The sequence below is a fragment of the Narcine bancroftii genome, chromosome 5, assembly GCF_036971445.1.
Source record: "Narcine bancroftii isolate sNarBan1 chromosome 5, sNarBan1.hap1, whole genome shotgun sequence".
In the NCBI taxonomy this organism is placed as follows: Eukaryota; Metazoa; Chordata; class Chondrichthyes; order Torpediniformes; family Narcinidae; genus Narcine; species Narcine bancroftii.
The window spans coordinates 170,977,025-171,049,113 of record NC_091473.1 but is presented as its reverse complement, the minus strand read 5'-3'; the positions used below and the strand labels follow the sequence as shown (position 1 = coordinate 171,049,113).

General features: G+C 42.9%; 1 protein-coding gene and 1 long non-coding RNA gene across 2 annotated transcripts; both read right to left on the bottom strand.

Moving 5' to 3' along the window:
• Positions 1-20,023: 20,023 nt before the first annotated feature.
• On the bottom strand, positions 20,024-46,595 carry LOC138764186 (uncharacterized). Its single transcript, XM_069939750.1, has 4 exons — positions 46,085-46,595; positions 31,828-31,972; positions 25,347-25,508; positions 20,024-20,594 (listed from the first exon to the last, which is right to left on the bottom strand). The coding sequence occupies exons 1-4, from the start codon at positions 46,167-46,169 to the stop codon at positions 20,378-20,380; spliced, it is 609 nt and encodes a 202-aa protein (XP_069795851.1). The 5' UTR covers positions 46,170-46,595; the 3' UTR covers positions 20,024-20,377.
• Positions 46,596-48,030: 1,435 nt separating this feature from the next.
• Positions 48,031-62,151, bottom strand: LOC138762852 (uncharacterized). Its single transcript, XR_011357206.1, has 3 exons — positions 62,035-62,151; positions 61,194-61,301; positions 48,031-48,303 (listed from the first exon to the last, which is right to left on the bottom strand). It is a non-coding gene; the product is annotated as an uncharacterized lncRNA (long non-coding RNA).
• Between the last annotated feature and the right edge of the window lie 9,938 nt (positions 62,152-72,089).

Below are 72,089 nucleotides of genomic sequence, written 5' to 3'. Positions count from 1 at the left end.
GACCCAACCTTACCCTAAAACCCCCCCCAATAACCCAAACAGGATCCCACACAAACTGTAAAACCCCACAGCAGACCCAGCCAGTCAATGGATGATGCGAAAACCCACCAGAGGAGAAGAAACAAAGTCAGCAAGGGCTAGAAACAGACATAGTGTAATGAAAACATGGGCCAGCACAAAGTGGCAGTTCAGAGTGACACAGAACCCCCGAGAGGGGAAAAAGGTAAACACAAGGGGGATGATTATCCCGCCGCCTGCACATTGACAACCTAATCCTAATGTTGAAAGCTGAACTGTAACCTAAGAAAAGCATCCTGAGGTAAGTGTTGCTGTTTTCTAGTTGATCCAGAATTGAGTGGAGAGCCAGTGTGATTGCATCTGCTGTGGAGTGATTGTGGCAGTAGGCATATTGTAGCGGGTCTAGATCTTTACTTAGGTACGAGTTAATTCTGGCCATGACCAACCTCACAAAGCATTTCATCTCACAGTCGATTTGTGTGCTACTGGTTGATAGTCACTGAGGCAGCTCACTCTGCTTTTATTGGGCACCAGTTTAATTGATGGCATTTTGAAGCAGGTGGAAACCTATAAATGCAGTAATGAGTGATTAAAAATGTCCATAAAAACTCCAGCTGGTTGGATGGCACAGATTTTCAATCAGGGCCTGATCCCTAGCAAGGGTTCAACCTCTTGAAGGATGTTCTGACATTGGCCTCCGAGACGGATATCATAGGATAGCGACTTACACCTGACGGTTTCTAGCTTCCCTTGAAATTGCCTCTCTACTGCTGAGATAGCCTTCCGTAGATCATACATGGACTTCCTGTAGAGATCTGGATCACAGGTCCATAATATAAATTATAATAGTAATTTAGCTATTCATAATATTGAAAGGTCTACCAATTATAAACTGAGGAATATATTTTCATACAAATTGGATCAATTTTCTGAATTGCAGATGTTATGGACCCTGGACAGTTTTATTTTCGGACCAAGGTCAGGACCGCTGCTGTGAAACGTTGAAATAGTGCTGGGAAAAACTAACAGCTGCGTGTTAAGCACTGAAACGGCGCTGGGAAAGCTGCCAGTTGTCAAAAGCACGAGAGCCACGGACTGGAAGCCAGTGGGCTCGCAGAGAGCGTGCCCGCTGCTGTCAACCTCTCTCCATCAATAGGGGGAGCTGAAGGCACACGCTGGGACAGTTGAAGAGCCCAGCGCGCTGAGATTTTGAATGGATTTGGGTGGAGGGCAGTCAGTCAGACTGTCAGTGTGCTCACCCAGTAGTTTCAGTGGGAGAAAGGAGACTGAGCTACTTTGTCTGCGGGTGCCAACACTGTTGTCCTGACGGCAGTTTACGCCACTCTGATACCCAGAGTTTGTGTGACCATCCTGGGCTACCTCTTCCAAAAGGAGGACATTGCGTGACAGGAGTCACTTGACGACCCAAGACAGGATGTTTAGAGGGAAAGACATGTATGACAGTGATTTGTTAACCCCAAGGTGGGCTTCGGAGGTGTGAACCTCGGGTGGTGACTGAAAGTTCACTGGGTGAAAAATCCCATGTGAAGAAATCAAGGTGGTCGCTGCCACATTCCAAATTCAGGAAAGTCGTAAGTCTACAGTGATCACGGCTATCTGTCTCCACATTCAACTAGAAGACCAGCGTGCAACCAAATTAATAAACCCAAGCCTAGAGACCACACTCTGCAAGCTGTTCCTGACAGACTTGACATGACTGACTTGAGGTGACTGACTTTATTGAGGTAATTCTCTTATTGTTAATAAATTTTGTGTTAAACTGGACCCATTTGTTTTTGCTGCTGGCGAGGTGTAACACAGAAAATATTAATTAAAACCTGCATGGATCTTGATGATTTCCTTGTGAAATTATGCCCATTGAAAAAATGAACTGTGCACTTGCAGGCACTTTTACAATAAGAGCTGATTTTCTCATGTCAAACAAGCAGTTAAAGACATCACTTTTGGTTAATGGCCATTTTTTTTACTGACATGGGTTGGAACACGCAATAATGGCAGCCATATCATTTGCACACATTCACAATTTAAATCAAGATAAATTGCAGAAATAAAAATGAAAGTAACATTGAGGAGCTTTTACACAAGTGCAAAATCAGTCTCATTGGATCACAAAAAATAAATCACATTTGTTAGATTTGTTCCCAATATTAGGCCCTCTTATTTTACCAGGATGCAATAAATCGAGATTCACTGGTGGTGTATTGAACTGATGGCTGGCTCTGCCTCCTGGATCCACCTCCATCTCCCCATATATAACGCTGGATTCCTGCCTAAATCTTGAACCCTTCTGAGACCACTGTAAGACCCTACCCATAGTTATAAGCAAATAAAAGTGTTTGTTCTCTCTCAAGTTGTGAGAGCTTTGGTTCGCGTGACAATTTTATTAGCTTATTCCCTAATGAGGGAAGTGCTACTCAAACCTGGTATGCCACAGATAGACGCTCTGCCCCCGATGTGGCTGAGGCGTTCACATACTGGCTAGACTGCTTCCAGGCCTACCTGAATGTGACCAGAGACATCTTCCACACTGACGAACTCAGGAGGTCAGCACTCGTTTCGAGGGTAGGAATGATAGGGTGTGCAGTCATCAAGGACTGCTCTATGGATGATGCTGCCATTGAGGTGTTGAAGGCTCGGTACCTGAAGTCGCAAAACAAGGTCCTAGCGGGGCACCAACTTGCTCTACATCGCCAACGGCCAGGAGAGTCCATCGATGACTACCTGCTGGATCTGTGGACGCTTGCCAGGAAGTGCAGGTATGAAGCAGTTACAGGCCATGTTTGTGAGTGCAGTGAATCAGATTCACCACAGTGAGGAAGAACAGATCCGGGACACTCTAGTCGCAGGAGTCTGCTCGAGGTACATGAGGCAGCGACTGCTTGAGTTGGGTAAGAAGGACTTGGCTAGCCACATTAAACTGGCCAAATCAATGAAACAGGCCAAGCTCGAGAACGGCAACTTCGAAGCCAGCGAACTCACTCACCCAGGTGTCCTCTTCCAAGGACCAGTTGCTCCTGCTACCCCTGCCCTAATGGCTGCCACTTCCTGTGCTGGGCCTGTGCTAGGGAGTGCTTTTTCTGCAGCAAGAGCCAACATCCCCGATCTTGTTGCCCGGCTAAAGTTTCAGTGTGTTCCATCTGTGGCAAGAAAGGGCATTGGGTGAGGGTTTGCCGTGTGAAGGTAAGTCCACAGCCGGCACCGCTCCTGGATCCAATTCTGGCCCCAAGCTGTCTGCCCCGAATTCTCCTGAACCCATTTGCTGTGCTACATACCGAAGGAGGGTGACTGCGAGAAAATGGCGTGAAAAGTCTCGGCAGCTATCTTGCCATCATCGTCAGAGGAGGGCGCCCATCTTGCCGCACCACAAGGTCGAACCCAGGACGATGGGGGGGGGGGGCATTCGAGTGAGGAGTATGGAGTCTCCAGGGCCCTAGCCTCAATGGTTCTAGATCAGGACAAACCTCACCAACTTAGCAACTCCAAAATGACTGTGAAGGTAAACGGACATTCCACTAAATGCCTAATCGACACAGGCTCTACTGAAAGCTCACAGACTGTACAAGAACACAATGATGGTGATCATGGTGCAATGCAACGAGCAATGTCTTAAGGATTATTGATCCTGTCTGATTATACTTGGCTGCCAGCAGGGGCTGACTCAGATCAAGAAATTGCAGTATGTTAGATCTGTAATGGAGGCAGCAGCCTCCTGGGCTGTTTACATCAACTTTAAAGTAAAGAACCTTTTCCTTCACCATGCGTTGTCTCAGAACTCACACATATGAATACAAGATGAAACACCTTGCATTTCATTCACACTCTACTTGTATTCAAGAACATTGTATCGTACATTTGTCATCTGATGGGGGCGGGGGGAGGGGGGTTATAAAATACGTCTGTATGTACTTGATGAACTGTGTGCTCCGGTGCTGTTGTGTCTGGACTTCCTGTGTCACCTTAAAAGTGTATTCTGGTCCCCTCCCCCCGTAACGGTTCAGAGCAGAGGGCCCCTAAAATCAGAACCCACTTGCAGCCTCTCCACATTGAATATCGACCCCCCCCCCCACCGCCGACCCCACCACTCTCTTCCTGAATCTGTCCTCTGACTGCAAACCTATTGCTACCAAGAGCAGAAGGTACAGCACAACAGACTGAGATTTTATAAAAGAGACAAAACGGCTGCTTGATTAAAGTATCATCGAACCTAGCACCAGCCCGTGAAGAGCGCAAGTGGAAAACAAGTCCAGGCTAGTAATTGACTATAGCCAAACTATTAATCGGTACACAGTCCTGGACGCTTACCTCCTCCCTCAAATTTCGGACATGGTGAAAGATATTGCACAGTATTAGGTCTATTCAACCATTGACCCTGAAAGCTGCCCTTCACCAGCTGCCAATCCATTCCAAGGACCATCCCTATATGGCATTTAAGGCCAATGGTTGTCTCTATCAATACTGGAGGGTCCCTTTTGGTATCACTAACTGGGTTTCTATCTTCCAGAAGCAGATGGACAGAATGGTGGATGAGTATGGGTTGAAGGCTACCTTCCCCTACCTCAATAATGTCAATGACTGTGGCCATACCCTGGAAGACCATGATGCCAATCTTCAGAATTTTCTCCATGCAGCAAAAGCCCTGAACTTCACATAACTCCAGGAAGTGTGCGTTCAGGACTAAACGTCTGGCTATCCTTGGCTACGTGCAGGAGAATGGCATAATTGGCCCCAATAGGATGCTCCCCTTGTTAGAGCTCCCTGTTCCCAGGACCACAAAGGCTTTTAAGGAGATGCCTGGGGTTTTTCTCATATTATGCCCAGTGGATCCCTCAATACACTAATAGATGGGGAAGTGCAGAGAGACCTAGGGGTACTTGTACATCAGTCTCTGAAGGCGAGCATGCAGGTACAGCAGGCGGTTAAAAAGGCAAATGGTATGTTGGCCTTCATATCAAGAGGGTTTGAGTATAGGAACAAGGATACCTTACTGCAGCTGTACAGGGCCTTGGTGACACCCCACCTGGAGTATTGTGTGCAGTTTTGGTCACCTTATCTAAGGAAGGATGTTCTTGCAATGGAGGGAGTGCAGAGGCGATTTACCAGACTGATACCTGGAATGGCAGGAATAACTTATGAGGAAAGATTGCGCAATTTGGGATTGTACTCGCTGGAGTTTAGAAGATTGAGAGGGGATCTCATAGAGACATATAAAATTCTGGCAGGACTGGACAGAATGGATGCAGATGGGATGTTTCCAATGATGGGAAAATCCAGAACCCGGGGCCATGGTTTGAGGATAATAGGCAAACCATTTAGGACTGAGATGAGGAGGAATTTCTTTACCCAGAGGGTGGTGAATCTGTGGAATTCATTGCCACAGAGGGCAGTGGAGGCAGGTTCATTAAATATATTTAAGAGGGAATTAGATCTATTTCTTCAGTATAAGGGTATTAAAGGTTACGGAGAGAAGGCGGGGACGGGGTACTGAACTTTAAGATCAGCCATGATCTCGTTGAATGGCGGAGCAGGCTCGAAGGGTCGAATGACCTACTCCTGCTCCTATCTTCTATGTTTCTATGTTTACACTGATATGGTTCACCCTCTCTAGTAAAAGCCACTAATTTTCCCCTCTCAGCTTTTAACTACCGCCAAAACCTCACTGTGAAAGCCACCATGCACACGGTGGATGAGAATGTACCTTTCCAGGTGGAAGCGATGCTTTGGACGTTGCCCTGGCCGCTACCCTCAACCAGGCAGGCAGGCCGGTTGCATTTTTATTCCTCGGACATTACAAGGCCATGAGGTCTGGAACCCATCGGAAAAGGAGGATCAAGCCATTGCAGAAGCCGTGAGGCACTGGAGACACTACCTGACTGGTAGGAAATTTAAACTCCTCACTGACCAATGCTCAGTCACATTCATATTTAATAATGTCAAGAGGGGAAAGATCAAGAATGACAAGATTGCTAGGAGGAGGATCGAGCTCTCCACCTACAATTATGACATTGCCTATCAGCCAGGAGCCCTTAATGACCCTCCAGATGCTTCATCCAGAGGAAGCTGTGCCTCTGCACACACTGGCCAACTGCAGTCTCTGCATAATGAGCTCTGCCATCCAGGTGTTACCTGCATGGCTCATTTTGTTAAGACGTGCAATCTGCCCTACTCCATGGAAGACGTCAGGGAAATGACCAGGTTTTGCCAGGTCTGCGCGGAGTGCAAGCCGCACATCTACCACCCCTCAAAGGCGCACCTGATCAAGGCCCTTTGAATGACTCAGTGTCGATTTTAAGGGACCTCTCCCCTCCACGAAAGGGAACACTTTCTTCCTGTCATTGATGAGTACTCCTGCTTCCTATTTGTCATCCTATGTCCAGATACATCCACTTCATCAGTCATTAAGGCCCTTGATTCCATTTTCACCCTGTTTGGGTATCCTGGCTATATACAAAGCGACCGGGGCTCATCTTTTATGAGCAAAGAACTACGTCAGTACCTGCTGGCGAGGGGCATCACGTCCACTATTAGCTACAATCCCCGGGGGAATGGGCAGGTTGCAAAGGAGTACACCACCGTCTGGAAGGCTGTCAAACTGGCCCTCAAGACAAAAGGCCTTCCAGACGCATGCTGGCAGGAAGTCCTCCCCATGGTATTCCATTCCATCCAGTCGCCACTATATACCGTGACCAACACTACTCCTCACGAGCTCCTATTGAATTTTGAAAGAAGGTCAGCATCAGGAACTACACTCCCAGTCTGGCTCACCACTCCTGGTCCAGTCCTTCTCAGGAAGCACGGGAGAAAAAGTAAGACCGACCCCTGGTGGAAGGGGTGAAACCACTCCACGTCAATCCCACATATGCCTATGTGGAGTACCCAGATGGCAGAAAGGACACCGTCTCCATCAGGGACCTGGCACCCACTGGAACCTCTGCTGCCCTACAAGCCACGGAGCTCATTCTCTCCGCCCCCAGTCAGGGCCTTGGGGGATCTGGTTCAGGAGGAAAGTACTTCCCTCCACCATAGAGCCAGAGACCTAGCCCGCCTCCATTCCCTCACAGGGGGACCAGGAGACTCAAGGAGCCCATGGCCCTCCATGCTTAGGCACTCCACCAGGATCTCCAGTCCGCTTAAATTGGTAAATAGCTGTATATTTTTTGAAATTTTTTTCTGAATCAATGTTCTCTGTCTTCATCTGAAGACCCTAAATTCTGCAGGAAGAGGTGAATGCAGTGATCTGGGATTTGCTGGTAGTGTGTTGTGCTGATGGCTGGCTTTGTCCCATCTACCCATATATAACCCTGGTTTCCTATCTAAACCCTTAACCCTTCTGAAGACCACTGTAGGACCCTACCCTCAGTTATAAGCTAATAAAAGCACATGTTCTCCCTCCAGTCGTGAGTGTTTTTATTCATGCTACACAGGATTCAACAAGTAGGATTTGCTTTGGGAAAATGCAGAATTAATAAAATCAAAGAAATGCTGGAGGAACTCAGCAGGCCTTACAGTGTCCATAGGAGGTAAACGTAATCAACGTTTTGGGCATGACCTCTGTAATGATAGTGATCATGTTTGCGTGGCCACTAGCAAGGCCTTGATTATAATTCCTGTTTGATTAGACTTGGCTGCCACCAGGGGGCTGACACAGAGCAAGACACAGTAGGTTAGATCTGTAATGGAGGCTTGCAGACACATGGTGCTGTTTACTTCATCCATGTGTTGTCTACGAACTCACACATACAAATACAAGATGAAACAACCTCTTTTGCAATATACAAGTAAAAAACAGGCAGGCACCTGAATTAAAAGATTGGGGAGAAGGATATTGACATGTTGTAAAAGAACCTCTCTTGGGATCAGAGATGTAGCAAAGCCAGTGTTTTCCTGTTGTCTGCTTCTTAGCACTAATTCACCATCTATTTTCCATTGGACAATGCTTATTATTGGACATTGGCAAATTGTTCATTTCACTTCTGGTCATTGCTTCCATTCATAAACATAAAATAACAACAATTACAGCACGGAAACAGGCCATTAGGCCCTTCTAGTCCGCACCGAACCAAACACCCCTTTCTAGTCCCACCTCCCAGCACAATGCCCATAACCCTCCATCTTCTTCTCATCCATATACCTGTCCAACCTTTTCTTAAATAATACAATTGACTCCGCCGCCACTATTTCTCCCGGAAGATCATTCCACACGGCTACCACTCTCTGAGTAAAGAAGTTCCCCCTCATGTTACCTCTAAACCTCTGCCCCTTAATTCTTAACATGTCCTCTTGTTTTAATCTTTCCTCCTCTTAACGGAAATAGTCTAGATTGGGAATCTGCCCAGTGGTGTTGAAGAGATCAGGAGAAACTCCACATCTTTATCACACTCTGATTAAACCTGCTGTAGAAGGAAAAAGTGGAGGATTCAAACTAAAGGGAAGTGTATTTCAAAAACAACAACTTGCTTTGCTTCAGCTCTTGATTTTTCTAAAATTAGGAGATCGATTTCCTGTTTGTGATTAAACAAGCAATAATTCATCCTGCAAGATTATTTTTAAAGTCAATTGTGGACAAAAAAATTCTTGAATTTCCAAGGGCGAGCTTGCATTTGAATAGACCCTTGGATACTAATAGTTGGATATGGGAGATCAGCTTTGACAACATTCATTTGTGGGTAGACACAGGAAAATTTCCATTTTGTTTGTACTTTTGATCCCGTTATGTCTGCATGCAAGCCTAATGTGCAGCTAAGATGTATTATTCATTGCCAATGGTTTGATGTCGTATGGCTTCAATAATCTCCACCCAACTGTTCTCTCTTCTCAGCTTTGGCATGGTCCACTCATGCTAACTCATGGTTTCACGAGCCTGTCATTTTGTTCCAGCCTATTCAGTTCCTTCTCAATTGCTCTCTTTGGACAAGTGTGGGCTTTCCATCGACAAGCTCTGCATCTGGTTTGATTCAGATCTGGGCATGGTGCCCAGAGCCTCTAGTCATTTTCTCTGAATTAAGTTTTCCAACATTTTTGCAATGGCATTTCCATCAACTCAGCAAGTTGACCTTCAAGTTTGAATGCTCGGCTTTCCATGCAACATTTTTAACTTGATGCCAGTCCACACACAACGCTTGCACACAAGGCATAATCTTAAATTGGAGAGCAAGGTAAAGTCTTCAATTAAACAATGCACTCAGGAATTGTCTCACCCTTTCGGTTCCTTGTCCAAAACCAATCACTTTCAGTTACTTCTAGTAGTATTGGATTAAAGTAATCTTCCAATTTTATGGAACATTTTAAACAGCTCTTCATCTTGCATGGTTTGAAAAGATTTGTCAATGTGCCTTGAGGAAGGATATTTGAGTTGAAAACATGAGCTCGATCAATTGGTTGGGTGGGCTAAGGAGTAGCAAATGGAATTTAACTCTGACAAGTTGGAAGTGATGTATTTTGGCAAGTTAGACTTGGGCAAGACTTGCAGAGTGACTGCTCGAGGCCTGGAGAATATTGCAGGACAGTGATACCAAGGAATGCAAGCGCATATGGAAACTCAGGCAACTAAAGTGGTAAAGGTGGCATTTATCTTGGTGGACTTCATTGAGTTGGGCATCGAGCCCGAAAGTTGGGAACTTGAATTTCAGAGGTGCAAAGTATTGGTGAGACCACACAGAGTATTGGTTGCCCAGTTGTCAGAAGAACCAATAAATTGGAAGGTAGGCAGAGGAGATTCACCAGGCTGTTGATGGATTAGAGGGGTTGAATTATGGGGAGAACTTTGATAGGCCAGGTCTTTATTCCCTGGACCAAATGAGGCTGATGGGTCATCTTATAAAGGATTACAAAATCATGAAGGGTGTAAATAAAGTGAATGCTCATAGTCTTTTTTTTCCCCGGGGTAGATGATTCTGGAATGAGAGGGCATGGGTTTAAGTTAAGAGGGTAAAGATTTAAGAGGGTCTAGAGATGGAATGAGCTGCCAGAGAACACTATAGAAATGGGCACAATAACAAGATTCAAAATACATTTGGAGAGATTTATGGATAAGAGATGCTTGGAGGGATACAGACTCAACGCAAGTAAATGGAATTAGCCCAGAATACTGCATTGGTCGGCGCAGACTAGTTGGGCTGAAGGGCCTATTCGATGCTGTACACCCTTTTGATCTCAACTTTTTGATGCTCATGTAATTACATTTTCAGTCTCTCACAATACCTCCTTTTCCTTGAGCCTTTAGGTAACTATTCATGTCAAAAACATGCCAATTCATTGAATACATGGACTTTTTCCAACAGCAATTCAGTAAAAGTCCCAAAATCTGGATTGCTCTGGGATTGGGTCGGTCCGGATTTTTATATTTTCTGGATTCTCAGGCAGTACTAATAAAATTCATATTTGAATAAAGAAGAGATGAAATGGTAAATTTTGATAGTTTATTCATTAGCAAATACAACATGCTTCATTAATCAAAATGAGTAGTTTTAAAGAAAAATAAAGTCAATACTTGACAGAAATGTAAACATAAAATGTTTTCACTACAATAAAAACAGGTAATGCTTAAAATTATGTTTTAAAATTAACATTATAAAAGAAAAATACAGTATACAAATGTAGTTGTGATATGATGACCTGTTTTAAGTATGGTTGCTTGTTGCCGCTGGGCATCAGTGGCGCTTATGCGCGCACACAAAAGCCTGCTAAATTAAAAAAGTTTGAGAGTCCATATTCTCGGCAGTCTGGATTCTCGGGTAGTCCAGGTTTCTGGACTTTTACTGTAATGTCCCAATTCTATACAGCAGTGTCAAAGCTAAGTTTGTGCGCAAGATACTTCAGTGATAGGACAACATAAATGTCTCTTACCATCAATGCTTACTGCGCCATTCAAGTAAAAAAACATCAGTTTGTTGCAACAAATTTACCACGTCAGTGTCAACAATATCGTCAAAAGTCCGAAGAATTAGGAACAGGAATAGCCCAAACAGCCCGTCAATGTGGTCATGGCTGATCTGATGATAGGCTCATCTCCATCTACCTGTCTTTTCCCCATATTCCTCAATTCCCTTACTATGTGAAAATCTATCTAACCGCATCTTAAATATATGTACTGAGGTGGCCTCCATTGCTTCAAAGGGCAGCAAATTCCACAGATTCACCACCCTCTGGGAAAAGCAGTTCCTCCTCATCTCCATCCTCAATATACTACCCTGAATCTTGAAGCTATATCCCCCTGATTCTGGTCTCTCCTACAACTTCCTGTTATGGAAGATTTAAACCGTGTTTCTTACTTTTGCAGCCTTTGCTTCTGCAAGGCTGAGAACCTGCTTGTTGCATATGAATTAGTAGACACACCTAAATTCCACCATGAGGCCCAGAGATGCAGTTGTCTTTTGTTGGTCGCAGACTGTCAGGAGACCTTGAAGATAATTAAATCATTTGTTCAGAGATAAGATCTGAAGTAAACAACTTTTGGGTAATATAAGCCATGGTCCCACTGCTGAAGTTTGAGACTCTCCAAGAGGTGGCAACATCTCTCAGCAAGAAGAAGAACTTCAAGAGTCCAGCTAACGTCCCGGTTGAGGGAGGTAGAGAAGCTGCTACCGGCGCCCCGACAATCTATACAAGGGTGCAGTCGTTGCCTCGCTTCAGCAGTTGGGACCAGTCCAGGCGTTGATAAGTATAATTGGGAGGGGCTTGCATATTGTAGTGTGAATTCAGCTTTAGATTTAGTAATAAAGCCTTGTATAAATTGAACTGCTCTCGGTGTGTGTGTGTCTATTTCCTTTCGGTAGCTCAAACACTGTGACCAATCTAAAATGTAAGTTTACCCAAGACACTTCCCTACCTCTATCTTATGTATGCCTTTCAAAATTTTTTTTTCTAGAAGATCCCCTCTCATTCTTCTAAATTCCAGTGAATGCAGTGCCAGAGGTCTCAATCTCTCCTCATAGGCTAACCCCTTCATTTGTGGAATCAATCTGGTGAACCTCCTCTGTACCATTTCCAAAGCTAGAACATCCCTTCTCAAGTAAGGAGACCAGAACTGCACGCAGCACTCCAGATGCAGCCTCACTGATACCTTGTACAGTTGCACCATAACCTCCCTGCTCTTAAATTCCATCCCTCAAGCAATGAAGGCCAACATTCCAATTGTTTTCTTGATGGCCTTCTGCTCCTGCAATCCAATCTTTTACAATACACACACAAACACTTCCAAGTCCTTCTGCACGGCAGCAAGCTGCTATCGTTTGCCATTTAAATAATAGTCTGATTTCCATTTTTTTCCTTCCAAAGTGGTTAACCTCACATTTGCCAACATTGTACATTGTCCGCCAGACCCACATCCACTCACTTAACATATCTCTATCTCTCTTCAGACTCTCCATATCCACTGCTTTTCCACTTCATTTAGTATCATCGGCAAATTTAGATAAACTACACTAACTTACCTCTTCCAGATCGCTTACATGTTTGGTAAAATGTTCCACGCTCAGCACTGACCCCTGCGGTGCTCCACTCACCACTGATGGCCAACCTGAAAAACACCCCTATATCCCAACTCTCTGCTGGTTGACCAATCTTCTATCCATGCTAATACATCAACCCACAACTCTATGCATTCTTATCCTCTGTACAAGTCTTTTATGCAGCACCTTACTGAAATGTCTTCTGGAAATCCAGGTAAACGATGTCCATCTGTTCCCCTCTATCTCGCGCTCATAATATCTTCAAAGAACTCCAGTAAATTTGTCAAGCTGGACCTGCTTTTGCAAAATCCATGCTGCGTCTGACTGATGGATCCATTTCACTCCTGATGCCTCGCTATTTCTTCTTTGATGAGAGCTTCAAGCATTTTCCCAACAATCGACGTTAAACGAACTGATCTAGAGTTCTCTGCCTTTTGCCTGCACCCTTTTTTTGAATAGTGGCATGACATTTGCTGTCTTCCAATCCACCGGGAGCTGCCCAGAGTAAACGATCACCAAAGCCTTAACTATAACTTCTGCCATTTCTTTCAATACCCAAGGATGCATTCCATCAGACCCAGGGGCCTTATCTATCTTTAGACCCTCAAGCTTTCAGAGTACAAACTCTTCAGTGATAGCTACTGCAGCCAGATCCTCACCTCTCATCACATCCTGAACATCTTTGACAAGTTCGCCATTCCACTAATTCTGTGGCCAAAGAGTAATGTCTTCATAATACTCACGACCTCATGGTGTAGCCATTTTTGTATCTAACCCAATGTGCAGCATTCATCTCCGAACTCTCTCTCAAGGTCAGGAGCATCATTAGCACTCTCCCACATCCCCTTTCCTCCAGATGTTCAATATACACTTTAAATTGAAACACACGTGGATCTTCTCAACGCAGGTGCTCGTGTCGGCTCTGCTGGTTCACTCCTGTCTAGCACTGGTGGTGTTTCCTCTGTTGCTGTGCAGACTGGATCTTCTGCATTTGCCTGTTCCTACAGTGTCTCATGCATTTTCAGCAGGCTCTTTTGATTCCTCCTCAGTATTTGACTCTCCTCTGTTCTAAGAGTGGAGGATCTTGGATTTACTTCCTCCCAAACAGTGACCTTCTTGTCCCAGGTGTTGGAATCTCTGAGTCTCGCTGTGTCACATTGAGCCAGTGGCCCTCAGCTTCTTTTGATTGTCATAGTTTGCTTTTTGTCTCCTTTGCAGACGCTTTTGTTTCCATTTGACATCTCTGTTCTGGTTTGGGTCTGCAGAGTAGGGAAGTGTGATGTGCAGTCTACGTTTAATCTGGAGCTCAGCGGGTGACATACCATGTTCAAGTGGTGAAACTCGGTCGGTCACTCCACAGAACTAAATAAGGATCTGAGCCACTGTCTTGTGCTTTCTTGAGCCGCTGTTTAACTATGTGAACTCCTTTCTCTGTTTGACTGGGGATGCAGAGGACTTGAAATCATATTGTGAAATTCATACTCTTCTCCAAAGTTCTGGAATTCCCTGCAACTGTAGGATGATCCATTGTCACTTTAGATAATTTGAGGAATTCCATGTCTTGCAAAGATCAATCTCATATATTTGATCACTCAAGCAGCAGACATGTTAGGAAGGAGCTTAAATGCCGGATAGTTCAATAGTTCAATTTTTCAATCCAGGTGGAACAGATCAGTCCCAATTTTCTGCAATGGTTCTACTGGTAAGTCTGTTATTATCATGGGTTCCTTTGTCTGCTTTGTGTGATGTTTCAGACAGGTTTTACAGCTGGAAACCAACCTGTCAATGTCAGCATTTATCCTTGGTCAATAAACAGCAGTTCTGGCCCTCCTCTTGCATTTTCCATTCCAAGGTGCCCCTTGTGCTCCCTTTGCAGCATCTCTTGTTGCAGTGATTGAGGAATGATCATTCTGCTCTGTCTGAGTGGAAGCCCATTGACAACACTCAGCTCAGCTCTGATGTTGTAGTATGGCTGACATTCATCTCTGGGCAATCTTTCATTCAGATTCTTGATGACTTTTTGTAGAACTGTGTCCTTTTCTGTTTCAGCTGAGATCTGTTTGGATTTCATGTCAGATATGGGAAGAGATTCAGTGATGAGGTTCATGTGGAGATTCACACGTCTCTGTGGAACTCTCATTGTGTACTTCATTCTGTGTCACCCTGGACAACACATCAGCCAACACAATAAGTTTCCCTGTTGTAGCTTCATCATCAGTCTTTGGATTCGTGGCAACATCTCACAGATTTTTCTTGATTATGGCTTAAGTGGCTTGTGGTCTGTCTCTGCCACAAATGTTGGTAGACCATACACATAACTATGGAATTTCTCAAGTCCATAGGCCAGACCAAGACACTCTTTCTCTATCTGAGCATATCGACATTCAAATGTTGTCATCATCCTTGATGTGTATGTAACTGGCTCCAATCTCCTTCCATAACCTGAAGTAGTACGGCACCTATTCCATCTTTTGAAGCATCCATAGATGTTTTTGTCCTTCTGGATGGGTCAAAGAATGTCCAAAGCACTGATTCTGTCATTAGAATGGTCTTCAGTCATCCCCATTCTGACTCGTGGTTGTCTGTCCACTTGAATTCACATTTGTCCTGTAAAAACTTCCTTAGGTACATTGTTTTGGAAGACAGGTTTGGTATGAATTTACCAATGAAATTGATCAATCCCAGCACTCTCAAAATGCCTTTTTTGTCAGTGGGTCTGGCATCTCTAGAATTGCTTTCACCTTCCTCTTGTCTGGCTCCACACCTGCCTCTAACACCTTATCTCCCAGAAAGGTGATTTTTAACTTTAATCCATACTTCTGAATGTGTTGTAGCACTTTGATGAGCCTCTTGTGTGGATCCCCATAGGATTATGTCATCCATGTACACACATACCCCATTTATGCCTTCCATGATGTGCTCCATTTTCCTGTGGAACTTTTCAGGAGCTGAGGAAATTCCAAAAGGCATCCTCAGGCAGGAGTATTGGCCAAATTGTGTATTAAATGTACAGTATTTTGTGCTATCATCATACAGTTTTAGTTACCAGAAGCCCTAGGATGCATCCAATTTAGTGAAAAACTTTGCACCGGCCATCTCGCTTGTAATTTCATCCCTGGTTGGAATCTGATAATGTTCCTTCTTTATATTGGTGTTCAAGTCTTTTGGGTCCATGCACACATGTAGGTCACCATTCTTCTTTTTGACACATGCCATTGAATTCACCCATTCTGTGGGTTCCTCCACTTTCTTTATACCCCCCCCCCCCAAGTGGCATCATTCAGTTGAGTTCCTGCTTGAGCAGGTCTTTTAGTGGCTCTGGAACCCACCTTGGGGCATGCACTACTGGTTGTGTGTCCTCTTTTAACTCTATCTGATGGGTGAAAGGTAGAACTCCCAACCATTTGAAGATGTCTGGGTATTGATCCAGTGTTTTCTCTATGCTGATCCATGCATTGGCACTGTTAATGCAATACACCCTCTTAACTAGGCTTTCATTTTCATATGCTTTGTCACCAAGCAATGTATCATGACCATCTGGGACTACTGCAAACATGAGGTGGTGCCCTTTACCTTTAACTTTCACCTTTAGTTAACATGTACTTTTCATGTCAATGCATTGTCCATTGTTGGCCTGGAACTGAAGGGAATTTGGGTGGATGCATGGCTTTATCTTCATTGTCCTGGTGTCACACTCACAGATCAAATTAACCCTTTGCCCCCATGTCCATCTTGAAAGGAATATCTGCTTCATTTGCATGCAATGGCACCATCCACTTGTCCTACTCAACTCTGTTCATGCTTGGCTGTTCAGTGTCCGTTGGTTTGAAATCTTTCTTCAATAGTATGCACACTTTCATTTCTGTTTTGTTTCCCTTTAGAAAAACATTGCTTTGCATAGTGATTCTGCCCTTTGCACTTTTTATAGACTTTTCCATAGGCTAGAAAAGTCTGTGGACTTTTCATTGTTTTGGTGGATGTTGAGTGCCACATCATTTACAATTGAATGCCTCACCATTTTTTTGTTGTTTCCTATGTCTCATTCTCTGTTTGTGTGTGCTCCCAGACACTGCGACTATAACTATGCCTTCATTTTCACCGGCTTTTGTGCTCTCACTGAACTTTTTCATGTGCTTCACAGCTCCATCTAAGGCAAGCTCTGTCTCTCATATCAAGCTCTCTCTCTCTCACTTTCTTGTAAATACTTCCGAACATAATTTGATCATGGATCATTGAATCTTGCAGCAATCCAAGGTTGTACGTTCTTGCTTTTAGTTTCAAGACCGTAAAGAAAGTATCAAAGCTCTCTGCCTGCACTTGAGTGCACAGAACATGTTTCTCTCGAACGTTTCATTTTTCTCTGGTAAGCAGTGTTCCTCAAGCATCTTGATAACCTTGTCGAACTTGCCCTGGTCATGTTCCATGGCAAAAAACAAATGTGTTGAAAACCTTTAGTGCTTGACATCCTGCTATGGAAAGGAACAGTGTAATCTTCCATGCATCCAATTTGCTAGAGTCCAATGACTTGCAGATACACCATGAATTGTTTTTTTGAAGAACTGCCACTTGTGGTTGACTTTCCCAGTCCAATTCTCCACGTTTCCTGCTGATACCAACTGATACACCCTCCTAGTACCATGTGATGTTTCTTTGAAGAAATAAAGAAACTTGGGTTCTTTTATATTAACATTATTAACAACTCGTGGTGCAGCCATTTTTTTGTATCTAACCTGAGGTGCACCATTCATCTCCAATTCCTTCTTGTGGTCAGGAGTATCACCACACAAACGTCATTATTTAAAATGGCCTGACTTATTTCTGTCCATGTTTTCCACAGTACACTGGGAGAAGCTGAATCTAGCACAAGTGTGGTTTACTATGGAATTATTAATCCTCATGGCATTTATAAAATTTGAATCTTTTGCCCATATAGTTTTGGTTTAATCTCATCTTTGCAGCTTGTGTATTTTGCAATTGATATTCAAGAAGCGACGTGAAGCAAGTTGCCACAATGTAACCGAACATCTTATTTATAACATGACAGCATCTTAAATCTTTACGCCGCAGTGCATCGAGATAACTTTGACACAATAATAAGAAAATGCATTCCTCTATTAACCACTGCTCTATCACTTAAAAATAATGAATCCCTTGTGTGAATTGGATGTTGCTACCTGCTTCTCGCTGTTCACATCCAGTCCTAGCTGGTTTATTTGGACACACAAAAAAATTGTTCATTTGCAAAATATCTGAAGAGATTGAGAATGAAAACTATGCTTAAAATATATTACTGCATTCCAATCTTCTAATTGGTGACATTATGGAAACTTTATATCCTGTACAGTTGCAAAGTGCTGGATATCTGCAGTGCCGTTTACTGGAATTAACTACTCTGTTACCATTCTATTTGGCATGAAAACCTTTGGCAGAAAATTTGTCCAACATGAAATTAACACAGGCATTACAGTAACTAATCATTGCCAACATACCCAATGAAATACTGCACACACAGGATCAGTGTTCATCAAGCTAGAGGCATAAAAATTATATTGCAGAATTTTTCCATGCAGTATGCCACATAATGTCACTGGGAAATCGATTGCTATACACAATCCATTGATCTTAATACCTGTACATTTGTTTGTATCTCTAATGTACGTAGGCATGTACAGGAACAACTTGCATTTGTTGGTATTGCGTTCTGATCTGTTTGGTCATTAATGCAGAGACTATGGAATTCAACACTGGGATCTGGCTTGTAATGCTCACTGCAGCTTTCCCTCGGGATCCCTGCCAGTTGCTTGTGACCCCAAACCTTCCGCACCCATCAGAATTTAAACAAATTCTCCAACACCTTCAATTCCACACCAAACCAATACTGTATCTTCTAACCACACCCCCCCCCCAACCCCCAAACACTCTTCCATATCCTTTTTCTCCAATGAGAACCCTATGACTTGCAGATTTTCATCTTCACATTCTGCAATAACAGTGGATGGATGATAAACTTTAAAAACATGAAACACACAGGGAAAGTACCTTCAGATGAATCAAGATTCTTCACCCCCGGCCTTCCACAGAGGACTTTAATGCATCGATAACTTTCTTTTGCCATAAAACAGGTTAAGATCCAAAATATTTTCTCAAGACATTGCAGAGGCTGGAATATGAAGCCGATCACAATCTATGGGAGGAAGTCTGCAATCGAGCGGCAGCAGTGAGAGAAGAAGAACGGTCAACATTTCAAACTGAAATTCTTCATCAGGGCTGTTTTGTTTTTGACCCTTTTCCAACCTTTAGGCACAAAGTCAGAAGATTATAAACTATACGGCAGTTAAGAATTTTGTTTTTTAAGTTCCGCACACCTGTAAATAACAGATCAAAAATAGAAATAACACATGGAAACCCGCAGACACCATGGTTGAAGTAAAAGCACAACGCTGGAGATACTCAGCAGGTCAAATAGTGTCCTTTATACAGCAAAGATGAAGATGCATCACCAATGTTTTGGACTTAAGCCCTTCATCAGGGTATCTACAAAATGTGGGCAGGGTACCCGAACAAAATGATGGGGGATGTGGGGCGGGGGTGGAGGGGCAGGAGGTAATAGGTGGATAATGGAAGGAGGACACACAAGCAGACAAGAGGAGGACAAAACAGTGACCAGATTTGTCTTATTAATGTTAAACTAAGGGAACCCACAATTCATTCAAGTCTGATGAGATGAAAGGGTAAGTTCTGTTCAATTCTATGAATGTTTTTTTCTATACAGCAGGGTTACAGGCCATTTTGGCCAACGAGCCTATGTTCTACAATCCCCAGCACATTTCAAACAGTGGGATGAAACTGGAGCCCTCAGGGAAAACCCATGCAGACACAGGGAAAACATATAAACTCCTTCAGACAGCACAGGATTCGAACTCTGCTCCTGATCACTGGTGCTGTAAAGGCATTGCGCTCACTGCAATGCCAACCATGCCAGCCTATTTTTCACCAAGGGGCAACATGCAGATTAGAGACAAGGAAACAGACAAGGACCAAGACATATATTCCTGATTCCAATTCAAAACAACTGGTGCTGAGTACTGACGAAATCACCTTTAATCAGGCTTCAGGCAGGTTCAAAAATCCAGGCTAGCAATCAAACTTTCATAGTCTGTACAGATCTTCCTTGATGTAAGAAAATCCCATGGTCAAAATGAAAGGCCATTTTGGTATCCAGACAGATGCTAAACATGTGAATTTGATTAAATAGCGCTCCTTTCAATCGAGACTTTTGAGTTATCCTATACACAGGTATTAGCATACAGTTAATCCAGTGGGAAAAGAATGATTTCACCAAAGCACACTCATTGCTTGGATTAAATTACCTTCTTTCTCTCCAGTATTCATCTCCACTCTCAATTGGCAAGCAGAATAAATCTGGAGGTGAAAAGCAGGGATGTGCAACCTTAAAACTGTACCAGTCTGGAAATTACTGCTATAATAATGGCTTGAAATATTAAGTGAAGATATGTGTTATAGTAGAAACACCACAATACAATGAAAATTGGTTTATTCAACATGAGACAGCCTTTAAGACACACACACACTTTTTTGCAGTCTACTGGGTTAAACTGCAACTTACATGCATTATATACTACAACCTAGTAACTTAATAATGAATGTCAGAGCAACTTTTATTCATTTCCATTGATTGGATTAATGAAATGGTATGTCGTCACAAGTGAACATTTCTTTTATTATAAACATTTTGTCAGTGAGACTTTAATAAAACCAGAAGTCTGCAGTTCTGCTAAATATAAGGCACATGTCATTCCCAAGCAGGTTACTTCCAGGAGCATTTCTGTCCTGTCAAACACTATTCCACCAAGTACAAAATGGCTCCAGTGTCAAGGATGGTGTCTTGGAATGTGGTGTCCAGATTTGTCTCGAGTTTGATGATACTCAGGTATCTGAACCATGTGCTCATCAGTCACCGAATCCAATAAAATCTGGGCATCAGTAGATCCAGGAACATCGACATTCCATGGACGAAAGATGACTCGTGGTGCATTTTCTCTGCAATGCTGTACAATTTCCAAGTCCTTTGTAATCATCCTTTGGGGCCTACATTCAACAATCCAAACAAAAAACCAAGTTCATAATGAGCACAATTTTCAAATATTCTCAAGGTAAAAATAATTGCTTGCGGAAACGTGGTGACCTTTATTTATGGATGAACATACAGTCCTATCAGTAAACCATTCCACCATAGGAGGCCAACATAGCCTTCACCTGACAAATGCATGAGCTTTCCTGTAGGTCCCAGTGACCAGGATTCCTGCTGGATATTGATCATCCTTAGACCAGTGACACCATCCAATTATCGATCCACAAAGGATCCAATTTAGCAGGACCATAGATCAAAATGGAATCCGCGCTATTTCACAGATCAATACTGTGGTACACAATACCCCTCACTTTGAAATAGACTCTCTCAACTCTTTCATGAGAAATATGTTTAAGTACATAGAGGAAGGATTTTTGACAATGTAAAGATTCTAACAAGAAAGGGGGCCACAGTAAACCTGGTTTTGACAAATGAGCCCAGCCAGCTGATAGAAATTTCAGTGGGAGGACATTGTGGGAATAAGAATCACAATTCTTTAACTTTCAAGAGTTTATCAATAAGGATAAGCTTGGACCTTGTGGGAAAATACTAAATTGGGGGACGGCAAAATATGAAAGGATGAGTCAGGAGCTTTGGGGGGGGTCGTTCATTGGAAGCAGCTGTAATCACATGCAAGTCCCACAACTGACATGTAATTAGAGTCCAGGGCCAGCATGTTCCATTGATGGTGGTGGTGGGGGGGGGGGGGGGGGGTGGAGGAGGGAAATCAAGAAAGGACAGGGATGGCAAGACAAAAGAGGATGACAAGAGAGATCATAAATTTAGTCAAAGAGAAAAAAGAAGAACAGGCAAGGTTTAGGAAGCAACAATCAGACAGGGTCACAAAGAAATAGAAGGATTGCAAGAAAGAGCTCAGGTCAGTGGTAGGGAACCTATTAGAAAGGATGTACTTGGGAACAGGGTTTACACACAATTATAAAATCATGGTCAAATTAGGGACATTCATCTATGCATGTCTTTTCAATTTAATTTTTTTTGAGGAGGTGACAAAGGTGATGGATGTGGGTAGAGCAGTGAACGTCGTCTACACGGTCCCTAGTAAGGCTCCCCCATGATAGGCTGATCCAGAAAGAAAGATGCATGGGTTCTATGCTGCATCAATAGTTTGGATATTCAATTGCCTGGCTCATAGAAAATGGAGGGTGGTGTTAGACGGGTGTTATTCTGGCTTGAGATCCAATGGTGTTCCGCAGGGATCAGTGTTGGGACACTGTTGTTTGTGGAGTTTAAAGATGTGTTGGGTGTTTCTTTTATTTTTACATATACACACAGAGAGTGGTGGGTGCCTGGAACTGCCAGGATTAGTGCTGGAAGTAGATAGAACAGGAACACTGAAGAGGTTTGTAGACAGACAAAAATGTGGAGGGACAGTTACCATGTCCAAGCTGCTGAGTTTTATTTTGATTTGAACATCATGTTTGACACAGACACACGGGCTGAAGGGCCTTTTCCAGTGCTGGACAGATCGGTGTTCAATGTCAATATCTGTCATTTAATCCTTCAATATTTTTATTGTCCAAAGAGCATCACCCATTTTCACAGCATCACCCAGAATGTTTTCGAGTTCAATGACCAACTTTTCCCTCTAGCTCTGTTATTTAGTCTTGCCAGGACATTGCAAGGCTGCCAGGGTGGAAGAACAGGTGCTCCCAATACATATCTGCTCTTCTAGCTCAGTCCATAGGCACACCAGCTCGACAAATTCAACTCAGAATCAGTTCTTGCAACTTACAAAAGCAATAGCTGTGATTTTAACAATATGCGCTGAGCCTTTAACTGAACCAGTGGTCCTGTATCTGAGCCAAGTGGGAAGGCAGAAACAGATGAAGACTATTACAAGTTAAATCCAGGAAGGAGATTTGGCATCAAATTGATTAAATATTAAACAGGTAAATGAAGAACAGTTAATTCAACTAGCACAGTCACACCTAATAAATAACATAATAACATTCTGAGGCCAAAGGTTTCCTCTCCTCTGACCAAAAATATTAATATGACCAAGGAATATGGTACGGGGATAGCAATACCCATGAGTGGAAAGCCCTGCAAAAGGTAGTGGACACAACCCAGGACACCACAGGCAAAACCCTCCCCACCATCAAGACCATCTACAGGGAACGCTGCCGTCAGAGAGCAGCAGCAATCATCAAGGATCCACACCACCCCGGATACGCTCTGTTCTCGCTGTTACCATAAGACTCATACCACCAGGTTCAGGAACAGCTGCTGCCCCTCCATCATCAGACTCCTTGCAACAAACTCAATCAGAGACTCTTACTTGTGCACTTTATTGATTGTTATTTTTCCTCTCTGTATTGCAGTTTGTTTACATTTCTTTACTTGCTTATGTGTACATTGAGCAGTTTTTTTTTTGCATTAACAATTAGTGGTAATTCTGCCTCGCCGGCAGGAAAAAGGAATCTCATGGTTGTATGCGATCTCATGCATGTACTCTGACAATACATCTGAAATCGGCTTCCCGCTTTGGGAATGTGCCTTCTTCTTCTATGACCCACATGTAGCTTTAATGGACTCAAATTAAATAAAAATAGGCTGATTATAAAAATCCACTTCATCAGCCAAAGTCGAATTTTAGTTGTCACTAATTAAAAAAAGAACAAAAAGAATCTATTTTTTTCCTGAAATACATGGTCGGACTTGTTCCTGAGAAAATCTTCTGACTGATTCCCTTGCAAGGACAATGACCGGGAGGAGCCCAAGTAGAATGGGACCTTCAACATTCACATCCCCCACATCTGGCAGAAGTTGGCAGCTGTGAACGATTTGAAACCTGCTTATGCTCATACCATCCTGCCGGAATCCATTAAGCAATCCAGCACAGAGAAAATGTTTCCCTCATAGTATTCTCTGTAAGCTGTCACTTTCAAAGAATCTTGTGTCGATCAACCAATAAAACCATCTGAGTTGAACAAGCTACATACAGTACTTGGGGCTTTACTTTCCGGTCCCTCAACTTTCTTTTCGTCCAGGTAAAGTGTAAGTATTGAAGGCATACTTCCATTTGAATGCAACAGTTTCAGCCATTAAAATTAAAATTATAGCCTAGATGTTTGTTATTGACTGCTCCTGTCCTGAATTGTTGAAAAAAAGGAGGAACAAACTCATGGACACACTGGCTTGATGGAGAGCATATTATTTGTTTTCGATGCAAGTGCCTGCTAAGGCAGCACATCAGAACGGGAAACCGAGGAGATGCAATTTTAATTTTCGGGATCTACTTTTCTGACACACAATGGTAAATTATGCAAGGGGGAAGCTGTGTTGTACAGATACAGATTGTATTTCTCAACGTAGACAACTAACCTGAACAAGGAGCCTTGAGTGTCCCTCTTCAATTCACAACCCTAAGCTATTGAGATTGAGCAGCTGAAGGTCCTCCTGAGGTTTTCCAGGAGAGAAATGGGATCCTGTGCAAGGGCTTCAGGTGATATAACTGCTAGGACTGGCGGGAGGTGGGGTTAGGCAGCTGTTAGTAGATCTTGGAAAGAAGAATCAGTCAATAGTTGGAGTGTGAGGCGAGGTTGGAGGTTGAGGTCAATAGAGAATGGAGGGTGCAGAAATGGAAGGGGGCAAGACTAAGGAAGGTAGTTAGAGCAAGGGAGCTGGAAAAAGGTTCAAGGATGAGGTTCTGAACAAAGGTTGGTGTGGCCAGGTTGACAGAAGCCCGATTTGTTCACACCCAAGTCCTCAAGTTGCTTCCGAGGTGCCCATGCCTGACATGTGTGCAGCGAAGCCTGGTTTCCAATTGTTTCAGATCTCCCCATTGGACCAAGAGCTCACTTGGTTGTCCACAGGATTGCTGGTGTGCAAAGTCCATTCTACATTAAAAATTCATGCGAATGCATCTTCCATGACTCAGAACGGAGGTGCAGCCTATCACTCTCCTTCCTGAGGGGAAACGTAAGAAGCAGGGACAGCGCCAAGGCGGGCGTCAACTGACATTGCCCCTCCCCCCACCATCAAGGTATTGTGACTCTCCCACCAGCTCACGGCCATCGCCTCTCAAATGAGGAATTGGGATTCCCCCACCCGCAGTACTAACGTCACTAGCATCACCCTCCACACAACGTAAGCGACACATTTCTCTGCTATATCAGAGGGATGCCACCGCACAGAGGAGGTGCATGGTAGGCACCATCCCCTCCTCCCATCTCCCCCTCCCCGCTGAGCCAGTTTTCAAGTATCAGATCGTGGCCCCCCGCGGTTACCCTAACGTCCCCCGCTAAGACTTGTTCTAGCTTCGACCCTGCTAAGAAGAAAACTTTGAGATACCTACTTCCCAAGCAACTATGAACATAGGCTCCTTCGCTGGGATCCCATTCACGTAGTTACCCTTCAGTTTCTCGCCAGAGCATCTCTTAGTGAAACGTGACCACTAACACTGATTGGTGACAAGTGTCCTTTTCTTGTCGGACATCACAAACTCCATGCCTGCTTCTTTCCAGAGAAGGTTGCCAAAAGTGAACAAGAATTTATTTATCCTCTGCAAATAATTGATAATTATCTCAGTACAGATTTAGCAACATACACAGGATTTTCAATGCGTTGTGCCAATAACTGTTCACAAACTGAAGGATGGCAGTTTAAAAAAGGCCGAGAGCCCTTAATGCATTATATTCATTTACAACCAAGAGATTTTTAATCAACACGGATTCAAAACATTTTACCTGTTGAATCCTTTGTTCTCCATTCCACTCTCTCCAATTCCATCAATTGATATGTTATCCCTGTGTTTATTGTTGCTATTGTTTCTGCCTTTATACCCATGATAAAAGTCTCTTGATTCTTCCAATAGATTGCATTCAACCTGACACCAGGTTTGTAACTCTCTGGAAAAAAATTATGCAGGATTGCTTCAATACACAGCAGGACCCTTAGTCGGTCAGAAGGCATCAAGCAAAGTCAATATGGTTTTATGAAAGAGAAATAATGTTTGACAAATTTGCTTGAGTTGTTTGAGAATGTACAAAACAACATGGATGAAGGGGACCAAGTAGATGAATTAATATTGAATATCCAAAAAGCATTTGATAAGATGCCACAAACATGCCATATTAAGGGTTGCAGCACAAGACAAGACAGTTTTGGTTGGGTGGCTGATAGCACACTCGCATAAATGGGTCAGATGAGGGATGGCAGTCGGTAAACTTGCATGTTGCATCAGATCAGTTTGGGATCCTCGCTTCTAAGCTATATTAATGATGAATGAATGAACTGAATATTCCATAACCAGGTTTACTGATGACAACCTCCATGTGGTGTCAGAAAGAGCTTGCAAAGGGACTTACACATTAAGTGGATGGTATTAAGTGGACCAGGTATGGTCCGACCTAGGAGGGGAGGCAGGCCCCTCCAGCTCGGGTAAGAAACCTGCATAGGAGAAGGCCACTCCGATATAAAACCTACGACCCAAGGATCTCGCTGCCACGTCCCAGCTTGCTTGGCCACGGCACACGAACCATGGGTGTAAAGGGTGGGGCCAGTACTGCGCACATTGCACTCCATCTAAAAGCTCCTTTGCGCAGGCCCGAGGACATGTCCACGTCCTCCCCCTCCACGTCCTCCCCCTCAAAAGATGCTCACAAACTCAAGCTCGTATGCTGGAACATCAGAACCATGCTAGACAAGGCTGACAGCCACCGACCTGAACGTCGGTCTGCCCTCATCGCACATGAACTCCTCAGACTTGACATCGACATAGCCGCTGGAGGAAAAACCCAACACCCAACCCCAACCAACCGTGTCTGCCTGTCCCGCATCGGACTTGTCAGCCACAAACGAGCCTGCAGCTGACGTGGACATTACCCCTCCATAAATCTTCGTCCGCGAAGATTACGGAGGAGTTACGGAGAGAAGGCGGGGATGGGGTACTGAACTTTAAGATCAGCCAAGATCTCGTTGAATGGCGGAGCAGGCTCGAAGGGTCGAATGACCTACTCCTGCTCCTATCTTCTATGTTTCTATGAAGCCAAGCCAAAGAAAGAAAAGAAGGATGGGCAAGAAATTGCAGGCAAAGCCCAATGCGAGAGACTGTGAGGCTACCCGCCTTGAAGAAAGAATGGAAGAACAAATGGATTACTGAAAGTGCAGTATAAAAGGTTGAGGTAGAAAAGAATCTTGGGGTGAAGACACGTGAAACGTCAAAAGAAAATGAGCATGTAGGTGCAGCAGGTAATTGAGAAGGCAAACGAAATGTGAGGCTTTCATGCAAAGGAGTAGAGCAGGAAACCCTCCATGAGCAGAAATCAAAATTTGTCATCTTTTTCTCCCACTGATGACACTTGACCCACTGAATTCCGACGAACCTCCATCCTGCTCCCAAATTCACTTGGACTATCTTGGACACTTCTCTCCCCTTCCTTGAGCTCTTTGTCCCCATCTCAGGAGACAAGCTATTTAAATTTTTTAAAAATTTAAATTTAGACATACAGCACAGTAACAGACCATTTTGGCCCACGAGTTCGTGCTGCCCAATTTACACCCCCCGGCACATACGTTCTGAACGGTGGGAGAAAACCGGAGTCCCCAAGGAAAAGCCATGCAGATACGGGGAGAATGTACCAACACCGGGATTCAAACCCCGGTCCCGATTGCTGGCACTGTAAAGGTGTTGCATGAACCGATACACCAACCGTGCCGCCCCTTATCTTGTAGTAAATACCTACTGACATTTACTACAAACACAGACTCTCACAACCACTGAGACTATACACCTTCCATCCATTTTTCCCAGCTTCTGCACCTGTGCCACATCTGCTGTCAAGTTGAGGCCTTCCATTGCAGAACACGAGATGTCCTCCTTTTTCAGGGAATGCAGCTTTCCCTCTACTCCAGTCAATAGAGCCATCTCCCATATTTCTCCCATTTCTCAAGAGTTCCGGTCTCACCCCAACCTCCAAACAGAAAAGAGATAGGATCCCTCTGGTCCTCACCTTTCATCCTTCCAGCTTTTGCATTCTGCTCATCACCATTTCCACCAACTGCAATTAGATTTTGCACCAGCCATGTCTAACTATTCCTGTCCTCTCCATAAGGATCGCCAGGAATGCAGTGCTGCCAGAGCTCACCAGGGCACTGCTCCAGGCACCTCAGGGGGCCGCTCCAGGTACACCCTTGTTGCCGTTTTTGGTGATCTCCAGCACCTAAAAAAATTAGCGCTGCACCCAAGGATCGCTCCCCAGCCACCTCTCCAGGACACTTGGTATTTTCACCTGCAACTGCAGGAGATGCAAGGTTGCCCTTACCCCTCTCTATCAACATCATCCAGGAACCTGAACAGCCCTTCATGTGGGCCTACTTCAACCTTACCTGCTGCACTCAGTGCTCCTGATGTGCCCTCCTCAGTAACTGTGAGACCAAGCACAGATTTCCAATTGGAAATCTTCTGCTCTTCCTCCTCCCTCCCATTTTTTTCCCCTTCCCCACACCCTCCAACCCTGGTCCCAACACATTCTCATCCCCCTCCCTCTCTCATCCCATCTTCTTCCACCCACATTTCCCATGGATTCTTTCCCCTCCCCAATGTTGGGTCCATCTGGTCCCTTCTGTACTTCCCTATTGATCTTCTCCCACATTCATTGTAGCAAGATCAGCGCCTTCTTATCAGATTTCCGCACTGGCACCCTTTGTCTCCGTTTATCACTCAGCTCCCCCTGACACCTGACCCTTTTGTTTCCCTCATTTTCCCTCTTGTCTCTCTCTTCCTTTGCCGAACACCTATCAACAACTCCCCAATGACCAATCCCACCGTGTCCACTTGCTATCTCCCTTCTGCACTCTCAGATTTGAAGGACTCCAGCCCGAAACATTTCTCCCGCTGGCATTGCTTGACCTGCTGAGTTTCTCCAGCAGATTTTTTCTGTTGACTGTCTCCAGAAAGGGTGGTATGATTGGTGTAGCGGTTAGTCCAATGCCTTTACGGCATCAGCGATAGGCACTGGGGTTTTAATCCCACACTGTCTGTTAGGAGTTTGTACTTTCTCATGGGAGGAAAGAAACATGATCTTATTGAAGCATACAAGATTTGTCGGGGGGGATTGACAGGGTGAATGGTGAAAGGATGCGTTTCACCTCTGGAAGTATCTGGTAGGGCACTGTGGAGTGGGGTAGAACAGTGGGATCCGGGAATACAGATACATAATTCCCTGAAAGTGGCATCAGGTGGATAGGTTGTAAAGAGAGCTTTTGGCATATTGGCCTTCATAAATCAAAGTATTGAGTATAGGAGTCAGGATGTTGTTAATATTGTACAAGACATTGGTGAGGCCAAATTTGGATTATTAAGTGTAGTTTTGGTCACCTAACTACAGGAAAGATATCAATAAGATTGAAAGAGAGTGGAGAAGATTTACGAGGATGTTGCCTGGTCTTCAAGAACTGAGTTACAGGGAAAGGTTAAACGGGTTAGGACTTTATTCCCTGGAGCATTGTGGGGGGGGGGGGGGGATTTAATGGAGATATTTAAAATTATGAAGGGAATGGATAGAGTAAATGGAGGTAGGCTTTTTTCACTGAGGGTCGATACAAACCAGAGGACAGGATTAAGGGTAAAAGGGAAAAAGTTCAGGGGGAACATTTGGGGAAACTTTTTCACACAGAGAGCGGTGGGAGTGGTGAATGCGAGCTCAATTTTAACATTTTGAGAAGAATTTGGACAGGTACACGGATGGCACGGGTATGGAAGGCTACGGACTGGGTGCAGGTCAGTGAGACTAGACAGAATAATAGTTCAGCACAGACGAGAAGGGCAGAAGGGCCTGTTTCTCTGCAGTAACGATCTAAGGTACTATTTAGTATTAGTGGTTGCCCATTTGAGAGAGAGAGAGAGAGAGAGAGGAGTGGGGAGAGAGAGAAAATAATTCCTTCTCTTAGAGTTGAAATTCCATGAAATTCTCTACCCAGTGAGCAATGGAAGAAAGTCACTGAGTATATTAAAGGTAGAGACTGACAGATGTTTTAACTTCAAATGAGTCAGGGCATGTGGGGAAAGAATAGAGAAGTAGTGTTGAGGCACAGATGAGATCAACCATGATTTTTGAGCACTGGAACACCCTGTGATGGCTGGCGGTTTTAAGAAAAATCACCAAGTTAGCTTAAAGTTTATCTTTCCACCTTTCCTTATATCTCTGTGTCGACAGGATCACATCTCGTTGGTATTTTTCTATTTGTCATTTATATTGATAATAAACATTTTCCTCCAAACTAAAAAGGGTTTCTCCTCCACCAACACAGTTTCCTGTCATAAAGAACTCAGGAAGTCAGTCTACACTGATGGGTAACCACGCATTGGAAAGTATGCAAACAGATTCCGGTTTCACGCAATTGTCACTGCCTCCATATTTTCCAGCAAGAAAGCATTGAAATTTTATGGAGACACAAAAGGCTGCAAAACACTGTAAACTGGAGTGAAAAACAAGCTGCAGGATGATCTGAAGGTTTATCTCTTCCTGACACTACAGAAGTAATCTGTATGAACACAAGGCTCATTTGATTACTGACAATTACTATCCGCGCTACGGATATCTGAACAAGCAGTCCAATATAAACAGAATGAGATGATACAATATTGTGGGAAGTGCATATGGGAGGGCAAGGGGTGTGATGGCAAAACTCTTAGATTAGAAGGATAAATTAAAGAGGTACATCCTGCTGCCTGTGGACATACATTGATTTCTGCTGGATATACTGTAATGCAAAAAGAAACACGCTTGGCTGTAGACCATGTAGGACATACATGGTAAATGGTTGGGCACTGAGGAATGAGGCCCAACAGAGGGATCTGGGAAGACAGATATATAATTCCCTGAAAGTGGCATCACATGTGGATAGGGTTGTAAAGAAAGCTTTTGGCATATTGGCCTTCATAAATCAAAGTATTGTGTTTAGGTGCTGGAATGTTATGTTAAAGTTGTACAAGACATAGGTGAGGCCAATTTTGGAGTATTGTGTGCAGTTTTGGTTGCCTAATTACAGGAAGGATATCACTAAGATAGAGGGAGTGCAGAGAAGATTTACTAGGATGTGGCCCGGATTCAGGGACTGAGTTACAGGGAAAAGTTCAATATTCCCTGGAGCGCAGAAGAATGAGGGGTAATTTGATAGAGGTGTTTAAAATTATGATGAGAATTGACAGAGTAAATGTAAATAGGCTTTTTTCCATTGAAGGTGGGTTAGATTTAAACAAGAGGACATAGGTTAAGGATGAAAGGGATAAAGTTTAGAGGAACTTCTTCACTCAAAGCGTGGTGGGAGTGTGGAACGAGCTTCCAGCTGAAATGCTGGATGCGGGCTCAATTTTAACATTTAAGGGAAATTTGGACAGGTACAGGTACACAATCCTTTATCCGGAACCCATGGGGAGCAGTGTGTTCCAAATTTCAGATTTTTCCGGATTTCAGAACAAATGCCAGCTGCCCCAGATTTAAGCCCACCCAAATTGTGCTGCCGTATCCACCCTCTTCCAGTCACGCTGGCGTCTCTCTCCCCCTCACCCACCCGAGTCATTCTGCCATCTCTCCCCCCACCCGAGTTGCGCTGCCGTCTCTCCCCTCCCTGCCCACCTGAGTCTTGCTGCCATCTCCCCCCCGCCCACCCGAGTTGCGCTCCCATCTCTCTCTCCCTTGCCCACCCGAGTCGCGCTGCCATCTCTCTCCCCCTCACCCACCCGAGTCACTCTGCCGTCTCCCCCTGCCCACCCGAGTTGCGCTCCCATCTCTCTCTCCCCCTGCCCACCCGAGTCGCGCTGCCATCTCTCTCCCCCTCACCCACCCGAGTCAAACTGCCATCTCTCTCCCCTCGCCCACCAGAGTCAAGCTGCTATCTCTCTCTCTCTCTCTCTCTCCCTCTGCTGTACCAGCGCCAGGAAAAAAATTACATATTTTGGAGCTTTCCAGATTTTAGATGTCCGGATAAAGGATTGTGTACCTGTATATGGATGGGAGACTGAGTGAGACTAGACAATAAAAAGTGGTTTGGCACAGACTCGAGAGGTCAAAGTGCCCTTTTTCTGTGCTGTAATTGTTCTTTGTGGAAAGGCTCATGCACGAAAAGTGTCCAAATGGCTGGTGGCCATTTTTTCCATTGCTTTGAAGGACAAATTGGCAAGAAAAAAAAACAATAATTGTAACCGTTTAAGAAATGGTTCCTTACCTCTGCTGTGTCCTTCTTTTCTTCCTCACACATTTGATAAGGCAACTTGTTAAAAAAGCCATGCTCATCAATAAAATTACAGCTGTGCTGATAATGGAAGCAATCACTGCCACTCGAAAACCAAAGTCTTCGTATTTTGCGGTAGCTGAAATAAAACAGCAATATTTCCTCATTTAAAATTCAATAATTTATATTGTAAATATAGAAAATAGCACATTATATAATTTCTAAAAGGACAAAATAGATGTAATAAATTTTCTGTTAGAGGGAACCTTAAGAATATGACATTTCAGTGTATATACAGGATATAGCAGGCAATTAGGTAGAAATTCAATGAATCAATATCAATTATGTGAAAGTTTTAACTGCAAAAAGCTAATGAATTTTAATGAAACATTCACAAAACAGTCGTGTTCAAATCCAACTCAAAGCACACGTGTATTTCAGTAGTGAAACCCACTGTAAACTTGATACGTAAAAAAGAAATCAAGTAGAGATGGATTCAGGCAATCAGATTCAATGTGACCAATGAACAAACTTGGGATCTTGGTCCCCGCGGAAAATGAACAGGATATTGCATTTTATTTTCCAGTTTACAAATATAGTTAAATCTCCATAATCTGGAATTCGAGAAACTGAGAGCCTCAAACAACCAGCAAAGAAGAAAAAAATTACGGAAAATTAATAGGTTAAAAAAAATACGAAAGTTTAAAATTGGTGCCCCCATCGCAATAACACAACACGCCATCTCAAGCAACTGGCAAATTCTACCAGTCTCCATAGGTGCCAGATACTGGGGTTTCACTGTCTCAAGCAATTTCTATACTGTTTGACCAAGTGAGAATCCCGTAATTAGCGCAAGTAATCATAAATACATAGCATACATAAATACATAGTACAAAGCATTTTACACCTGGTGTTTTAACTTTTTTCTTCAGCTAATTCACAACTTGTCCAAATGATCTCCAGAACTGCTGTCCATTAATAATGGCTACTGCAGTTATAATGAAATGTAACTAAGCAAATCAAGTCCACCAAGTTGTTAAAGCAGAAGGATTTAATTGATGCTCAATGAATAATTTGGATGAAAACAGACTGTCAAGTCCTCTCTAAACAATACTGGAAAATATACTCACCTGTCTCCCCGATAATAAAGCTGCCGCAGTATCAACGAGAGAAGAGACAAAGTATGATTCTATGATTCATTATCCATTATTTTCAACAACAGAAAGCAGGGGGCTATTGAACTAACTCCATACTGTGTGCTCTTTTGAAGTATGTGCCTAATCATTATTTTTATTAAGACAAAAGTGGAAAGAGAGTGCGGGTCAGCCCAGTCGCACTGACCGAGAGAGCGCGGGTCAGCCCAGTCGCACTGACAGAGAGAGAGCGGGTCAGCCCAGTCGCACTGACAGAGAGAGCGCGGGTCAGCCCAGCCGCACTGACTGAGAGAGCGCGGGTCAGCCCAGCTGCACTGACCGAGGGAGCACGGGTCAGCCCAGCCGCACTGACCGAGAGAGTGCGGGTCAGCCCAGTCGCACTGACCGAGAGAGCACGGGTCAGCCCAGCCGCACTGACCGAGAGAGTGCGGGTCAGCCCAGTCACACTGACCGAGAGAGCATGGGTCAGCCCAGCCGCACTGACCGAGAGAGTGCGGGTCAGCCCAGCCGCACTGACCGAGAGAGCGCAGGTCAGCCCATCCGCACTGACCAAGAGAGCGCAGGTCAGCCCATCCGCACTAACCAAGAGAGCGCAGGTCAGCCCAGCCACACTGACCCAGGTCAACCCAGCCGCACTGACCCAGGCCAGCCCAGCCGCAATGACCCAGGCCATCCCAGCCGCTCTGACCCAGATTAGCTCAGCCGCACTGACCCAGGCCAGCCCAACTGCACTGACCAAGAGAGCGCAGGTCAGCCCAGCCACACTGACTGAGAGAGCCAAGGACAGCCCAGCCACACTGACCGAGAGAGCGCAGGACAGCCCAGCCACACTGACCGAGAGAGCGCAGGACAGCCCAGCCACACTGACTGAGAGAGCTCAAGAAGATGAAAGGGCAGAACCTGGGGCTGTTTGCCTACATATAAAAGAACTCAATTTCTACTCTTAGATTAAATATCAAGATGAAGTCATTGAGCTGAACAGCATTTTTCAGAGCATAGAATTTAATGCCAGTGGTTGATATTTCCAAAAACACACTGAAATCCAGCAGGAACTCAGCTGGTCTCTCAGCATCCATAAAAAGCAAAGATATATTGCCGATATTTCAGGCCTGAGCCTTTCTTCAAGGAAGACACAGAATAAGCCAGATACAGGAAATCTCAGGAAGTCTCAGAATTCAGACAGTGCCAGCTGGGGGAGGAATCCAGACCAACAAAAGGTGTTAATTGGAAATGATATGGGGAAAGATGAGAATTTATCACATTTATATGAAAGGAGTCAGGGAAAGGAAAGATAGAGCTGGGGAAGGTGACGGGGGTGGGGAAGATGGGGGGAGGGGGTGCAATTTAATAAAAGCCTGAGAAGTTTATGTCAATGCCATCCAGTTAGAGGATGCACAGTCAGAAGATGAGATGTTGTTCCTCCAATTTGCAGGTGATCTCAGTCTGGAAGTGCATGATGGACAGACATGTCAGCATGGGAATGGGAAAGGGGGATTGAAATGGGTGGCCACTGGGAGATCCATGCTATTATGGTGGACACAGACAAGATGCTCTTATAGTCTGCGCCCAGTCTTTCCGATGAAGAGGAGACCACAATAGGAGCACCGGATGCAATAGATGACCCTTGCAGATTCACATGTTGCTTCAATTGTAAGGACTGTTTTGGGCCCTGAATGGTGGTGAGGAAGGAGGTGTGGGTACGTGGAGCATCTCCTGCAGTTACAGGGGTCGGTGCCAAGGGGACGATTGGTGGGGAGGGAGGAGTGGACAAAGAAGACGTGGAGGGAGCAGTCCCTATGGAAGGCGGAGGGGAGGAGAGAATAGGTGTCTAATGGTGGGATCATGTAGTAGGCAGCGGAAATGGCGGAGGAAGATGTGTTGGATGCGGAGGCTGGTGAGATAGTAGGTGAGGACAAGAGGAATCCTGTTCTTGTAGTGCGTGGGGGAGGAGGGGACCAGGGCAGATATACGGGTAATGGAGGATATGCGGGTGAGGGCTAAGTTGATGGTGGTCGAGGGGAAAGTCACTTTGTTTGAAGGAGGAGGACGTCACTGATAATTTCCCCTTATCATGTCCAATTAACACCTTTTGTTGGTCTGGATTCCTCCCCGAGCCGGCACTGTCTGAAATCTGAGATTTCCTGCTTCTGGCTCATTCCTTGATTAAGGCCTCAGGCCCAAAATGTCAGCAATATACCTTTGCTTCTTATGGATGCTGAAAAGCTGACTAGGTTCCTCCAGCATTTTGGTGTTTTTACTACCATCACAGAGTCTGCAGACTTTGAAGTTTCACTGATATTTCCAAAACGAACATTTTCGGTTACAACCTTGAATTAAGAAACAGAAATACGACCACCCCACAAGCACAAAGTCTGATAATGACAACCACTGCATTTAAATTTCTTGCTGGTGGCAATGGAATTAAGAGACATGGGGATACAGCAAAGTGGAACTGAGCTGGACAATCAAACCTTATTAAACATCACGGCAAGTTCAAAGAACAGCACAACCTATCCTTACCCTTATTTCTCACAGTCTTTTGATTTAGCTTTTTTTTTAGTACTTGGCATCACACAGACTGTGTTGATTGCTAGGGCAGCAGACGAGTTCCAGTCAACGATCAGGTGAGGTGTAGGATCACTTCCCAGCCGCACTAATGGTTTGTCAGAAGGATCACGAAGGCATACTTTATTTGTGTTTTGAGAGAGACCCTGGAACTAGTAAAGTATAGAGGAATCGCTTTAAGCAGAGACCATTATTGGTTTATCATTATATAAATCTGGTCAGATACCAGTTTGATGCTTTTCCAGTGTAGAGGACATACAATTTTGATCAAGGTTTTTCAGTTGGAACTTTTGTTGAATTCCTCTGCCATTTGTTCTTGCAGGGTTCCAAATATTTCACAGTTCCCGCGATATTCAGAGGAAACCCTCTGTACCACTCTTGATAGATACATGTCAGCAGAAATGCCTGTGTATTGTAACAATTATGTACCAAAGTACGCACAACATAAAATTCAATTAATATGTTTACACCGAGTTACCGACCAATATTGCTGAGTCATCTGCCCATTGAATTTGGTGGTGTTGGGAAACACCAAAGCAGGCCCTTTGGCCATCACTTCCATCCCATAATTTTGCCCTCCCTATTGCTTATTCCAGTGCCCGTTAAACTGCTTCTTAAATGCAGTGACTGTCTGACTCCACCAATCCCCAAATTAAAAAATCTCCTTTCAAATCATCTTTAATACTCCTTCCTCTGACCTTAACCAGCCATTCTCTCTCATTTTTGGCTATGCAACCCCCTCCCCCACCTTAGGACTCTGTTCAAAGTTTATGGGCCCCCTTTCCCTGTGAAACCGTCGTTTAGTTGGCTTCTTCTGTTCTTCTCCCCTACCATCAACATAATTTTTTTTTAAATTATGATTTTGTTCTGTGGCTCCCTCTTAATGCGCTGTGGACCCCGGGGGAGAGGGGGAGGAGGTAGTCATGGCCCCCGTTGAGATTGACCGTATTTACACCATCTTTGCCTCTTGCAATTTTATATACTCTCAGCTTCCTTTGCTCCAGGGAAAACAGGCTGAGCCTAAAGTTCTCCAATCCAGGCAACATCCTGGTGAACCCTCTCTCCAGCTCAATCATACCCTTGCTGTTGTTCAGTGGTCTGATCTACACACAATATCCCAAATTGGTCCAATCATTATTTTGCAAAGATGTAACATAACATTCCACCTTTTAAACTCTATGCCCCAACTAATGACTGCAAACAATGTCATATGCCTTTTTACCACCCGAAGTACTTGTGTTGACACTTCCAGTGAAACACCAAGTTCAACCCCAAGGTCTCCCTGTTTAACATTCCTCCGATCCCTTCGATTTATTGCACGTGACTTATGCCTATTTGAATTCATTACCTTGCACTTGCCAGGATTAAATTTCGTCTACACATGAACCCAACTTTCCATTTATTCTATCCTGATGTAGCCTTAGTCTCCCCTGTCGATCATATCACCAATTTTTGTGTCATCCACAAAATTATCTATCAGATCTTCTACATTCATGAGTCATAAAAAAGGTCCCGTTACTGATCCCTGCATAACAATGCTGGGCACAGAATTCCAATCAGAAAATCAACCTTTCACCACCAATAACTATTACTTCCTGTCACCAAGCCAATATTGGATCCAATTAGCTACCTCACCCTTAAACTTCTTGACCAGCCAACCATGTCAAATGGCTTACTAAAGTCCACCTAGATGATGTCTACCACTGTGCCTTCACCAATCTTCTTCATTAACATCCTTTAAAACTTATTTACAGCCCACATATACCAATGCTCCTAGAACGCTTCCACCAGCGTTGTCTCCGCTCCATCCTCAACATCCATTGGAGCGACTTCATCCCTAACATCGAAGTACTCGAGATGGCAGAGGCCGACAGCATCGAATCCACGCTGTTGAAGATCCAACTGCGCTGGGTAGGTCACGTCTCCAGAATGGAGGACCATCGCCTTCCCAAGATCGTGTTCTATGGCGAGCTCTCCACTGGCCACCGTGACAGAGGTGCACCAAAGAAAAGGTACAAGGACTGCCTAAAGAAATCTCTTGGTGCCTGCCCCATTGACCACCGCCAGTGGGCTGATATCGCCTCGAACCGTGCATCTTGGCGCCTCACAGTTCGGCGGGCAGCAACCTCCTTTGAAGAAGACCGCAGAGCCCACCTCACTGACAAAAGGCAAAGGAGGAAAAACCCAACACCCAACCCCAACCAACCAATTTTCCCCTGCAGCCGCTGCAACCGTGTCTGCCTGTCCCGCATCGGACTTGTCAGCCACAAACGAGCCTGCAGCTGACGTGGACATTTACCCCCTCCATAAATCTTCATCCGCGAAGCCAAGCCAAAGAAAGAAGAACAGGTATCCTGCTGATGTTATTGTGCTGCCATAGTGTTAAAGAGCCCAAAGGGCTAAAAAACCATCTGCAACAAAAATTCACTAAGACAATGGCTACTTACACAAAACTGGTTTTATTTTCTTAATACATAACAATGAGATCAATACTTAACCTAAATTCAGTAAAATTCTTTTTCACTGTCCAATCATTCACTTTTCACTTCTCCAAGTTCACTGGTATCCGACAATCTTCCATACTGTGCACAGAATTTAGCATTTATTATCTTCACCGGGCTCTGGTGCTTTAACTTATTACCGCTCAGGAAGATCTGTGTTGGTTTCAGAGAGATGTTGGTTGTTTATTGGACACACACAAACTGATCTCCTTCAATCAGCCACTTAAGTGTCTTGCTGAAGAAACTTGCCCTCTCTGGTGTTTTTGCAAAAGATAACCTCTTCTTCCAGGTTACTACAAGGAGTTCTTCTTTTTCCCCTATTCCAGGAGAAAAACAATAACCAGCCACAACTTCTGTAATTGACCACAGAGATTTAGAACGGGTTGAACTTGGAACACAAGCCCCATCTTGAAATGGGATCTTGAAGCATGTCTGCCAACTTGCAGCCTTTACCATCAACTGCTGTTGAAAACATTGGATGTATTTTTCTCCGTTTGTAAAACCATGTGGCCCCTCTTAGGTCAACAAACTTCAACCAGAAATGGCACCAGTTTTGCAGCCAAAAGATTTCTCAGTTCTTGAGCCTGGACATTGTTCAAACATACTGGTCCATTAGCACCTACTTGTGAAACTCTCACAAGCACCTCCTATTGTCTCTGCAAATCCAACTAGAGACACAAAGTAACATTAGTTACCCTAAACACATTATTCCAAAATCTGAAACCCATGCATTTCGGATAAGGGGTGCTCAACTATTTAGTACATACCCAAAGCTGAAAATAGAGGATTTTTATAAGCTACCCACAAAAACATTCCAGAAAATCAAGAGTTGCTCCAAGAATCATTTTTCATGGCCTACTGTTAACTCCACTGATATTCCTATGGGTCTGTTCAGCATAATAGATATTTTATTTATTATCCTATCCCATTTTGGATAGCACAAACAGTTTCTTGCTTCTCAGGATCTTTTAAATTAAAACCTAAAAATTGATCATGCAAGCTTTATAAACGGAATCAATTCAGTAATTGTCTGCTACTTAGCTCCTGTGCTAAATGTACGAGGCTTTTATTCTACCTAATTCTTCCCCGTGATTTAATTAGCTGTATCTTTCTCTATTATTCTGCAAGGAATCATAATTATCTTTCATTTTTAGTCCTGTTGCATTGACGAACAATCAAGGCATTAATATTTGCCCTTTGTGGAGGCATCTTCAATAATATGTACTTCTACCGTTTTGGGTTTCCATTTCAGATTTCCTACAGTTGTAGCTTATGGTTTCTGCAATTTATTTCTTTTAATATGATCTATTTGTGGAAGAAAAATAACTATAGCCATTGTAAATTTTCTAAAATTGCGCTTTATATTCAAATACAATGTGACAAACTGGAATTTGAAAGTTCTCCCAGCATTTCTTGAGTTCTGATTATATTTCATCATTTGTGAGATTTTGCATACAGCACATCTCATTCCAAAATTGGGGGAGTAATTTGCCACCACCATGAGGAAGTACATTAGTGAAGATTTTTTTTTAATTCCATTTTCATCGGGAGGAACTATACCCTTTACCATCTCACCATACCAATGAAGACATGACCTACCCTCTATTACTAAACCTGCATTTACAAATTAACTTATTTTGTCTATTTTGTTCTTTTACACAATAAACATCACCGCAAGTTCTACCAACACCTCTCCACATTAATCAATCAGCATGAATGATTAACAAAAATGAGAATGTAATTGATTGCTTATCAGTTTGTCTTTCACTGGTGGAAGTTTAATCCACGCACAGCAACCGATTCATGGCCAGGCCAAGAGAGGCTGCAGGTTAACCAGAGCAGTATTAAACAAACATAGCAGAGCTCAACCCTGGGCATTTTGGTTAGAGCTAATCATTTGCTATATTCCACTCCCACAACTTCAGCAGAAAGGAAGCAAGCCCTCCTCTCCCCACCCCCCCCACCCCCACCTCTCTCTCTCTCTCTCTCTCTTCAAAAGGCTATCTTCTATCTCCTATCCATAGTGTCAACCATTGTATTCGCTTCACATCTCAAACAACATTTCCCACTTTTATGTTTTATTCCTCCTTTTCTCTCATCTCATGACAAATGCTAATCAACTGCAATGGCCACCCGAGAATCCCACCTGCTCTACACCCTCCTTGACATCTTCCACACATCCTAGGAGGGCTATCATTAAACTTGGAAACATAAAACCCATCTCTAACCAGAACAATATTTGCTTTGCATTTTGAATAATGCATGGTAATTATGAATAAAATAGATTTAACCCCACAAGTTAAATTCTTTTTTCACAAAAGTTATCAGCATTTGCTTCAGACATTATGCCACTACATTCACAGCAGAGCAATGGCTCATGAACATTCCTGTGTCACAGACACTGATACATCTGGGATCTCTTCTAAACCTCAGAAGGACAATGCTTGGCAGGGGACTGAAAATCTGTGCCAACCAACTACTTGGAGTGCTCACAGACATTTTCAACCTCTCACTGCTGCAGACAGAGGTTCCCATCTGCTTCAAAAGGGCATCGATCATCCCAGTGCTGAAGAAGAGCAGATTGAGCTGGCTAAATGACTATCACCCAGTAGCTCTCAAACCTTGCTTTGAGAGGTTGGTCATAGCCAGGATGAACACATACCTAGTAAAGATCAAGACCCACAGCAATTCACCTACCATCACAATTGCTCCACAGCAGATGCAATATCACTGGCTCCTCACTCAGCTCTGGATCACCTCAAAAACAGCAACATACATTCGGCAACTCTTCATCGACTACAGCTCAGCCTTCATCACCATTATTCCCTCAGTGCTGGTCAATAAGCTCCAAATCCTGGGCCTCTGCATCCCCTTCACCAACTGGATCCTTACCTTTCTCATCAAAAGACCACAGCCAGTAAGAATTGGAAACAGGCCTTTTTCACACTGAGGGCGAGCGGTGACCCCGGTAAAAATCCCAGGAATGCAGGACCTCCCAGGCCTTTTTCACACCCAAGGCAAGCGGTGGCCCCGGTGAAATTCCCAGGAATGCAGGACCTCCCAGGCCTTTTTCACACTGAGGGCGAGCGGTGACCCCAGTGAAATTCCCAGGAATGCAGGACCTCCCAGGCCTTTTTCACACTGAGGGCGAGCGGTGACCCCAGTGAAATTCCCAGGAATACAGGACCTCCCAGGCCTTTTCACACTGTGTCCAAATTCCCAGGAATTTGCCCTCCCCGACAATTTGGGGGGGTGGGGGGTGGTGAGAGGGCTACGATCATCATGACCCATTTCATGAGTCCAAGATAATTATGCCCAGCAGCAGAAATAGATCTCACAAAAACGGTGACCTGGAACAGCCAAACTATCAAAATAGTCTAAAAGATCAAGCTTGCCTTGAATGCCATTCAGTATTTAACTTTTCCATGAGGTGATTGGCCCTCACATTAAGAAAGTCTATGAGTGTGAAAAGATGACACTGTGGCATAATGTAAAAGAACACCTACTGACTTCTAATCTAGAAAATGGCCCTGTATACTCCTTAGCACTGCAACTCCCTTTGGTTGCTCGCCTATTTAATTATTTATTGGAACACAATCAATTCTCTTGACATTAGTTCATCCTAAATCTACGCTGCTTTAGTATGAAGTCCCAATTCTTTTAGCAGGGGGAGGGGGGAGGCGAAAGAGAGGAAAGGGTGGAAATCAGTATCCCTTCTTGGAACAAATAAATGTGCGAAAACAGACTTGATTTAAAAGCAAACCTAACAGGAATCCCCGGAGACATCCATGTTAAATTAAATGGGATTGAATACCATTAGTCATGAAGACTTTAACTTTATAAAATGAAATCGACATATGAAATCACTAAAACATGTATGGTTTCCTTTCTATTCTGATTATGCATTCAGTTATCATAGCCTTCACACTTACTGATAAACTATTCTGATCAGTGCATTTTCAGATGTTGATGGAACTATTTGAAATATTGCAGTGAAGCAAAATTAACAAAGCTCTAGTATTTGAAACAAATGATTTCGATCTTCTCCGCTCCACAGATGAATTCTTTGGTTCTACATGACATGCGAGTGTTTTTCAGACTGGCTTTGAAATGGCCTTGAGGGTACTCGTTCCAGGGACCAGATGATCTGAATATGTATGTAAAACAGAGAGAAAAAAAAATACTGTTGAAAAAATTGTAAGGTAATTACAGATTGTATAGATGAGTAAACAGTGATAGGATGTTCTTTTTACGTGGTGCAGGAAACTGTATCTTTAATCGGGCTGTTGTAACAGAAAATACTAATCAATTACTACTCATCCAAGCAAATTAAACACTTTGTGCCTGAATGTTCAAGATTTTGCAGCTGGAATTCTAATGAATTTCTTTGTGGGGTTTTTTTTTCCCTGTTAATTTGACCATGCATCTTACAAAGAAATTTACAGCACAGTGAAATTAAAAAAGACATTCATTCCAATTACTTCATCCCCTTCAGTTCTCACTAGCAAAATGACTGTACATAGATATTTTCTTCAAGTTTCTCCTGCCTCTTCCCAAGATGCTGATTCATGCTGGGGGCATGGTTTCTTCACCATTTCAGTCAACATACGTTGAACAGCTGGTTGGCAACTGACGTGGTTTTACTTTTGACAAGGTTCACAGCTTCTTATTTTCCATTTCCTGACCTGTCACCAATAAAATTGAGACACCCCAACCACAAATACAGTGACTCAACAGAGACCAGGGAAAAGAGTCCTTGGAGATTAAAGATTTAATAAGTGATGACACAGTGCAAAAGGTACACCACCCTTCACAGATTCCTACATCAACTATAATGATTATGAAGCATTTCTGAGAAATAAAATTTCTGTGGTATTGACTACATAATGAAATAAATATGAGGATAGGATACATTTAATGCTTCAACACTTCTGTTGAAAAGCTGGAGTAAGCTTCCATGATGGGGCAGGAGAATCCATTTTAAGATCCACAATTCCTTTAAGGGCTGTCCGTCTTTTCAGCAACTCAATTGACCATGTCTGTAATCTGGCGGGGATATGGATTTAACAGTCATTTCCAAGTCCAGTGACACGACATTTGCCCTGCCTTAAAACTGCCTTAAGGGCATCCAAAGCCAAATCAGGAACCAGAAAGAAGGGAGGGTATTAAACATTTATGTGCTGAGAATGTCTATCAGTGAAATATCTGCCATAAAGGCAACAGGCAAGAAACAGTATAGGAGACGGTTTCTTAACTCCCTGACAACAAAATGCAAGTTAAACAGAAAAGTCTGCAGAAGCTGTGTTTGTCTTGCAATACACAAAAGTGTTAGGGAAACTCTGCAGGCCACGCAGCCTCGAGTGGAAGTAAAGGGTGACCAACATTTCAGGCCAGAGAGCCCTTCACCAGAGGCACCTGAATAAAAAAGCTGGTGGAGGGGCGGGGGTGAAGTGAGAGATGCCAGTTAGGGGAATGATTATCCATTGCCATTGCTTGGCTCTTGCACCCATAATCAGTTAAGGAATTTAGTAGCACAAACTTAAATGCTATTTAAATAATTTAGCCTGAATAATACCACCATTATGCAAGATGAATTTACCCAGTATTGGGAGTACAGATAGATACTCACTGCAGAGAGAAAATTCATCACTTTGTTTGGGTCAAACAGTAACCCAAAAGTGAACACCTTCTCAAATACACAAACATATCGATACTCACTGCAGAGAGAAAATTCATCACTTTGTTTGGGTCAAACAGTAACCCAAAAGTGAACACCTTCTCAAATACACAAACATATCGTATCAATCCAAGAACATTGCCAACACCAACTCTGTTACTAGCTCAACCAGAGAAATAATGTATCACTCCATTTTATATCAATCTCAGACATTGATAAATCTGATAACCAACCAATCAATTGCCAGCCTTCTGTGCCAATATTTTTGTTGATCTACATTAGTTACATTGCCTAAAAATCACTGAAAGCTCATTGGGTTTTTTCTTCCTTTCTAACTTAAAAACACCAAATGAAATTATCACCAAAAGACCAAAATGGTCTCTTATTGGGTCAACAATTAATCAGAAGCATATGGATCTCCCTCATAAAGATGACATAATTCCAGTGTTAGAACAGAATTCTCCATGTGGAATTAGTTGGGAGTACTCTCTGTTGGCATATAGACCTGCAAAAGTCATTCTTACTGACGTAAAGAGCAGAAGAAAATATACCTAAATTATTTTCTGGCAGCATCTACCTTGCACTCAAAGCAAACTTTATGGCTATAAGCAGACAAAGAATTTCTTGAGGAACTTCTACAGGTCACAGAGTATCCAAGGGTAGAAATGGTCAGTCCATGTTTTACAGTGAAACATGAAAGTCTGCAGGCGCCATGATTACAGTAAAAACACACAGAAATGCTGGAGGAACTCAGCCGGTCTCATAGAGTCCACAGCAGGTAGAGATTATTACTGACACTTCAGGCCTGAGCCCTTCTTCAAGGTATAAGAAAAGAACAGGAAGGTGCCAGATTAAAGACTGAAGGCAGGTGCCAGATTAAAGACTGAAGGCTGGCAAGGGAAGGAGTCCACACCAACAAAAGGTGTTAATTGGATATGATAAGGGTTTTTCAGGTCTGAAGCCTTTATCAAGCATCCAACACAATAAGTTAAAAAAAATTACATGGGTATATGGGGAAATAAGATTGGTTCCCAGAGGTGATAGAGGACAGAAGGTGTGGGAAGTGGAGAGAAACCATTTAGAAGAGAGAAAAGTACAGGAGAAGGTGGAAATAGTGGAATCCTACAGGGTTTTTTTTCCGATCCCTGACTAAGTTGAAGAAAATCAAGAAATTCCGAGCAATTTAAGTTGGCGGCTGTAAAGAAAAATGTTCAATGTTATTAGACAAAACCAGCCAGGCACGAGTCATAAAATGAATACAATCTAAGGTGAAATAGCAAACACAAGTTATCTTGTGAAAATAGATAACCCACTAAATGGTTGGAATTAATACCAGTGGAATGGCTGCATTTCTCCAACGCGTGGATGGCAGGACAAGTAGACGAGAGCATCAGTAAGTTTCGGCCTCCAACTCTCCGCCAACACAGGCGAGAAACAATTGGCTCAATCAAACTACTGAATCATCCATTAACCAGACTACTCACCGACAAGACTGAGTTCACTCGTTTCCTTGAAACCAAATCAATCCATACCAAGCCACTGTGAATCTTGTGTTCCTTAATTCACACACTTTTTAAATAAGTTCTCTGCAGAAACTTGGAATATTTAACTCAATACACCACCCTAGTCTCAGAGACGGGTGCTTGAACCGGTGATCTGTCTCGCACTGGAAGTGCACCGGGAATATGAGGGGAAACTTCTTTACTTAGAGAGTGGTTACTGTGTGGAATGGGCTTCCGGGAAAGGCGGTGAAGGCAGGGTCAATTTTGTCATTTAAGAAAGAGTTGGAAAAGTATATGGATGTAAGTGGGATTAGAGGAGGGTACTTGGATCAGGGCCAAATTGTCCTGTTTCTATGCTGTAATTGTTATATGGTTATAGTTATGTTTTGGGGTGCCCGGGGGAGGGGGACTGGGACGCTGCGGGGAGTTTGGACTGGGACGCTGCGGGGAGTTTGGACTGGGACGCTGCGGGGAGTTTGGACTGGGACGCTGCGGGGAGTTTGGAGTGGGATGCTGCGGGGAGTTTAGACTGGGATGCTGCGGGGAGTTTGGACTGGGACGCTGCGGGGAGTTTGGACTGGGATGCTGCAGGGGGAGTTTGGACTGGGATGCTGCGGGGAGTTTGGACTGGGATGCCCAGGGGAGGGAGGGTTGGACTGGGATGTTGTGGTGCCCCAGGGGAGGGGGGGGGGGGGGGAAGGAAGTTGGACCGGGATGTTGGGGACGCCCGAGGGGGTTGGTCCCGGACCAATGGCCTCCAGGAAGAGAGCGTGCTATACAAATGCAGCGCCGCCGGCAAGTGCCGTGTTGCTGCTGCGTTCAAAAAAATGTTAACCCCCCCCACCCACTCACCTTTATGATTCTGGGCGATATTCGCATCTTCGGAGAAAACGCTGCTCCCTGCATTATTAACGAGCGATTCTGTCGTCGTTTGCATTTCCAGCGATTTAACGAGGTAATTGCCCGGGGGAGGGGGAGGGAGAGGAGGGGGGGGGGGGGCGAAGGAATCTTCGCTTTGGTCTCAGTGACACTTTTCTCAGCGAAACCCCGGGCCGCTTTTGGAAGTGCGAGCGCTTTGCCGACACTGTCCGGACCGGCGGCGGCGGCTGCAGGCAACAATTCTGCCCGGGATCACCCGCTGGAGCCTTTCAAGCCATCCCTCTGCCTGGAAGCGGGGCGGCCGAGACGGTCCATCTGCTGGTGACCGATGCAGAAAGTTGCCCTGCACCCGTTAGAACAGATACATCTGAGGCAAGTGTCACTTCCTTTCTCGTTACACTCTCCCCCCCACCCCGTTCTCGGCCTATGACAGCCGCGGTTTCAGTATGAAGCAACACTTGTGTGTGGGGGGGGGGGGGGAGGATCTCAGCGGTGGGGAACGGATTGAGGGGACCGTTTCGGGTCGAGACCCCGCATCAGATGAACCGTCTCGGTGGAGAATGAGATTTTTTTTTAAAAGTTGCAACAATGGAGATAAAGGACGATTCAGCCTTGAAAATAGAGCGAGTGGTTGCTCGGGGCTTTGATGTTTAATGTGCTGTTTAGCGTTGACAGACACCCAGACCCTTGGGGTGGGGGTGAATGGGAGAGTTCCCGCTCCACGTTTTGACTCGCCCGCTGAGCGACAGCGTGAAATCCCTGCCCTTGGGGGCGATCCGGCCGGCGGACCCCCGCCCCCGCTCGGCTGGGTGATCGCACACGACGGGCGGTTTGTGCGGAGAAGTCGAGCCGAGGTCCTGCCCAGGGCCGCCACGGTCCGTCCCAATGGTTCATGTTCAAGCTGGAAAGGGCATTGATTGAAGTCCTCTGTTCTGCTCCGTGGGCTGGCAGGTCAGGGCAGGATGGTGGACTTGAGCAAGTTTTTCCAGACTTGGACAACGAAGATTTTGCTTCCTGAACACTTTTTGGGTGATGTTTATGGGTTTGGGGCCACTTTCTTACCACATCATCTTAGATAGAACCAAACTTCTGTGATTTCTAGTCATCTTTTAAGTCTATTTCAAGCAGACAAAACTATGAAGTGCAACATGCCATTGAAAACTCATTTTCTGCATTTGCACTTGGACGTCTTCCCCGCGGATCCTGGTGCAGTCAGTGGCGAACATGGTGAAAGGTTTCACCAGGACATGGCAACCGTGGAAAAGTGGTCTGGGGGGAACTGGAATCCATCAATGCTTGGCCGACCATTGTTGGATCCTGACACAAGAGGCATCAGATGCTGAGGGCAAACAAAAATCAGAAACATTTTTAAGTCAGTTGAACATGATGTGATTAAACATATTAAATTCAATAAATGTTATTTTAATGTTTCTCCAACTTCCTACGTGAATCATGAAATCTGAAATTATTGTGTTCAGCTTGAAACTGCCTCTCACAATCCCCTTTTTTCTTTAAGGAAGCGAACCTTTTGGGGAAAAAAATTGTCCAGTATAATCAATTTGATGTAGATTCATTTTAAACTTGGAAATTAGTATCAAAGAATGATGGCAACGTGGACGTTTGGTGCCACGCAGTTAATAAAACACTAAAGATTTCCATCTGTGTATATTTAAAAGTGCATGCTTCATGATGTTACAACTGGGTGGAGGGGGGGGTGGTGGGGGGGGGGGGGAAGGATTTTGGGTTGACTTCTATCTCACAATTGACTGTTACCAGAGCACACCTCTGCCGCTCAACACTGTTCAACAAAGACAGTCCAAAAGAAGAAATGAGCAGGATGTCCGGCACTGGTTTGTATTCTTTCAGTCTGCATTGTTGACAGCATGTGCTAATGGAGTAAGTTAACACAATAGTATAATTATATCAACACCCACCCAAAAGAATTATGAGGGCCTGGAGAGGTCCCCAAGCACCTGTCATCTTTTGTGGAAAATGAACATCCCCTTTTTGATCTTCATTGGTAGGGATGGATGCTTGGAGCCAGCTCAAGTCCAAAATGTTGACTTTGTATCTTTATTTTTCACTGGTTCACCTGCTGAGTTTCTCCAGCCTTGTGTTTTTACAAAGATTGTGACACATCCTGGGTTGCCCTGCGAGGTACCTCAGACAATCTCGTGCAATTGCTCCACCTTCTGTAAAGAAGATAACCACATCCTGGTTACTTTAACGTTTTACACGCAAGTCCCAAACTCACCATTACTGACTGTGCTGTCATCCTTTCTGTGTCTATTTGTTCCATTACCTCCTGCTCCATCGGCATTAGCAACGAAATGTCATAACACCTCCAGCACAACCCTTAAATCTGGGGAATTTCCAACCAGATTCAAAATTAAAGAGTTTGCAAAGTTTTGAAAGTAAATAGACACAACTTTCCTTTAAAGGTTGCATTCAGCCTTGTCACAAAAATTTGTGGAAAGAGGGTGGGAAAGGGGTGCTTCTCAAGTGATTATCTGACCAGTGGGTTCATCATACAGGGCCTGTGGGTGATAGCACAAGGACTGGCGTTGTGTTTGGATTTCCTGCTGATAGTGCCAAATCTTAGACCTCTCATGGCTCTACCCTAAGGAAAAAAAAGTATCCCCATAGCTTTCTAGAATTTTCCCTTTCCTACCAGGGGTGCACTTGACCCCCTTTCTATCATCTTTTCTATTTACTCCTCATCAATTTATGACTTTCCAGGTGTTTATGATCCACAGCCTTAAGGAAGGAGAACAGCTCAGGCACATTCTTGCAGAGGGGCATACAGAAGATCAGTAGATTATTTCACACCGAACTGTACAACACTAGGGCTACAGACAAAATGGCTTCTCAGAACTTCCTGTCCTCTATCACAGGTCTTGGATGTCAGCAAGTTGGAAAGTCTGATCCTGCCAATTACCCTAGGGGAGCTGATGGACTCCATCCATTCCTTCAAGTTGAGTAAAACTCCCAGAAGTGATGGCCTACCACAGGGGCCCCCAAACTTTTAACACCATCGACCCCTTCAAGGACTATGTGGTCCCTCATCGACCCCCACCTCCCCACATGGAATCCCAGTGCTGGGTGGTGGAGGTGATAGATGGGATTGAGGGGGGGTTGTGGCACTGTTCAGGGGTGTGGAGGGGAGGGTGGTGGCACTGGACAGGATGGGGTTGGTGGAGGTGATAGATGGGATTGAGGGGGGGTTGCGGCACTGTACAGGGGTGTGGAGGGGAGGGTGGTGGCACTGGACAGGATGGGGTTGGTGGCACTGGGCATACCTCATACTTTTTTCCATCCTCCTGTTCCCTTTCAATTACAGTATACGTCAAAGCCAAATACAATGTGGCCACCAAGTTCTGCTCTCGCAAGAGCTTGGCTGACGCTGCCATAGACGCTATATTAAATCCCCCACCCCTTCCCCCCCCCCCCCACATTATCGACCCCCTTTAAACCCCTGGCATTTATTGACCTCTTGGATGGTCCCATTGTCTACTTTGGAGACCCCTAGCCTACCAGCTGAATTGTACATGGCTCTGTGGGGCTGGGTGGGCCCAGCCCTGGTTGAAGTATACAACGCTATGCTCCTGGCAGCCAGCATGTCAGACTCCATGAGGAAGGGCATCTCCACCCTCATCTTCAAAAGAGAAAGACAATACCAGGAATTGGAGAAGCATATCATTGCTGACTACTGTGACGGAATATTTAGGAATATTTTTGGGAGGTAAATTGGGAAAAGTAGAGTAGGTTACATACACACACACTTTAAAACAGATCTTATTTGAAAATACTGGAGAATTCATATTGTGAGTGACTACAGAAAATGTGGAAATAAATGAACTATTGTCTTTAAAGCAACAAGCAGGAGACATGATGTCTATTGATAGGTCTTTGCAGAGTTTTGGAGTGATCACAGAAAAGTCATTAATGGGTTCTTGTTTACCTAAAAAACAACAGATGAACCAGAAGACTGACTTCCATTGTTTGCTGGAGAAGATCAGGTGTTTTTCTGCAAAAGAGAGAGAGAGAGTCACATGGGCTTTCTGGTAGTTTGAGAGTCAGTGTCTCAGAGAGAGAAGGAGACTGAACAGTGTCAGCCAGGAGAAGCCTGTTGGAACTGAAACAGAAGCTCCAGAGTGGAGGATGACCTACTCTTGTGTGTCATGCAAGAGGAGAAAATGAGCTGTCTAATGTTTCTCTTGGAATAAAAAGAACAGAAGGGAACTCTGTGGTAGCCTGAAAGAAAGAGGTTATTATCTGGAGAATCCTGATGGGACAAGTTTCATCAGCGAGACATTGAGGTAACTAATGGTGGTACCTCAGTTGTGGAAATCGTAGAACAGCACATCTCTCTACAAAACCTACAAGAACCTTCCTGAGCGGTAACCATTTATCTTTCAAGCACCAAAGCTTGGTGAACTTTATACATGTTAAATTCTGGGCACAGTATAAGAATTGCCTGCAACCAATGAACTTGGAAGAATGAGAAGTGAGATTGAACTGTGAACCAAAGAACTTCCTTAAATTTACACACACATTACAACATACATGCACTTAGAATTAGAAGGAGGTTACATTGAGTTAAGTTAAGTAAGTTAAAATAGAGATAAGTTAAAGTTTGATTCTGTTTTCATGTTTAAAGATAATTAAAAACAACTTTTGTTTAACCATTTGTCATGGTAAATACCTATTGCTGCTGGGTTTTGGGTCCTTTGGGCTCATAACACTACAAAAAATTGTAAAAAGCCATTGACAATCAAGTCAAGTCTACCCTGGGGCAGGTAATCCACCCACACCAAACCTTCACAAGAAGATCTCTGTCAATTTTGTGCTGTCCAAGGGTATCATCACCTACATGCAGGACGGGGGCATAGACACCTGCCTGATCAGCTTAGACCAGGAGAAGGCTTTTCGACCAGATATCGCATATATACATTATAGATGTGCTCTCCAAAATGGGAGCATTTAATTCAATTTTGGCGTTGAAATCAATGGATGGGAAACAGATCTCTTCAACATCAAGTCTGGAATCAGACTGAGTTTCCTGCTATTCTCCAGTCTAATTGGTGTACTGCATAGAGCACTTTGCTGAAAACATCAGAAAAGAGAAGGGCATAAGAGCAATGATGTTGCCAGGCAGTGGAGGTTCTCAGATCAATGCATCCTTGTACATGGAAGACATCGTCATCTTCCTTTCAGATACACGATTAGTCCGCAGATTTATCAGCATCCTCAATCATTTTGCATTGGGCACCAGGGTAAACCCGAAGAAGACTGAGGCAATGCCCTTTGGTAAATAGTCTACCATCCCCTTCACAGTCAGATCTTACTACCTGATGGTATCAGGGATCTGGTTTGGAGGGCCCGAGGTATGCAATAAGATTTGGTCGGAAGGTCCACCCGATCTCCTTCCTTCTCAATCATAGGAAAGCACTTGGTCATCAGGAGCGAGGAGCTGCCTATCCCCCGCACCTCTGCCCAGATGGTCACCAGAGCAGTGTTTCGGTTCATATGTGGATCCAAGATGGAAAGGGTTCAAAGAATCGCAATTTAAAAGTCACCAGAAAATGGGGAAAACGGCGTATCAACATGAACTGTTTTCTTTTTGTAAATAATTAATTGTGAATAAAGTCTATTTTTGGTTAAAAAGGTGTTTCAAATTTAACTTATTTACACTATCTTTATCAATACTCATAGCTGTAATATTATTCACATGGTTGGCAAATGACTAAATGGCTTGAGGAAAGAATCCTGCAAACCTCAGGAATTTCATTCCTTTCTATCATTTAATTCTTTACTCTCCAAATCCAAAATCAGTGAATTCTCCTGCATCTCTTTTGTTTTTACGATTTATATCCCAAAGCTGTATATTCTTTCCAGCTCTGAGTTCGAATAGTCTTCAAACATAAATAAACTCTTTCCCACAGATCTTTCTCCAACATTAAATCATAATTCACTGTCCCATCCTTGCAAAGCTCTTCCATTCACAGAGATATGTTCAATGCATTGCAGCCGAGTAGCTCAACCCACAGGACTGCTACTCCCCTGATTAGTTAAAGTGTTCTGCTGAGCAGGGACATAAGAAACAGCCAACTGTCACCTTCTGCCTCCAATCACGGAGCCAATTTTGGATCTCATTTTCCAGGTTGCCCTGGATCTTAAAAGCACAACATCTTTTGGACCATGTGGGAGGCCTTACTGAAATCCATGCAGCTGACATCAACCAAACAATTTTCATTAATACACTTAGTTATCGGGGGGCGTGGCAAGATGGCGTAGGGAGCGGACGTGCCTTCCCGGTCTCCCCCAGGCAGTTATATAAATACCCGTTTTAAGAATATTTCTTTTCTGTTAAAAGTCTTTGTTTTGTTTATCAATTGTTCTTAGTTTAAAATGGCAACAAAGATTAAGGAAAATAGAGTTCAAATCCAGAACAAAACTACACTCTCCGACTTTGGAAGAAACTCGGCCTACTTGCCCAGACAGAACCACGGAGTCAAGGCTGGAATCTTCTTAAGAACGGAGCTCATTAATTGGACTGTCGGATAAGCTGGCCTTGGACACCCCTCTGAAAGATGGTGATGAATATTGATTTGAAATGTTTTATGAAGATAAATTGCAGTAATTGGGATTGGTTGCCCGTGAGTTTTAAAAATCCAGATAACATTAAAGTTTATTAGTGATTTTTTTTGGATGGAATATCGGAAGGATGAATTTAGTATCTATAAATACAGAACAAAATTACATTCTTTGACTTTGGAAGAAATTTGACCTATTTGCCCAGACAGAGCCGGAGTTGGTGCTGGAATTTTCTCAAGAACAGAACTTATTAAAGTTGATTTCGGACTCCTTTTTGAAAGATGGCGACGAATGTTGATTTGAAATATTTGAAATATTTTCTGAAGATAAACATATATATGGAACTCCTTGACCTGCAATAAGGTTTATCAGTGATTTTTTTTTGGATGGAATATTGGAAGAGTGAATTTATTATCTGTGAGTATGCATATATTGCAAACAGATTTTAATAGTTTTGAAAAGGTTTTTTTTTAAACTAAACAACAAGATCAGTTTAATATTGAGAAAATTGGAAAAAACGGAAACTTTATTAAATTTGGAAACTCAGTAGAAAGAAACTATGAACAAGATTGATGATTTATAAAATTAAAGTCGAAGGAGCAATGTCCAAGAAGAGTTAAAAATTTTGAATAAGTTTTTCTTGAAAATAAACAATAATTTCAACTTAACATTGAGAAGATTGACAAAGTGGAAAATTTGATATCAAATTGGGAAACATAGAAGAAAGAACTTATGAATAACATTGATGCTTTAGAAGATCAAGACCGAAGGAATTATGTTCAAGAAAATTTTAAAAGATTTGAAAAAACTTTTTTTGAAAGTAAGCTACAAATTCAACTTGAGACTGAGAAGAATGGAAGATTCGGTGTTGAACTGGGATGTTCAGAGGTGTTTTAATTCAGTGGATGAAATTCAGGAAGACTTGAAAAAAAAATTAAAAAAAAAAGCTTTTATTGATTGTAAACAATGTTTAACTCAGTGTTGGGAGGGTGGAAAGGGTGCAAAATTTAATATCAAGTTTGGATTTTCAAAAAAAAGAGTTTATGAATAAGATTGGTTAAATTGATGGACCGGGGTTTTATGGATATAAGAAATGATGATTTTTCGGTTTATACGTGTATTTTGTCTGCCTGGGGGGGGGGGGGGGGAGGGGGTGGTACTTCTGCTCCCGAAAGTCATATGCCACTTGTGGTTTATACCACACCCATTTGGGCTTTTGGGAATTAACCACCACAAGGTGGTTTCCTAAGGGGTTAGGGGAGGTGGGGGGGGGGGGGTGAAAATTTGAAAATTATTTAGTATCTATTATGTAATATTATACTAAGTCAATTTGAAATGAATGTATGGAGATACTATAAATAAATTTCAAAAAAAAAATACGCTTAGTTATCTCTTTGAATAATTCAATCACATCAGACAGGATGTCCCGTTAACAAAGCCCTGTCATGTATTTGTGCAATCTCCCTGCTGGGCTGAGGTATCCTTCAGTATCTGGGCTGCTCCTCACTTCCTATTGTAGACATAGTCTGCACCATATTCCTGTGCCCAATTAGTTCCAACATTCCCAATGTGACCAACAATACCAACCTCTCAATGCAAGGATAATCAAACTGCAGCAGTTCAAGTTGTATCATTTGTAAAGGCTCCCTTCCTTGAAAAATGATCCCAGTGGTCCAGATATCTAAACCTTTCTGTCCACCATCTCTGCAGCCATCTATTCATCTGTCCTATCCTGTTCTCATCCTTGATAGCATATGGCACTAGAAATAATGCAAATATTACAAACTTAGATGTCCTGCTTTTTAATCTGCTACTTACTTTCCTCAATTTAAGTTCCAGGACCTCGTCATCAACTTTCTTTTTTACTTATGTCATGGGTACGAGTGTCAACCATGATTCTGCATTTCCACTTTGGATTGCCCTGCAACCACCCTGTGACATCCTTGATGCTGATTCACACCGAAGACCATTGAAGTACCTGTCTATTTAAAATGGAATATGCAAATCATCACTGTCCTTGGTCTTGCTCCTCCCCCTTTTAAGATTATTCTGTTTGCTCTACCCATTGCGAAAATTCTGCTCTGAGGTGAGGAAGGTGAGGAGAAAGGCAACTGTTGCTAAAGATTGCCACACGATATCCTGGTATATAAACATCACTTTGCCAGGCTACTGAAGCTTAATAACCAAAATGCTGGCGGAAATCAGCAGATCTTTGGAATGTCAGATCTTCGTTCACAGTTTGCCTGCACAGATGGGTGGAACAAATTTGCAGTAGGAGCCTTGTCCTTCTCCTTGAAGAAAACCAAAGAAACATATCCAAAGTATTAAGTTATATTTGATGGAGTTTGATGCAAATACCAAAGATCCTAGCAACCTAAGACAATCCTGCTAATTGTACATCAAGCTCATTTCTCAAAAAGCGCTGTTCCAAATAATCTAACGTAGATTCTTAAAACTAAATAAATCCTGTTATTTGTCCATTTATTTTTCATTAATCGTTGCTGTCAAATGGAGCCCTATGTGAAAGTTAATCTGCACAATATATCAGCCAACCATAGCAAATTCCTGGAATTTGTTATTTCCTGGAATTCTGTCCTGTAGAATGTTAATTACAAACAATGAAAGCATGCTCTAGCCAATAGGAAATCCCATAGCTGCAAGTCACAAATGCAACAACCATCAGGCAGAATAAAAACATGGAATAATTTACTCATAACGAACTAACATCTCCATGAAAACAGCGAAAAGAATTTTCCATAGCATAATTTCAGGATTAACGCTGCTAATCCACCTGTTTTGGACAATTACTCATTTAATGGAGTTCCTATTATTCCTGTTTTACTTTCGATAACTGAGTGAATATTTACAAGAGAAAGCAATGTCCACACAGTGCAAAAGGGATAAAAGAGGTGACACCAGGCAATTTGGAGACGGCATGTTGAACATGACAGCAACCGACCCTCCAAATCTCCAGAGGGAATCTCATTCCTGACCGAATACCTTAGCATTTTCTCATTTTATTCCCAGTCCTTGTTATGCAACCGACCTTTGTATTTCTTTCCAGAGATTTCCTTTAAAATAATCAAATTAAATGTTATGTTCTCAAAACAAAATGTCCTCTTGACAATAAGGTGCTCAAAATGTCATAATCTTCTAAATATATATTTATCACGAGATCAATTTGTTTCACCTTTTAATCAATATCCCTCAAGATATATCCCAATACAGTAATTGATCAATTTCATAGCTTCAGACAAAATGAGGCCCTGCTTCAAGAAAGTGCAGATTCTCATTTTCTGTTTGCACAATGTAAATCATAATGCAGTAATGTATTTTTAAACATTTTCTTTCTTTTTCATGTTATTTTTGAAAACATAGATTCAGCAAGAGACTATATTCCTTTAATTCGTTATGACTTAAATTTGTTTAAGAAAACTGAACAATAAAAAGAAACAAAAAAAAAGAAAACTGAACAATAACGAAAAGTAATAAATTAACAGTGAGCAACATAATTGGTAAGTTCCTAATCAAGTGACATTTAATGGTAAAATTCACATTGCAAAAAGCATTTGGTGCATTGCCTTGATAAATACAAGCCTGTTTGCAGTTGCAAAGTAATGATAATCTTTGTCCTCCAACTATAGTATATTGAACTGTTAGTGATATCACAAGGTAACCAATGGAAAGAAGGAAAAGTAACCACAAGTCAGCAGTCTCTCTGCCATCAGTTCAACCTGTGATTTCTCAAAAGACAAGATCTTGCTGAACCGTCCCTAAGGGTTCAAGCAATACCAGTCCTTGTCATTTTCTGATAAAGGAAACACTCTTCAGAAGGTATGACCCAACTGTGAAGTTGGTAATAGATATAAACTAAATTCTGAGTCACACGTCACTCGATGTCTTCTTTGTTCTTCTAGTGCAAATTGATAATAGTCCATTATGTATTGTAGCAGTACAGTGAGTAAAGAGGCCGCTTGGTGAAAAACCAACTAAGGCAATACCTTTGGAGATGATCAATCTTGCAGTGATGTCGTTCAATATTTATGCAGTTATTCAGCTTGTTTTTACTCTATTCACAGCAGCTACTTCTGCTGAATTGCAATATGACACTTCAAATTAATTTTGTTGCTAACCTCAAGCAGACAGGCTTCTGATATCTCTGTCACCTTGACTGCTGCAGTCATTCCTGCTCCCGTGGTTGTGAAAGGAACAAGTGTTTCCAGTGATGCGTTATTGCCATTGAATTAAATATGCTGAAGAATCTTTATCTAATTCAATAAAATGGTTTTGCCAAAAATAATGGAATTACTTATAGACTGCTTTGGCAATTGAAATAATTCAAATTTCAATTTATTTCTTTTTTTTTAAAACCCTGTTTTATTTTACACTGTGAGGGACCAACATGATAAAATTATAAAGCTTGAGAGCTTTTGCAAAGGCTGTCAAAGCAAACCTTATTGGTATCTGTCTGTGGAAGTGAATGCAGTGCTCTGGGCAGCACGGAATAAAAGTGAAACATGGAAATCTGCAGACGCTGTGATTTTCGTAAAAATACACTGAAATGCTGGAGGAACTCAGCCGGTCTTTTCAGCATCCGTAAAAAAACAAAGATATAAGGCCGATATTTCGGGACTGAATCCTTCTTTAATGAGCCAGAAGCAGGAAATCTCTGAAAGTCTCAGATTTGAGACAGTGCCGGCTGGGGGAGGAATCCAGACCAACACAAGCTGTAAATTGGATGTGATAAGGGACAAGGTAAGAAGTTATCATGTTTGTGTGAAAGGAGACAGGGAAGGAAAGACAGAGCTCTCCTACCCCTGCAATGACCGCTCCCTCCATGACTCCCTTGTCCACTCCTCCCTCCCCACCAATCGTCCCCTTGGGACCTTCCCCTGAGACCACAGGAGATGCTCCACCTGCACCCATGCCTCCTCCCTCAGAACCATTCTGGGCCCCAAACAGTCCTTCCAAGTGAAGCAACGTTTCATTTATGAATCTGCTGGGGTCATCTACTGCGTCCAATGCTCCCTTTATGGTCTCCTCCACCTCGGAAAGACAACGCAGATTGGGAGATTGCAGCCATAGCGTGGATCTCCCAGTGGCCACCCATTTCAGTTCCCCATCCCATTCCCTGGTTGACGTGTCTGTCCGTGGTCTCATGCACTGTCAGACAGACCACCCAGAAATTGGAGAAACAACATCTCGATTTCTGACTGGGCACCCTCCAACTGGATGGCATTAATGTCGACTGCTTTGGCTTTTGTAATCCGCCCCCCCCCCTCAATTCTTCACTGTCGCCTACCCATATCATGTGGACCACAACCAAAAATGTTTGGCCATCCCTGATATAGACTAATGACAGTAATACAAAGAAACATATGAAGTTCTAAATGTAATGCCAACACTGTATCAGTTTCATCCCCCACCACTCTGTCAGCAATCAACCGGAATGGAATGCACTCTCACCATATGATGTACAGACCACGTTTCGTGGTTTCATGATTCGCCTGCTGGATTTTACATACTGAAATTCATCAAGACCCCCTCAGCTGGTTGGTTCCAAATATCTTAACCCAAGCCCAGAGTTAAAATATCCCGAGCCAATTTGCTGAAGAAAAGCATTGGTTTTGATCCTCCCCTTTTATCTAAGTGGAGAACATCATCAATAAGGGTTCAGAATTTGTCATCAAAATAATTGATTGGCTTTGTTCACAGTAAATATTAGCTACAGTTGAGCAGAGGTTGTTGTACTGCAGTTCTAAGTCAAACATTCCAAAATCGGCCATCCACATGCAGGAAAAGACTTGCATTCCTACCTTCCTGACCCCAATAAACTTGCCACAGAGAGGGAAATGACAAATACTCTACCTCACTTTTTCTCCTTCTTCCACATATTTATTTTTAAATGTCATAGCCTGTAATTGCTGCCGTTCATGACAATAAATTCTGATTCTTCTAATGACAACAAAACAGCCACTTTGAGGCGGAAAGTTGTTTCAAGAGTGTAATCTTATTTTTTTCAGGGCTGTTCCTTTATAGTTGAAGAATTTTTGAAGTGTTTCCTTCCCTGTACCTGAATTGGCATTGAGTTCACAGCCTTGAATTCATTCTCCTTCCTTCCTTGGTTATTTTCCACTTCTTGACAACATGTTCCCACTCATCCCAGAAGCCATGTCTCACTCACTGCAGTTATCACCCCACACTGCCGGAGGTTTCAACGTAATTTCATTCATTATTCAGGTCTCTTGCTGTTCGGCGAGGCCGATCATGTCTCTCTATCCATCTCGATTTCTGACCCTCTGAATTGTTTCCTTCGGCGAAGGCTTTATCTTTGAGCTGAGACCGTAGTCGATGCTGAATTCATGATTAGACAAGGGAAAAATATTGAAGTGGTTTCCCGTGTCCTTCTTCAGTTGAAGTGTCCATACTGGACGGGAAACCCTGGCCATGGATCAGCAGATTCCTCTGCCCAGCCGTTTTTAGTTTTACAAACCATAAATTCCAATTTGTAGAATCTGCTTATAAAACCATCCACCATCTGCAATCCATGGCTTCACGCGACCCTGATTAGGAGGCTAAACAGGTGCTACACCTTGCCCAAGGGTGACCTGTAGGCCATCAGACAGAAGGAGTGCCTTACACCTCCTTTTGATGAGCAATTGCGCAGCACCGACACTGACAAGGTAATTTAGACAGATATAATAAATGGGAAAAAAATGCATTAAATTTAGTATTATGTTGATAAAATGGAACTTATCCACTTTGCTAGGGGGAAAGGGTCAGGTCTCATTGAAATGTACAAAACTCTGACAGAGCTCTACAGGCTGGATGAATGAGCTGTATGGTCTACAACAAGGGGGACAATCTTGGAACATATGGTCAGGACTGAATGATGAGAAGTACTGTTACGAGCCCAGAGGAGCCCAAAACCCAGCAGCAATAGTAATTCAGCAAGACAAATGGTGACTTAAACAAAAGTTGCTTTTAATTATCTTTAAACATGAAAATAGGATCACACTTTAACTTATCACTATTAACTTAACCAAATTTAACCCCCTTCTAATTCTAAGCGCACATGTACGTAATGTGTGTCTAAGTTCAGAAAAGTTCTTGGATTCACAGATTATTCTCCCTTTTCACTCTTCCAAGGACACCGGTTGCAGGCAATTGTAAACTGTGCACAGAATTTAACATTTATGAATTTCACCAGGCTTTAGTGCTTGAAAGGTAAATGGTTACCGCTCAGGAAGGTTCTTGTCGGTTTTCAGAGAGAGTTTTGTTGCTCATTAGACACAAACTGATTCCTTCCAATCAGCCACGTCAATGTTTTACCAAAGAAACTTGACCCATCAGGTCACCACAAAGGTCCTTTTTGTTTCCCTTATTTTAAGTGAAATGTTATACAGCCAGGTGTCTTCTCTTGTATGGACCACAAGGTCTTTGACCAGGCTGAACTTAGAACTCACAACCTGTTTTCAAAATGGGGTTTTAAACAAGTTTGCCAGCTTGTCCTATTCCAGTCCCAGCTGCTGCTGCTGAACTGTAGAACTGAATTCTCAGAAAACCACATGACCCTCTTAGAACAGCAAACTGCACTCAGACTGCGGCACTGTACACAATCTTCTGAGTTTGTTTATCTGTTGTTTTCCAAAACAATAATCCATTACTCCACAGCATGTCCAATTAACACCTACTTGTGAAGTCCTTGTAGGCATTCTTCAAAGTTTTTGCCGGGATTGTCCGGCTTGAGCAGAGCTCTGGCATTTTAAATGAGATCTGTTTTGAAGTGTTTGTATGTGACCTACACTAAAAAAAAACCTGCCACAAATTATCTCCTTTAAAACATACCTATATACAATATAAAAATAACATAATCTGTCCAATATCTTTACTCAGAGTGCAACAAACTGCAGAAATCCCAACCACAAGAAGCTGTGAAAACCAAGATGATGAACATGGGAAGGAAATGAATACATTTCTATATCCAAAAGGCATCAAAGAGTGTGGGGAGAGAGTGGAAATATGATCTTGAAATAAAAGATCAATCAGATAGAATGGTGGTCAAAGGGTCAAATGGCCAACATCTGCTCCTATTTTTATTTCATGGAAACAGAAAAATAGGAGCTGGGTTGCACAGTTGGTGAAGCGTTTAGTGCAATGCTGTTACAGCTCTAGTGATCGGGACTGGGGTTCAAATCCCATGCTGCCTGTAAGGAGTTTCTATATTCTCCCAGTGTCTACGTGGGTTTCCCCAGGGGCTCCAGTATCCTCCCACCATTCAAAATGTACCGGGGGTTGGAGGTCAATTGTGTGGCATAGACTTGTGGGTCAAAAGGGCCTGTTACAGGGCTTTATTTCTAAAATTTTAAAATATTTTTTATGGCCAGAAGGATGCAGTGATACATTTTGGAGACTTGTCAAACCTAGCCTAATTCCAGGCAATTTCTTTTCTGATGATCATCATTGTGTATCAGGAAGGACGAACCTTGCATTCAGAAGAATAAGACGCCTCATTTCAACGGACTAAACTCTGACAGGGCTCAACAGGCTGGATGAAGAAAGGTGTTTCCCCACCTGGGTTGTCTACAACAAGCTGAGGAAATACCAGTTTCAAAAACAGTTTTAACTTCATAGAACACATCAGTACATTATTCTTGTGTTTATTTTCTGGACTACACTCTCAAGTTCCCCAGATCAATTATAATGATATATTTTATGCAAAAATGTTTTTTTAAAAAAAACCTTGTACCTGATTTTCACAAAAGAAAAAAAATGTTTTTATTAAGTTAAAATGGAGACAATAATTCCCAAAGGGCTTTTGTTGTTTACAAAGTGTCTGCATAGTCTTGAAATGATGAACAGTGAGAATAATTAAGAGGCATTTTTCTTCTGACTTAAATCTATTAGTAAAAAGGTAAATTGAAACTAAATTTAAAAAAAATGTTTTCCGCTGTTTCTACATTATAAATAGATAACAAGATACCCTGCTCAACATTTCCACCCAAATTATAAATACATTGTAGAGGAATATACATATCAACACCAAAAAATGATTTTTTATGCAAGTTGATATAATTTCCCTGTATAAATAGAGTAATATAATTATATTATAAAGATAAATTTGGTGGCTGTTTTACTGAAATTTAAATACAAATGCATTACATTGCTTCTTGAAGCCAACTATCTTTGCATTTTAAAAACGATTTAACTTTCAAATAGTTGAACTCTGACTTGAAAACAGAGACTGGATAACTGAAACCATACAAATTAACACCATTGATTTTGAAAATCCATGTCTAAGCTGAGATTAAGTAGACTGTTCATACATTTCCTTCTTTATTGATTTTCCCATTGATGTCTGCTGGTGTTTGTTTATGATTTATATTCTCTTGCAGTTTGAAAGTTTCCTTCTCATGAAATTCAAATTACATTTGTGATCTACTGTATTGTGGAGGGTCATGGTTGTCATGTGACAGCCCTGCCCATTATTTGGTCAAAAGACACACCATCAGCCCATCAAGTTTGGCCCCGCCCCACCCATCAGTGCACACCTGAGCATTGGCCCCTTTCAGTACCTTTCAGCATTGGCCTTTGTAATCAATTAGACTTTGCTGGCACCAAGCCATTGGCTTCATCCTTGTAGATTACCTGGGCTGGACTCCCTAGCCCTCCAGTACTATAAAGGGCAGCTTGCCTCTCTTTTCTTTTTGCTATCTCTGAGGGACCACTCTGCTTCACTCCAGGCCAAGTACCATGGAATGGAGCTGGAGAAATGGTTTGGTAAGGTGTGCACTAGTAAGACTTGGGAGTGTCTTAGTGCCCCGAATAGCATAAAGGCACTGAGTCAAGGGGTGGTGTGTATCATTTTGTTTATTTTCCTTGATTGTACATAACGGCACTGTGTAATCTAGTTCATTGTGTGTGTGTGTGTGTGTGTGTGTGTGTGTGTGTGTGTGTGTGTGTGTGTGTGTGTGTGTGTGTGTGTGTGTGTGTGTGTGTGTGTGTGTGTGTGTGTGTGTGTGTGTGTGTGTGCGTGATTTTCACATGCACATCTTCTGTAAATAAAGTCATTTACTGTCATACTGTGTTCAGAGTCCTTGCTTTTTAGAGGCAATGATTCTGTTCCCTCATTCACAACAATTGGCGCTGCGAGCAGGGTTCAAAAAGTCTTGGCTGGACACATGCGGGGTACTGACCATGTGGGAATGCTGGCAGGCATCCAAACAAAAAGTAGGTAGGGAGGGACCCACCCACCCAGCCATCCCTCCTCCCTGTCATTGCTGCTGTCTTCTCCCTCCTCTCTCCACCTATCATCTTCTGCCTTTGCCACACTTCCTCCTCCCCTACCTTCTTGTTTGGATGCTTGCTGGCATTCTCTCATACCTTGATGAAGGGCTCAAGCCAAAACGTCAGGTTCTGTATCTTTGCCTTTGCTACATAAAGGACACTGTTTGACCTGCTGAGCTTCTCCGGCATTTTGTGTTTTTACTTCAACCACTGTTCATAATTTAATAGGCCTGAGGTGAATGTCTATATCATTGCTTAAGTGAAATAGTAATTGAGTAACATTTAACGTTATCCCCTACTCCAGTTTCCTCCCACCCTTCAAAATGTACTGGGGGAGGAGGGGGGGGGGTGGGTTTGTCTCTCCTGCGTTAATTAACGTGTGATTGTAAAACCTGCATCCAGACTCGTCTCTCCGTGAACTCTCCGAACTTGATACTCTTCCCAACACAACATCGACCTACCACCATTGTGTTTTCATATGCTACCTGAAGAGGTGGTGAGCTCTATGGTTAGGAAAATTCCAGGTGCTGAACTTTGTTATGACAGTGATAGAACTGTACGTTTAGATGTTGTATCATTGGAATCGAGAATCGGAGTTGTCATTGATAAACAATAAGACAGATATCCCACACTCAGCTCGGGCCTACCAGAAACTATAATGGCATCAGGTGAATGAAAGGTGAATTTGCCTATGGCATCTGAAGTTATGCAATAGGTGCTAGAAAATTCAAAGTGCATAGGGTGCCAGAAATTTGACATAATGACCAGAGATGATAATCAGGAAGAACCTGTGAAGAAACAAACAAAAGTTCATTGAATTGTACAAAAATACAGTTAAAAGTTTTATTTTGCCTGATATCCAGGCGTCAACCTGTACTTAACAAGTAATGCAAAGTGCAGGATGTCGTGTTATAAGTCAACATGCAGGGTATAGAGAAACATGAATGAAAGGTCCATTTAAGAGTCTGATAACAGCAGGTAATAAACGATCCTTTAATTAGGAAGTTGATGGTTCAAGGTTCACAGGGCAGCATGGATAATGTAGCAGTTAGCACAATGTTGTTAGAGCACCAGGGACCTGGGTTCGAATCTCGTGCTGTCTGTAAGGAGCTTGTACATTTCTGCGTGGGTTTCCTCCGGGTGCTCCAGTTTCCTCCCACCCTTCAAAATATACTGGGGGGGGGGGGTTTGTAGGTCAACTGGGTGTAATTGGGCCACATGGGCTTGTTGGTTGAAAAGGCTTGTTACCTTGCCATATGTCTAAGTTTAAAACATTTTTAAAAATCTTCTGCCCACTGGAAAGGACGGTGTGGGGGGGTGTGGTAGGATAGGTCCTATAATATGTTGGCAACTTTCTGAGACAGTGGGAGGTACAAGTGAAGTCAGTGGAGGGGAGATTGGTTTGGGTGATGGGTTGAGCAGTGTTCACAACTCTCTACAGTATCTGGTGGTCTTGGGCAGAGTTATTCCCGTATCAAGTTATAATGCATCCAGATGGGATGGTGTATCTGTAGAAATTGGTAAGACACTCGGGGACCTTGGATTTCAGATGATGTAGAAGCACTGGCGTGCCTTGTTGGTCTTAGCATTGAAGTGGTTGGGCCTGCACTGGTTGTCGATGATAGTTGAAGCTCTCCACCATCCAGTTTCCATTGTGATGATGTTGTAAGGTTGTTATCGAGATACATTTTAGGTTAGTTCATCATAATGGGAAAAGGTCAGGGTTGTTACAGGGCTTAAGCACGTAAAGAATCAGAGAAAGAGAGAGGAAGAATAAAAGGAAATGCTTCTGACAGGAGATGAAAGACAAAATTGGACAATGTTGTGACAAATAAAGAAGTCAACAACAGCACTGGGGAGCTGTAAATAGCAAGATCAGAATGGTCTGCTGTCCGAACAAATGGTCCAAAGCAATGAGCTGGAACTCTTGAACATTGTTGCCTTTGAAGGGTATAAATGCGTAACCAGAAGAGCTGTTTCCTAGACTTCTATTGAGCTTTTTTGGTGCATTGTCTGCTAATGCCCATCCAACAATCGAATAAGAATTAACCCCAAGGCGAACTGGAGTATTTTTTACTTCATTCATGAGATGTTAGATGTTGCTGACAATACCAACATTTACGGTCTTCCTCAATTGCCCCAAAAAAGCAGTTAAGGCTCAACTACAGTGAATGAATCTGCCTTCACCAATAAGCTGTATGAGGTAGGCATGGAAGATTTCCTTTCCTAAAGGATGGTAGTTAACCAGGTGGGTTTTCTATCCAACAATTCAGTTATTTCCTGATTATCATTACTGAGGGCATTGAAGGCAACAGACATTGAAGGTAGTCAACTCCTAGCTGAAAGCAGTAGCTCGTGGACCGATGTGGAGAAAAGCTCTTGCCACACTAGGTTCTTAGTGGTATGCTTACACACAACACTGCTACTGGGAAGGTCAGCCCATGCTGTAATCAAACAAGCAACAGAACCAATTAAGCGTACAATGGTTTCTTTAATCAGTCTTGATAATGCTAGCAGGAGTGAGGGGCATAAAGAGTTCAGTAACTCATTCTCTGCACTGAGCCCCACTCAAAGCATTGAGAGTCTCCATACCATTTTTATACACCTTTGGGCAGGGGTCTGCATGAGACCTTACAAGTTTCACATGAGTTTCACACAGCTGGTAATTCTTGTTTTTAAAACATATGTTCCCCTGTGGTGTCTGTAGACAAGCTGGAAAAAGCAGGATGACTTCTCTTCTTTATCTATTTGGTCTATTCTTTATGGTGTTAGTTACTATCTCACTGCAGCACAGGGAAGGTCATATTAGAAGGCAGTCATTTTCCCACCAATGTTACAAGACAACTATATTCTCATCAACTTATTAACCCTTTGTTAAGCATATTAGTTAAACTTATTGTTTCATATTTCCTCCTTTTATCAGTCCATGATAACTTATTTGGTCATTAGAATATGGTTCATTTTCCAGCCTGGGTAATTGGCAGAACCCCAGCAAAGCACTGAGCTTGAGTTTTGAGCTTGGTTTATCCCTCCTTGCAGCTACACTACGGAAAGAAAGCAATCCCTCGAACAAACTCTAGTATTGTCCCATTTTTTAAAAAAAATCTTTTGAACCTTCTCTTGCTGCTGAAGTTAATAGAAAGGAAGGAAGCAAATAAAATCAAACCGTTCAAGCTCTGCTCATCCATCATTGCTGTTTAAACATCTGCTTTAGATTCTCCTTCTCCTTGTTCACATCATTCATTGCTAAGAAGGCCAAAGCAAAACCCTTAAGAACCATAATTGTCCATGTTTGCCACGCAGGAGCCTGGTCAGAGCTGTTGCTTGTCCATCCCACCTTGGCGCCAACTTTTTCCGCTCCCAATTCCTTCTCAGAACATCATCACCGGGCTGGATTTTTGGTCCCTTCTTCTTTCTCTGAGCGTTACGTACCTGCAAATGTGAGGCCTCAAGAATTTCCATTACTTCTTGCACATAATTAATCATTCTTTCACTCAGGGCAGGTAGGGCAAGACACACTTCTACATTTTTAATCTGCTGCCCAGCGTGTACGTCAAGAACGATATTCAACTCTAGTTCAGGCTCACCCTGTCAATGATGTTGTTGTTCTGGGTTGACGTACGAAACAGTCGGAGCTATCGAAACTTCAATCCTAAATGGCAAGAACCTGCAAAAGAAAGCCTCCTCAAATTCAGCAAAGCTCACTGCGAGAGCATTTGGTTTCTGAGAGGAATGAAGAAAATAATATACACTTTATTTTCAGCTGTCATTCAAGACGAGCTTTTATTATTTGCTTGGTGTCTGGTTAGAGGTAGATAACATTCTGAAAAGATCTGATTCAGCATTGCTGATTATTTCAAACTTGTACCACATGGAAAAATACCACCAATCAATTTTTTTTAATATCATTCATTCAGGGGCTCTCGTCACCACTGGAAGGAACTGCATTTATAGCCCATCCCTGTCACAGAACATGGAGCATTACAGCACAGTACAGGCCCTTCAGCCCCTGATGTAACGACCAAAAAAAAACAAAACCCTCCCTACCCCTTAACCCTCTATTATTATTTCATCCGTGTGGCTGTCTAAAAGTGTACTTAAGAATGAGGTGATAATCTGCCTTCTTGAATTGCTGCATTTCTCTGAGTGAAGGAAATCCTATTGTGCTAAACAGGAGGGAGCTCCAAAATTAAGTACCACAATAAACTATAATTTTACATTTTATCTATTATTTCCACACAAAACTCCTGCTCCCAATACCAGAACCATTCTCTTCATTCCCAACTATTTGAGGAAATCAGTAATTTCAAGACACTACTTATAGTTGTGTACTCTCGACAATTCTGTAAAATCAATCAGTATACACACACATGGTCATGTAGGCATTCATGTCCTCTCTGGAGCGCACTTAATTGCTTTACCAGGATTATTTTTCAGCCCTTCTCTGTGCCTGTTTTCTCAAAATAGGGTGCCACCAAATTTGTAGTGCTACTCCTACCCAGATGTGTCATTGCATGTTTATAATTAGGCAGCAACAGGTACAAAAATCTGTCCAGCAGGGATGGTCCATAATTGAGCCTCTGGATCTCTGGCACACCCTGGCAGTTTTCAGAGCTTAATCAAATGAGCAGGGGCCGTCCCCCTGAAGTTTTGCTACGTCACCCATATCCAGCAAGGCAAGACTGTTCTATTTACAAGCAGTTGATCACTTTCTGAATAAGTGGTGAGGGGACCGTTTATGGCAGCAGCTTTTGCAGTTGCATCTGCGTAAGCACTCCCAAGGGATACAGGGTCCTGGGCCTTGCATTCTATAATTGCGAGGTGAGTTGGCAGGGAGAGGGACGCCAGCAGGTTGGCAGCAAAAGTGGAGTTTGTAATAAGAATCCCTGAGGATGTCAAAAACCCCGATGTTGCCTTTAGGTTCCAAAATCGTGCCATACCAAAGGCATATCGTGAGTCCATATTAAGTGACATTCCCTTCCCTTTTATGCAGGCTCTAGTAAGGGCAAACAATTCAGATTGCTGCGCAGACAATGGATAATGGAAGGCAACATTTTGGACAATGGCATAATTTGGATCATCAACGAAGGCTGACCTGTCCACAAACTAAGTCATAGCTCCATCAATGGGACCGCCTTTTAATTCTTGTCATGCCAAAATTTTTTAAATTGATTACGCTGTAAACAATCGTGCTCTAGTTCCTCAAGTTCATCTGGTGGCGGTGTTAAAAAGGCTGCCAGATTGACAGGTCAGATAAGGGTTCGCTCAAAGTAGCTCAGATGTGCTTGTATCTTTGGAATGGCATGTGTGATCTGTTGTTTGGGCTCCACCACTACTTCTTCCTAGAAAAGCTGACCCGTATCTTCTGGCGGTACTGGTTTGGGTACATGCATCCCTGCTCCAATATCAAAACTAATTTTCTCTACCTGCTTGCAAGCATATTTCAGTACTGCAGCTCCTTGTTCTCTTACCCTCTTTGCTGCACGGTAAAATATTGTGTCCTTGGCATTGCACAGTAAGCAGTTGTTTGCAATCAAATTAAAATCTTCAAATTAGTCAAACATCTGATATTGATAGTTTTCAATCTGTTTCTTCAATGCACAATTTTTCTCCTTTAATTCTCTTCGTTCTGCATTTCTGCTGTACAAGTTAGTAACTGAGACTGCAAGTGGGACTGTAAATGTCGAAGGAGTGCCACAACATTTCTTGACTGTCATTTTAATGTCCAATAGCTGTGAAGCCGCTGCACAAATTGGCTTTTTATGTTAAATTGATAGTTGACCTGTGATCTTACGTAGTCTGCCAATTAAATTCTACAAAGCTCTAGAGAAGCAGATCTTGTCTTTGTCTCAGACACGTTGCAGCATGTTATATGGTATGTTGACACATCGGTGCTCTTTAGAAACCTCTTGGTCAGCAAAAGAATGGTGGTGGCTGTGGCTGGGGTACATATAGGATGGTGTTTCCCACAAGGAATCTTCTGATTCCACATCCTCATCATTCTGCAAGAAGACGATCACCATGCCTGATAATGGGTCCCTGGGGTCTTCTTTTATCACCTTCTGTTGGTTAACCATTTGGCGCCAAGCTCAGCTCTCATCCTCTCTCCATTATTTCTCCTCATCGTCACGCCAATCACACTCGGCCTGTAAGACTCCCCAGTCTTTGGGTGCACCCTTCTTTGTACATAACACTATCCCTCTACGACTTGCATTTCGCCTCCAGTTTTGTTCTTTAAATTTCTGCCATTCTTTCTGTCCCTGTTCCTTCCATTCCCATATAAACTTTCTCCATTTCTTTCCTAAATCTTTTTTTCCATAGGAGTTGTTCTGTTTTTTCTATATCCCAAAGGACTATGTTCCTCTGACTGGCCGTGCCTCATTACTCAGTTGATTTGTTAATGGTGTCAAAAGCTGTTGAAATTCTTTACCATATTTAGGATACAAATAGCACACTTTTTATACCAGGGCACCCTCATTGGTCTTCTCCTCATTTTATCTCCTGCCTGCCTTACAAATTAACTTTTTATCTGGGCCTCTCTGGCCAACCAATCAAATTAAAATTTAACCTCAGGCAATCCTGTATCTGTTTATCCACTGCAGTCACATACTATATATTCCACTGACCCTGTACACTTTGTCCTCTTGGATCTTGACAGGGAACCATATCAACCTCGGACAAGGAACCATGGTGTTCCCGGAATCCAGGGTGGAGGCAGATACAATGGATCTGCAGGCACCTCTTCATCCTCCCTCTGGCATCCTGAATGCTGATGGTCTCTTACTCAGTCCAAAGTGACCTCTGTCCCAGCAAGATCCTGCTGACTACACCAATGCAAAGGTCAGGCCATGCTTTAATAAAGCAAACAGCAGAACCAATTAAGCATACAACAGTTTCTTTAATCAGCCTTGATAATGCTAGCGGGCTCAAAGAGTTCAGTAATTCATTCTCTGCACTGAGCCCAACTCAAAGCATACAGAGTATCTATACCATTTTTATACACCTTTGGGCAGGGGTCTGCGTGAGACCCTACAAGTTTCACATGAGTTTCACACTGTTGGCAATTCTTGCTTTTATAACCTGGGGTGTCTGCAGACAAGCTGACAAAAAAAAGGGTGACCTTACTTCTTAATCTATTTGGACTTACTGCATTCTTTGTGGTGTTAGTTACTATCTCATTATAGCACAGGGAAGGTCACGTTAGAAGGCAGTCACTTTCCCACCAATGTTACAAGACAACTATATTCTCACCCAACTCATTAAACCTTTGTTAAACTTATTATTTCACACTATTCCCTTTAAAATGATAATTCCATGCAGCCATTGATCGTGACATTTCACACTTAACTATTTACATATTTTAGGTTTCTCTACATGAAATAAATTGAAAGGTGATGTGTCCGACTACTGAATTCATTCTTGCTGCCCAAAATAAAAGTAGATCTCTGGTCATAAATAACCAGAGATAGTTCAACTTGAGCCAGCTATGAACCAAACTATGAGTAGAAAGGAAGGCAAAGAAGTATTTGTTGTATTGTGATCTGTGCATGAGGGTATTGGGTTTATAACGGACCCATGGGCTCCCTTTTGTGTGCCACATGTTCCCTTTGCAGATGCCTTAAACCTCTGTCTGCAGTTTGCAATCAAAACTGTATTTTGATTGTTATTAATAATGATCAATATTGGTCTCAGAGTTCAATACTCAGTATTTTCCTTTTGGAATAAATTATATGTTAAAGCTTATATAATCCAGTGTAAAAGTACAAGTTAGCCAGTATAAATTTCAACAAATTGAATTTTATAATGTCACAATTTATGTATTAATAATTTCTGATAATATCATTTAACTGACAGTAGCAGTGATTAGCTTCTCGTTGCGCAAAGGCCGTACAACGAATCTTCTGGTGTTTGAAGACCACTGACATGGATCAAATGTGCTTCCACACTCTTGGTCATAATTGAATGTCTCACTTCAAATTTACCCATCACAGCTTTGCTTCAAATCATCACCTGAAATGAGATCAATTTTGCAGGTAAACCAAAACACAAATCCATTTGTTTTAAAGCACCCATGAAGTGATAGGTGTATTCAGCATTTTTATCTGTTGAGTAATAACAGTGAAGTAAAAATTTTAAAGCAAGGAAATACTTAAATTTAAATTGAAAACATCAATCACATTGATCTCCTCGTCCAAAAATAAAATCAGAAACCAGTTTTAAAAACTGAGGCAGAATTTGATGTTATTCGTTTTCACAAACTATAATTTTATACATTTTGACAAAATACGCAATTCTAAATAAAATTTTGTCAGAGAAAAAAAATATCTCTACTGTTCAGCCAAATCTTTCCTTTTTCTTTCTTAACTCTGCCTCAATTAATCAGATTTCAGATTTCTTGTCAGGGCACATACCACCCTGAGATTTCCTGTGGGTGAGGCAGAATCCCCACTTATTGGTAGTGCAAAATAAAAACTGAACTCAATGTACACATGAAAACAAATTCAGAAATGTAAACAAACAGTGCAATGCAAAGAGAGAAAAAAAATAAAGTGCACAAGTAAATGAGTCCCCGATTGAGTATGTTGAGGAGTCTGATGGTGGAGGGGTAACAGCTGTTCCTGAACCTGGTGGTACATGTCTTGTGGCACCTGCACCTCTTTCCTGATGCCAGTAATGAGAACAGAGCGAGTGCTGGGTGGCGTTGGTCCTTGATGATTGATGCTCTGCCTCTGACGGCAGCGTTTCCTTTAGATGTTCTCGATGGTGGGGAGGGTTTTTCATGTGGTGTCCTGGGCTGTGTCCACTACCTTTTGCAGAGCTTAATGCTCTGATATGTACCAGACATAATGGTATGTGTCCCCATACCAGACCATGATGCAACCAATAAGATGGGAAAAGCTACTGTGATGGAATATTTGGGAATGTTTTTGGGAGATAAATTGGTGCATACACACACTTTAAATCAGATATTCTTTGAAATACTGAAGAATTCATATTCAGTGACTTTACAGAAACTATGGTGAATGCTATAGAGTTTTCACAAGTGGCTGTTAATTGAAGTGAATGAATGGACTATTGTCTTTAAAACCCACAG

Bases quoted from the DNA above. Each gene is read 5' to 3' on its own strand.
- LOC138764186 (XM_069939750.1), bottom strand. From the start codon at position 46,169: ATGCAAACGACGACAGAATCGCTCGTTAATAATGCAGGGAGCAGCGTT. The intron at 25,509-31,827 runs GTAAGGAACCAT...ATTTTTTTCCAG, and splicing joins AAAAGAAGGACACAGCAGAG to AGAGTTACAAACCTGGTGTC. The intron at 20,595-25,346 runs GTAAAATGTTTT...TGTTGAATGTAG, and splicing joins GAGAACAAAGGATTCAACAG to GCCCCAAAGGATGATTACAA.